The sequence below is a fragment of the Dendrobates tinctorius genome, unplaced genomic scaffold (assembly GCF_039654945.1).
Source record: "Dendrobates tinctorius isolate UK_male_01 unplaced genomic scaffold, ASM3965494v1 ptg000159l, whole genome shotgun sequence".
In the NCBI taxonomy this organism is placed as follows: domain Eukaryota; kingdom Metazoa; phylum Chordata; class Amphibia; order Anura; family Dendrobatidae; genus Dendrobates; species Dendrobates tinctorius.
Window position 1 is genome coordinate 7,625,370 of NW_027361826.1, and position 72,089 is coordinate 7,697,458.

The 72,089-nt window shown below is 45.4% G+C and overlaps 1 protein-coding gene across 5 annotated transcripts; it reads right to left on the minus strand.

The window, feature by feature from the left end:
- Nucleotides 1-21,131: 21,131 nt before the first annotated feature.
- Nucleotides 21,132-50,659, minus strand: TOB2 (transducer of ERBB2, 2). Of its 5 annotated transcripts, XM_073549470.1 has the most exons (3): nucleotides 40,760-40,774; nucleotides 38,867-38,934; nucleotides 21,132-26,217 (listed from the first exon to the last, which is right to left on the minus strand). In XM_073549470.1, the coding sequence occupies exon 3, from the start codon at nucleotides 26,210-26,212 to the stop codon at nucleotides 25,316-25,318; it is 897 nt and encodes a 298-aa protein (XP_073405571.1). In that variant the 5' UTR covers nucleotides 26,213-26,217; nucleotides 38,867-38,934; nucleotides 40,760-40,774; the 3' UTR covers nucleotides 21,132-25,315. The 5 variants fall into 5 exon arrangements, with proteins under 5 accessions (XP_073405571.1, XP_073405569.1, XP_073405570.1 ...); XM_073549468.1 differs by lacking the exons at nucleotides 38,867-38,934; nucleotides 40,760-40,774 and adding an exon at nucleotides 50,482-50,659; XM_073549469.1 differs by lacking the exons at nucleotides 38,867-38,934; nucleotides 40,760-40,774 and adding an exon at nucleotides 50,467-50,659.
- Between the last annotated feature and the right edge of the window lie 21,430 nt (nucleotides 50,660-72,089).

Consider the following 72,089-nt stretch of genomic DNA (forward strand, 5'->3'; position numbering starts at 1 on the left):
GGTGGGTGCAGAGCTGATCCGAAGAAACAAGTCTTTACAATGAGACCGAGATTCACAGGCAGGCGGGGTATCTCAAGGTAACGAAGAGACGAGCTAGGTAGCAGTCCTTCCAGCTTGATAACAAGTCCAAGAACAAGTATACTCAAGCAATGAGTAATCATACAGAGCATCCTTATATACAGAGCAGACAGGAACAAGCGAGATCAACACAGGAAATAAGGTGGCCCCCGTTGAGGCTCGTGACTCCATCTTGGATGAGGGCAAAAATGAACTAAACTAAGGGCAAAACAGAAACTGAGCGACAGACATAAGGCAAGGATTTCAGAGAAACGGATATGCAGGCCAAGTCCTTACATTACTCTCCCCTAAAAGATGTCCTCTGGACGATCTTAAGTCCAGCTTATTGGGATATCTGCTGTGGAACAGTCTGATTAAGTGAGGAGCATGGACGTTCTCCACTGGTTCCCAGGAATTCTCTTCAGCCGAATATCCTTGCCATTTTACCAAGTATTGGAGACGTCTCCTATGAACCCGTGAATCCAAGATCCTTTCCACGATGAATTCCTCTTGCCCGTCAACGAGAACTGGGTCGGGAGGAGCAGAGGTGCGTCCGGGAAAAGGGTTAGGCACTGCCGGCTTTAACAAAGAGACATGAAAGACAGGATGAATTTTCAATGAGTTAACTTGAGTCGACAGGCTACAGAATTCACTATACTGCTGATCTTATATGGGCCGACATATTTTTGCCCCAGTTTAGACGTTGGGATCCTGAGCTTCAAGTTCTTAGTTGAGAGCCAAACCATGTCTCCTACCTTGTACATTGGAGCTGGCTTACGGAATTTGTCTGCTGCCTTCTTGTATCTTTCCTGTGCTGAACCTAAAGTGTCTTTACGAACTTCCAAATTGCGTTGCAAGGACGAAATGCGGTCAGCTACCGCAGGCACAGACATGTCTATTGGAAGTCGAGGAATAATACTGGGGTGGTATCCCTTGTTGGCAAAGAACGGAGACAATTTGATGGAAGCATTCTGAGAATTATTATATGTGAATTCAGCCAACGGAAGCAAACTCACCCAATCGTCCTGTAGGTGGCACACATAGCAACGCAGATATTGTTCCAAGGTCTGATTGGTCCGTTCAGTTTGGCCATTAGACTGTGGATGAAAAGCAGATGACAATTTTACTTTGATGTCCAGAGCAGCACAGAAGCTTTGCCAAAACCGTGAGGTAAATTGAACCCCACGATCCGATATTACTTCATCCGGAGCTCCGTGCAAACGAAAAACATTTTGTACAACAAGATCTGCTGTTTGTTTAGCCGTTGGTACACCAGCACAGGGAATGAAATGAGCAGCTTTAGTCAGCTGGTCAACTACTGTCCCCTGTGACAGAGGCAACTCAACAATAAAGTCCATGGAAATAGACCCCCAAGGAAGAGATGGAACAGGCAGAGGTTGCAAGAGTCCTGTCGGTGAGGAGCGAGGAACTTTTGACCTGGCACATACCTCACATGACGACACATACTGAAGCACATCTTTCCGAAAGGTTGGCCACCAAAAAAAACGAGACAGAAATTCCTGAGTCTTCTGAACTCCCCTATGGCCGGCAAACTTTGAGTCATGCATTAGTTTTAAGACACTCAGTTTTACTGTTTCTGGAACATACAAATGCTGTCCTTGAAACCAAAGTCCATTCTTGAAAGTTAGATTTACCTGGGTGGGGGGTAGCCCCAAAAGCGAATCTGCAGCATAAGCCTCCTTAATCTCCGTTAAAAGATCTTGATTATGTAGGACACTTACAAAGTTCTTCTCAGATAGAATGGTCCTTGGAGGCGAAGCCGGAGTTGCTTCATCTGAATGAATCCTGGACAGTGCATCAGCTTTTCCATTGCGAGAGCCCGGCCTATAGGAGATGACAAAATCAAACTGGTTAAGGAAAAGATTCCACCGAGCCTGTCTGGTGCCTTTCGGCAGTTGATAACTTTTGAGAGAGAAAGGCACACGGATGCAAGAGATCTTTCTCACCTGTCCTTTGCGAGAGTATGGCCCCTACCGCACAGTCCGAGGCGTCCACTTCCACTATGAAGGCCTTGTCTGGGTCAGGATGTATGAGAACGGGAGCTGTCGTAAATTTAGACTTTAATGTGGAAAATGCTGCTTGAGCTTGAGGTGACCTGACAAATGGTGTCTTCTTCCGGGTTAAATGAGTGATGGGTGCAGCGATTGCTGAAAATTTTTTAATGAATCGTCTGTATAAATTAGTGAATCCGATGAATCGCTGTACCTCCTTCACTGATTTGGGAGTTGGCCACTCCTGAATGGCTTGCTTCTTGCTTACATCCATGCTGAGACCCTGGGGAGAAATAACATATCCCAAAAATTGAATTTCTGTTTTGTGAAAGCTCACAATTCTCCAGTTTAATGTATAAATGATTTTGCCGTAGACAATCCAAATCCATTTTCACGTGTCGCTGATGATCCTCGATATTGCTGGAAAAAATTAAAATGTCATCCAAGTAAATCACAACAAAAATATCAAGTATGTCTCTGAAAACATCATTTGCCAAGTGCTGGAACGTAGCTGGTGCATTACAGAGGCCAAAAGACATAACTAGGTACTCAAAATGTCCATAACGTGATCGAAATGCAGTTTTCCACTCGTCGCCAGGACGAATCCGTACTAAATTGTATGCTCCACGAAGATCTAATTTAGTGAAGATTTTGGCGTGTCGAACTCTCTCAAGTAACTCGGGAATTAGTGGAAGTGGGTAAGAGTTCCTGATTGTGATTTTGTTGAGCTCCCGGTAGTCAATGCATGGACGAAGTGAACCATCTTTCTTTTTGACAAAGAAGATTGGGGCACCCGCTGGGGAGGAAGATGGTCGTATAAACCCTTTAGCTAAATTTTCGTCAATATACGCTTTAAGAGCTTTTAATTCCGGACCAGACAGTGGATAAATACTCCCGAATGGAATTGCGGTACCAGGCAATAATTCCACGGGGCAATCATATGGCCGATGTGGCGGTAATTTATCCGCATTTTTCTTGTCACACACACACATCACTAAAATCCCGACACTCTACCAGTAGTGTCGAGTCGACCGCGGCTGCTGTTTTCACTGGAGCCAGCTCTTCGGACGCTGCTGATTCATTTGGAAATTGTAACTCCTTTGTTGTCCAATTGACCATAGGATTACGCAGCCGTAACCAAGGCAGACCTAAAATAATAGGAAAATTAGGAGAGGAAATCAGTAAAAAAGACATTTTTTTTTAATGATCTGCCCCCATATGGATCTTTAGTGGGACTGTTTCGAGTTTCACAGGCCCAGATATCAAAGGAGACCCGTCCACGGTCTCCATAAACACCGGAGAGTCCCTCTTTCGTGAAAGAATGCCATGTTTCTCAGCAAAGGAAGTGTCCATGAGATTGCTGCAAGCTCCAGAGTCTATCATGGCGGAGCACGTGATCCAGCGGGAATGTACCCAGATCTTGATAGAAATGCAACAGAGCGAATCTCTCCTGGCTGTGGTAGAACTCGCAGAAAGTAAGGCGATATCCACAGGTGATGAGGCCTCCGATGAATCATCAGGGAAATCAAAATTTGCAGCCGTTATTTCCTGACTGTGTGAATGAGAACCTACCGAAGAAATATCTGAAAAGTCAAGTTCGGTCACTGCAGCTGCGGACTTGCGATTTTTCCCAGGGCACTCCGATATATAATGACCCGACTTTCCGCAATAGAAACACAAGTTCTCCTTGAAACGATATTCCTTACGTGTATCAATGACTTTTCTCCGTACTGTGTCGACCTGCATAGGTTCAGACTCTGTCTGGGATAAAGTCTTGCTCGACGCCTCCCTGGTGTAGGAAGGGAAAGACATGAGGTTATTACGATTAGCCTCAGCCCATTTTTCCTGTCGACGTTCAGTGAGACGAATGTCAATCCGAATACAATGATGTATAAAGTCAGCTAGATTAGTAGGTGATTTTCCTCGAGCCAGTTCGTCCTTAATTGAAGCAGACAAACCTCTCCTGAACACTGCATACTTTGAAGAATCGCACCATGTCGTATCCAGAACCCACCTCCGGAACTCCATTGCATATTCCACCACCGGACGCTTCCCTTGACGAAGTGTCAGTAATGCAGTTTCTGCTGTTAAACTTCGGTTGGGATCATCAAACATTTGAGACATTGCGGCAGTAAAGTCATTCAAAGAATTCAGGCATACATCATTAGTCTCAATTAATGGATTAGCCCAGGCTAACGCTTTGTTTGTTAGCAACATAATCATAGTCAATACTTTATCTCGATCAGTTAAAAACTGGGCCGCACGTGCAGAGAAATACAGCTGACATTGATTCAAAAATCCCCGAAATTTCTCTCTTTCACCACCGAACCTGAATGGTGGGAGTTTAGGAAAACCCGGACCCGAGCTGGAATTGGAGCCGGGGCAGCAACCACAGCTGCAGTCACTACATTTGAAAGTCGAGACGCTAAGGCCTGAATAGACGTATCGTCCACATTCGCGTTATGATTGGTTTGCGATTCTAAGGTCCCCAGCTTTGTTTTAATAGCCTGCAGCTCCCCATGAATTCCAGAAACAAATGAGCAAAGTTTCTTCATTCGTACCTCCATAGAATCTGACCCAGAGATCTCCATCTTTGATGGCTTGAGTATTCTGCTATAACTTTATATACTCCGTGTAATGGAGGTCAGTGACGTGGATCAGAAAAGAGGCCTGAGCGCCTAGGTTTTCAGTTCTGTAGTATTTATCAGAATCAAGCAGGTTTACAGATAAGACACAGCAGGGTAAAAGCAGATGAAGATAATAACGCAGTGAGCAAACGTACAGACCGTGGAGACGTAAGAAGTCCAAGTTGCCAGATCCGGAGACCTGGAGAACAGGCCAGGCCTGCTAGCAGGAAACAGTCCTTGAAGCGGAGGTGGGTGCAGAGCTGATCCGAAGAAACAAGTCTTTACAATGAGACCAAGATTCACAGGCAGGCGGGGTATCCCAAGGTAACGAAGAGACGAGCTAGGTAGCAGTCCTTCCAGCTTGATAACAAGTCCAAGAACAAGTATACTCAAGCAATGAGTAATCATACAGAGCATCCTTATATACAGAGCAGACAGGAACAAGAGAGATCAACACAGGAAATAAGATGGCCCTCATTGAGGCTCGTGACTCCATCTTGGATGAGGGCAAAAATGAACTAAACTAAGGGCAAAGCAGAAACTGAGCGACAGACATAAGGCAAGGATTTCAGAGAAACGGATATGCAGGCCAAGTCCTTACACAGGATCCTCTGGAGCTGGGGACATCTGTTCACCAGATGGAGACAAAGAAAATGATGAAAGGTTGACAACATCTAATAATTCATTTGTTGAGAACTCCTCTCTTATCCTTGAAGTCCACTATGTCTGCGGACACATACGAAAAATTCCAAAAGGATTTAAAAGCAAAAATGTTTTCTTTGGAGGATTCTAAAGTGGAATTCAAAAAGAAAAAATTCAACAGAGATTTATTTGACTATTCAAATAACCAAGTTTAGGAATGGGGACGGTGGGAAAGACCTATACAGTCTCCCAAATCCATCTTAAAGAAACGTACTCGTACTTTCTCAAATGCCTCTCGTCAGAATCAAGTTACGTTTTCCTCTTCTGATTTGGAATCATCAGACACATCTGTGGATCCACCATGCGATTTTTCAAGTGATAATCGCACTAAAGTGAACAAGTCTCAGTCTAATTACTATAGAAAACCTCGCAGACCTAATGCCGCTCCAAAAAACGGACAAGGAGGGGGGCAGGAAACACAATAGACACTCCGGCCTTTCTAAAGAATCGATTGAGGAGTTCTCAAAAAATGAATCATTAGATGTTGTCAACCTTTCATCATTTTCTTTGTCTCCATCTGAAGTCAAATTGTTATCCAGAGGTCTGAATTTTGTTCCAACTAATTTAAATCTGGATGTTTTTTCAACATTGAAAGATAATAATAAATTTATAAGAGATCTCACTATTAAGAGACACTTTTTTCGGACAGTATGCATATGTGATTCCTTTGGACAACCAATTTTTGGGAAATAATTTTTTGGAGCAAACTTGTTTGCTGAGTCTATCTGATATGGAGACTCCTAGCATGTCTTTTGAGTCATTAACCTCTTATTTTCCTTTTAGGTTAAAAAACCCACAGTTCTATCCAGTACAGGCTACAACTAATGAGATGGAAAAATTTTAGGAATGTGTTGAGAACGGTATTAAAAAACTATCAAACAATTCTGACAATGATTTACCTGGATTTAATCTTACATCTGCTGAGAGAAAAGCTTTGAAAAATTTGAAATCTAACCCTGATATCATAATTAAAATGTCTGATAAAGGGGGCTCGGTTGTGATTATGAATTCAGGTGATTATCTTACAGCAGTGAACGAGATGATCTCTAAGGATACTATTTACACTGTTTTACAAGGAGATCCTACCGTTCCTTTTCTCAGCAAATGTAAATCAATCATTGATGACGGGGTTAAACAAGGTTTTTTTTTACTAAAAAACAGTCAGAATATCTTTTGATTGACAATCCTGTCATTACAATTCTACATGCACTACATAAAACACATAAGAATGTATTTCCCCCTTCCATGCGCCCAATAGTGGCAGGCATAGGTTCAATGAATGAACGTTTGGGTCAGTGGTTGGATTCGGTTCTCCAGCCTTTAGTGCATAGTATTCCAGGGTTTGTAAAAGATACAAAAGACGTCTTAGGTATTTTTCACAATGTTTCTTGGCACACTACTTGGACATGGCTTACATGTGACGTAGTTTCCCTATACACGTGTATTCCCCATAACATTGCAATGTCAGCAGTACGGGATCATCTATGCAATTATAGTTCATATTGGATGGAACTATAGAACTACATTGTTGCGATGTTACAATTTTTGCTGTCCCACAATTACTTCTTATTCAATGAGAAATTCTATTTACAGAATAGTGGTGTGTTGATGGGGGCCAAGTTTTCCCCTTCGGTCGCTGACTTGGTGATGGCATGGTGGGAGGACATGTTTATTTTTGATGTAAATTGGAAAACATTGAATGGTATATAAGATACATAGATGACCTGCTCATCATATGGAAGGGTGACGTCTGCCTCATTCCTCTTTTTATTGATTACATTAATGTTAATGAATTTAATTTGAAATTCCCACATAGTTTTGATAGGTCTACAATTTGATTTTTAGATCTTCGTTTAATTGGGATACCACAACAGTGCATTTCCTCCACCTATCGCAAAGAGGTTGCTGGCAATACAATCTTGCATGCACATTCCTTCCACCCTGCTCACACAATTAAGGCAATTCCTGTGGTGAATTAATTAGAGCAAAGAGAAATTGCAGTGAAACTTCGTCTTTTGACAGGGAATTTTTTTCTATAAAAAATCGTTTAAATAAACGTGGCTCTCCAAATTGGACTATAAATAGAGCAGCTAATATCGAAAATAACAAAACAAGGGAAACATTACTCAAACCGAAATGTCATAATAAAAATAGAAACCAACAAAATGATAGTCCCACACTGGTTCTTACCTACAGTCCATACTTCAAAGAAATCAGTAAAATAATTAATAACAATTTACATTTACTCCGTAATGATGATATTATGGACAAGCTACTAAAAAATGGGATCAGGATTGTTTCTAGGAGAGCCTCAACTTTGGGGAATTTTTTATCTCCTAGTTTATACAGTACTAATAAAAATAAAAATTGGTTATCTGTAATGGGCTACCACAGATGTGGTCAGTCTCCCTGTAAAGCGTGCACCTTTTCATTCAAAACCCTGTCTTTTTTTGATTCCTCAAACAACAAAGAATATAAAATAAATTTTTTTTTGAACTGTAATTCAAACTTTGTTGTTTATATTGTGGAATGTACACATTGTAACTTAAAATATGTGGGTTCGACCATTCGTTGATTAAAGGATAGGATTCGGGAGCACCTGTATGACATTGTTCAGCCCACAACCCATAATATATCCAATGTATCGAGGCATTTTGGGTTTTTTTTGTTTTCTTTTCTCTCTGTGTCTATTTTAAATAATTAATTATGTGCACCTGTGCACTTTCTTGATATTCTGCTATGTTAGCTCTTTGGGGTTATTCTGAGTCTAAGAGCGTATACCGCTCGAAACGCGTGCAGACCTCCTGGGCACTTTCTGTGCGGCTATCCCATGTCAGGGTAAAAACTGCAATGATGACTATAGCAGCCATGCTTGTATTTTAATTAAATAAATAAAGAAAATTCTGAATTTTACTCCTTGAGCTGGACTTTCCTTTTTCTATGAAACAATAGCACAGTCTCAAAGTTCGTATGTCCCAGGCAACATTCCATAATTCTCTGAAATGTCCCAGGAGCACTGCTCAATCCGAATGGCATGTAATTAAATTCACATAGCCCCATAGGAGTGGTGAATGCAGTTTTATCTTTGTCTGCCTCAGCAACAGGAACCTGCCAGTACCCACTGGTTAAGTCCAAAGTGGAGAAGTATCTAGCTGATTTTAACGCTGCTAGAGACTCCTCTATGCGCGGTAAGGGGTATGCATCTTTGTGAGTCATTTTGTTAAGTTGTCTGTAATCTACACACATGCACATTGTACCATCTTTCTTTCTGACTTAAGGTACTGTCACACTTAGCGATGCACCAGCGATCCAGACCAGCGATATGACGTGGTCAGGATCGCTGGTGCATCGCTAAGTGGTCGCTAGTGAGCTGCCACACAGGCAGATCTCCCCAGCGACATAGCAGCGGTCGGGGGTCGTTACTCACCTGTCAGACGAGGCGATCCTGATGTCCTCCCGCCCGCGTCCACGCGTCACTCGTCGGCGCCACAGGAAGCCCAGCAGGAAGCTGACGACGAGAAACGGTCCAGGACGTTCTCGTGCGATCAACGATAATCAGCGGGGGAGCCGGTCGGAGGTAAGTATCAGACATAGCAATATCGCTAGCGATATCGCTATAACGTCACAAAACCAGTGACGTTATAGCGATATTGCTAGCGATATCGCTTAGTGTGACAGGCTTTTAACACCAGGGGAGCTGCCCAAGGACTGTAGCTATCTCTGATTACCTCTGCTTGTTTAATTTCTCTTAGCATACCTTTTGTACACTGATAATGAGCTGGAGGTATGGGACGATACCTCTCTTTGATAGGTGGGTGATCTCCTGTGGGGATGTTATGTTGAAACCCTTTTACCTGCCCAAAATCCAAGGAATGCTTTCTGAAAACCCTCTCGTATTCTTGCACACCCGCTGCACTCCATTTTTCTGATGTACAGGAGTGGAGTCGGTGCCAACATGTATCTTTTGGAACCATTCCTCCGTCTGAACAGAAGAGCCATTGCCATCCGTGTCTTCTGACGGATCCAAGGGTTTTACAGCCTGAATATCGTTGTTGCTGACTGTGAATAGTTTGGCTACAGTTGCATAATTGGGCAAGCAAGCTTCCTCCTCTCCACAGTTCAGAACATGTACCAGGACCCTGCCCCTTTTAACATCAACAATTCCCCTGGCTGTCAGCACAGTAGGTCTGCTATCTGAATAGACTTGTTCAAGGAGAGCTTGGTAGTCCCGTCCTCTGATGCCTATGGCTGCTCTGCACCAGATGAGGGTCTCACTCCTAGGGGGAAGCATAATGGAGTAGGGATCACTCACCCTTACACTACCAATCTCTCCACCAGTTAACACCACCTGCTATTGCTGCACAAGGGCTTTGATATCTCTATTGAGGGCATGCTATTCTTTGTACGGTGCTGACTCGGCTATGTCTTTCAAAATTGTGATGACCTCACTTAAACAATTTTCAATCACATTTGTGCCTAATGTTATGATAGGTTGACACTCTGCTCTGTCCCCCTCTACCACCACGAGACCTTGAGCTTTGAGATCCACCTTCCCCACTTTAATGACAACCTCTATGTACCCCACCTGTGTTAGAAGTTGATCATTACTTGCTATTAATGACAAGTTACCATCAGGAAGTTGGGTGAAATCAGCATCAGTCCAATATCTTTGGTACAGTGTGTGAGGCATTGTGGTTACCTGTGATCCAGTGTCCATGAGGGCGGTGAAGGGGATACCATCCACTACCACAGGTATAAGCGGACTTCCTCCAACATACCTGTTTCTCCAGTTAGTTGGACCAGATTGTCTTACTCCTGGGGGTTGGTCCTTGGCCCCAGGGGTCGCCCATTTAAAGGACATTCCCTTTTAATATGATCCACCTTATTGCACCGTCTGCAGATGGGTCTCCCAGAAGAGTCAAATCGGTCTGTTCTTCTCCTGCCGGTGAGAGTCAGCCGTTGCTGATGTTGCAGCATCCTCTTTGGCCGTTGCCATGGGAGATCATCCCGGCTTGATGCTAGCTGGATCCTCTGTGGGGGAACAAGTTTGGAGAGTCTGAACAGTTTTACATAGAGCAGCCATATTTTTAGTCAGTTTCTGCACTTGCAATCGTAAATCTGCAGTAGAATCATCAACTGGAATCTGCACATGCTGTAGTGCAGGCACCTGGGGTGAGGATACTGCCCCCCTGGTGGTATGTAACTGCTGGATGTTTAACTGGCTCAGTGCAGACATTGGTAGATTCTCTTAAGATAAGGATGGATCTATCTTAAACTGAACAAAGTCCATATCAGGGTTCTGCAATGACATCATGCGCAGTTGCGCTTTACTGGAATCAGACATAAGACCTTCAATGAACTGCTTTTTCAGAATTTTGTTCTCATCTCTTACACTGTATGGATCAATTTGTTTAATGGCCTACAGCGCCTCCTGCAGGTTAAGGGCATAGACTCTAATAGTGTCCTGTGATTTCTGTCTGCAGCTGAAAAATCGCATCTTTATTTCTGAAGCAGTACAGGTGTCAAAAGTATCCCTTAATTTAGCAAAAATGTCTTTTACAGCCTTTTTATCAGTAGCTGGCCAAGATTTAACTTCTCTCTGAGCAGCGCCACTGTGCTGACTTGTAAGTATACTGACTTTCTGCTCCTCTGACATAGGGTAATTTTCAAACATGCTGCGCAGCTTCTGTTTGAAGTCACTTAAGGTGTGCGATTCACCATTGTACTGTGGCAGCCATGTCGCACCCGGTATATAAGGCATGGTGAGAGCCAATATGGAAGCTGCAGCTGCTGCACCCTGAGCGTCGCTGGGATTAGACATCTTCCCCCTAGTTAACCCTTGCAGGGGTGCGACTCACCGTTTCAGTTGCTGCAGGTTGTTGCTCCTGTAGGACTTTAGGCATCCACGGTAATCCTGTTCGAATCCTGTTCGTGATGCCAAAAATGACGCGCCCCAAAGGCCGTGGGATACTCGGCAATGGGCCCGTTAACTTCAATGGGAAATGTCACAATGGCAGTGACCCGGTCCGTGGCCTCAGGCGGTCATGTAAAAGGGGTTGAATTGAATGGGGATAAAGATTATGTAATGATTCGTGACGCCAGTTGGAGTGTTCGACTGTAGTATAGCCGGCACTGCAGTTGATCCCTGGGGGAGTAGATGGTGTTGGCAGTGCAGAAACCCTCTCCAACCAGGGCAGACCCCCCAGAGATTGTGATGGAAGTAGAAGGCACGGAGTAATCAGGCAGGAGACAAGGAAAGTCACTTTATAATTTACTGTAGTTCAGGTGTAGTTCAAAGGAGATATCACAACTCTTACCAGGTTACAGTCTGTTCTGCAGAATGGGAGATATCCTTCAATCTGCTTGTGACTCAGTGTAAGCTTCCTGCTATTCTAATCCCTTCTGAGACCAAGGCTTCCCAGAGTCTAAAACTTCCAGTATAGCCTATACTCACTGTGTTTTCCTCCTCAGACAACTTGCAGCTTGGTTCCTGTGTGATTGCACAATCCTTCACTGATCCTAGTTTGCAGCAGTCTTCCCAAGGGGAAACACTCTGCTGGTGGTTGTATAAACTCACACAGTCTTTCAGCTTACTACCCTGCTCTAAAAGCATGGATGGCCTAGGGGCTGATTCCCTGATGCTTCTTATTAGCTTTACTCCTGGAGGGACCACATGTCATCATGGCTTCCAGGAGCGTCCTTCTTCTCCTCTTTCACACTGAAAACAGCTCTCTGCTCCTCCCAGTTAGGGTGTGTCTGCAAGGCTCTAAGCTTCAGACAAGTAAGGGAGGTGAATTGTGGGTGTGTGTTGTGGTCTCTAGCAGAGAAGGCATAACTCCCATTGCTCACAAAACACAGTACATAGTTAACCCTTTTGTGCGGGTAAAGACGCAGGGCGCCACATTAACGTCTAACGGACTGCTATAACGTAATGTGAACGCAGCCTTAAATTGAGTTCTTTGGCTGTGAACTCCTAGGACCTATCTGCTTGTGATGTCAGTCAGGTCAAAGGAGTTCATTGCTGGATGGCAAGTTGTATAGTTGCTTCATGGAACAATGCAGCCTGCCATTTAGGTAGAGCAGAGCTCTAGCGGGTCAAATGGATATTATCTTCTCGGCAGACAGGTGAAGAATATTGTAGTTTATTTTAATTCTGTTAAGATGGTTTAATTTAGCTTTATTAAAGGAGTCTGTGTCATTCTTTCAATTTATTTATTTTACTAATTTATATAGTGCCATTAATTCCACAGTGCTGTACAGACATTATCATCACTGTCCCCGATCAGCCTCACAATCTAAATTCCCTATCAGTATGTCAGAGAAAACCAGAGTACCTGGAGGAAACCCACGCAAACACAGGGAGAACATACAAACTCCTTGCACATGTTGTCCGCAGTGGGATTTGAACCCAGGACCCCAGCGCTGCAAGGCTGCAGTGCTAACCACTGAACCACCATGCCACCCTAATTATTGGACTTTATTCTGGCTGTTTCTTTGTAATATAACAACAGGATTAGTAATGGAGAGGTGTCTTATAGACACCTCTCCATTACTAACCCGTGGGCTTGATGTCACCAACAATACAAATGTGACATCAACCCCACAAATATGAACTCCACTTGCCACCGCCACAGGGAAAGTGGGAAGAGCTGGGAAAAGCACTAGAATTGATTTTTAGGCTGGGGCCAGCCTGAAATTACCAGGCCCAAGCTCTCTTTGATTGGCTGGTTGTCAAAGATGTGGGGGACCCCACACAGTTTTTTCTTACATTTCTTCTAATAATTACTAAATACAGCATGGGGGACCCCTTTATTCTTGATATGCAGCCCTGCTGAAGCTAACAGCTGAGGGTTGCAGCCTTCATCTGTTATTTTGCGTTTCTGGTAATTCAAAATGCAGGGTAACCTTGTCATTTTTTTGGTAGGTCCCCCCATTTTAATAACCAGGAACAGCTAAGGATGCAGCTGTGAGCTGATATTAATAGCTTGTGAATATTATCAGCCCCGCCCTTAGCTGCCAGCTTTCCCTCAGCTGTTTATGAAAATTACATAGGACCCCACTCCATTTTTTTTGCTTTTTTAGTTAGTAAAAATTCCAGTAAAATGCACACCCAAGCTAACCTTAGTTCACTACCTTCAGGTGTCCCAGCAGCTGGAAGCTTCAGGAACCTTAAAATATCCCTCAAAGTTTCACATGAGGTTTCCAGGCCTGCAGTTGCCAAGAGAACCGATGGCTGTGAACTCTGGTAACCTAAAAGGTTACCCACGTACAAGACACCATGTCGCAAGGTAGCTCCAGTGCCAGACTCGCAGGCATTCATCAGGCCAGTACTGGCACTTGCAAAGCAAGAGAAAAAGCTGCTATGAACTAAGGGGACCTTACTCTTCTTTTTGACAATTAAAAAACTGAAAGAAAAAATACACATGGGAATCCCTTGTAATTTTCCTAATCAGCAGAGGGAAAGCCAACGGCTGGAGAATGATCCTAATATTGTGAAAGTGACAATATTCATAAAGGCTCCTAGGCTATTAATATCAGCTGTATACTGAACCTTGCCTGGTTACTAGAATGGAGGACCCCCTATAAAAAAAAAAAAAGCATATGGTCCCCTTTATTTAATAACCAGTAAAGGCAAGGCAGACTGCTATGGGCTGATATTAAAAGCCCAGGAAGGGGCCATGAATATTAGCACCAAATCCAGCACTTTGTCTCGCTTTTCGCACCTGATGTCACCTTTGTATTGTCAAGTTACATCAAGCCCAGAAGTTAGTAATGGAGAGGCGTCCTTTAACCACTTTGAGACCTTGTCCTTTTTCAGTTTTTGTGCTTGTTTTTTTTGCTCCCTTTCTTCCCAGAACATCTTTATTTTTCTGTCAGTACGGCCATATTAGGGATCGTTTTTTGTGGGAGTAGTTGTACATTTGAACACCATTGGTTTCACCATATCGTGTACTCAAAAATGGGAAAAGGAAAAATTCCAAATGCGGAGAAATTGCAAAAAAAAAAAAAAAAAAAAAGTGCAATTCCACAACTTGTTTTGGATTATTTTGTACCATGTTCACGAAATGCTAAAACTCTGACCTGCTGTTATGATTCTCCGGGTCATTACGAGTTCATAGGCATCAAACATGTCTAGGTTCTTTTTTATTTAAGTGTTGAAAAAAAAAAATCCAAAAGTTAAAAAAAATTGCACCATATTCCAAAACCCATAGCGTCTCCATTTTATGTGATCTCGGGTTGGGTGAGGGCTCATTTTTTTTGCGTGCCAAGCTGACGTTTTTATTAACACCATTTTGGTGCAGAAACAATCTTTTGATCGCCCGTTATTGCATTTTAATGCAATGTCACAGTGACGAAAAACAAAACACGTAATTCTGGCATTTTGACGTTTTCTCACTACGCCATTTAGTAGTCAGGTTAATCCTTTTTTTTGATAGATCAGGCAATTTTGAACACGGTGATACCAAATACATGTATGTTTTATTTATTTGTCTTTTTATTTTGAATGGGGCAAAAGGGGGAATGACTTAAACTATTTTTATTTACATTTACTTTTGGCATGCTTCAATAGTCTCTGTGGGAGACTAGAAGCTGCCATAACCCGATCGGGTCTGCTACATGCAGGCGTTGATCAGATCACCTGAAAGTATACCTCACAGCAAGCCGGCAGTGACAACCATAGGGGGTCTCCAGGAGAGGGGAGTATTTCTGGCCCGATGGCAGGAAACACGCATTAAACGCCGCTGCTGCATTTAACGGGTCAATAGCCACAGGCAGATAGCTATTCCACCCATGGCTGTTCCTGGCACATGTCAGCTGGAGACCACATCAAAGGGGGAGAATCGACCTGCGCTGTACTAGTACAGTAGGTCACAAAAAGGTTACTTGAAAGAATGAGCCGCCTTTTAAAGGAATCTAAAGTAAACCATACTCACTTCATCGCCCAGTCTACAGAAGCCAATGTCTCCGGTAACAATTAAAATAAACAATATTTCTCCCCTGTCTGCAGAGATAATCCATTTGTCCTGTGACAAGTCTAGTTCTGCTACATCTAGGTGGAAGGCTGCATTACTGCATTATGCCACTACACCGCCTGCCATCCAGCAGAGACATGGAGCTGCATGTGATAGCGCTGCTCAGTGGCTCACAGTGAACGCCTCATAGCCAGTGAACTCAGTTCAACTCACTGACATCAGTGCTTGCACCATTACAACTTTTTCCATGGCACTCACGCTGACATCAGCAAGTTGAATTGAATTTATTGGCTGTGAATTCCCAGGATCTTTCTGATGGTACTGCGAGCATGAGCATTTTCTTCATGCTCGCGGTGACATCATGCAGGCGTTCACTGCAAGACACTGAGCAGCGGTAGCACATGCTGCTCAGTGTCTCTGCTGGATGGCAGGCTGTATAGTCACTTCCTGCAACAATGCAGTCTGTCATCTAGATGTAGCAGAGCTAGACCAGTCGCAGGACAAATGGATTATCTTCTCGGCGGACAGATGAGGAACAGTGTTGCTTTTTATTTTAATTCTGTCATTCTTTCAGTTAAAAAGGACTTTATTCTGGGTGTTTATTTACACTATAACTATAGGATTAGTAATGGAGAGGTGTCTTATAGACGCCTCTCCATTACTAAGCCATGGGCTTGATGTCAGACAATACACAGGTGGCATCAACCCCACAAATATGAACCCCACTTGCCACCACTGGTGAGGCCAATATCCATCGTCCCTTACCAGCCCCCAGTTGTCCGAATTAGCTTGGCTGGTTGTTAAAAATTGATGGGATCTCATGCATTTTTTTTCAATTTAAAATAATCAACTTATGGCATGGTGACCTTTATTTTCTTGATAACCAGCCTTGCTGAAGCGGACAGCTGAGGGTTGCATCCCGCAGCTGTCAGCTTAGCCTGGGTGTTTTTTTTTTTTTTGTTTTTTTTTAAAGCCCAGGCAGAATACACCCAACAGCAAGAGCAGGCAGTGGCTGATAACAGTTGAATACAACTCTCAACATTGTCCCGTTAGCAATTATCACAGTACAAGGGGACAGTGATGCAAGCGGTATTCACTTCAGCACTGGGGTACAGCGCAAACAGAACCACCGCTTCCCATGCGCCGGTACATGTCACACCGATATCATCCGTGTGTCAGTCTGCACGTGTGGGACGTTTTGCAGCACGTGCTGCTACTAGAAACACTGACATATGAAAGAGCCTTCAGTGAACTCGATCATTTACCGAACTTTGGCCGATTTTTAGGGAAAAAGCTCGGGAATCCAAACGAGATTGGCGAACGTTGTCCAAACAAGTTCGCTCATCTCTACTTAAGGGTATGTGCACACATTGCGGATTTGGCTGTGGATCTGCAGCAGTTATCCATGTGGTTTACAGTACCATTAAAACCTATGGAAAACCAAGACCGCTGTGCACATGCTGCAGAGAATTACGAGCAGATTTCCGGCATTTTATTTTACGCAGCATGTCAATTATTTTTGCGGATCTGCAGCTGCGGTTTCCATTCTGAAACATACACAAATCTCTCTCTGTCTCAAAGTTTACAACAAATCCGCACAGCCAAAACAGCATGCATTTTACCCTGCGTTTTCGGCCATGAGATGCAGATTCTCTGCAGAAAAATCCACACCCAAATCCGCAACATGTGCACATACCCCAAGAGTATTCTTATAAAAGCAGAAAATACCCAGATGTTTAACCCATTAGTGACTAATATGACAAAAAAAAATGTCCTTAAATATGTGACTAGCATCCCCTGACAGGAGAAAATGAAGCAGTTGTACACTATAATCGACAGCCTGTTGCATCAGTCACGATCAGTTCTGGCACCCACCATGGCCGTTTAACAGCTTAAATGCTGTCCATAGTGACTACAGCATCTAGATGGTTAAGAGTGTGGGGGCTCACGGCTTTAACCCCTGACATCAGACAAACTATACCGTCTACGGGATCCGAGCCCCTACGCCAATGGACGGGATAGTACGTCTAGCACGATCAGCTGCACTCACGGGGGGGGGGGGAACGCAGCCGGATGTCAGCTGATTATCACAGCTGACACCCGGCACTATGTGTCAGGGGCAGTCACAGACCGCCCCCAACACATTAACCCCTGGCACACTGCGATCAAACACGATCGCAGTGTACTGGGGGTTTAGGGAAGCATCGGGAGGGGGCTCCCTCCGTGCTTCCCTGAGCCCCCTGCAGCAGCGCGATGTGCAGCGCTGCTGCGGGGGGTCTCCTTCCTTGTAGGTCCCCGAATCCAATATGGCACCAGGGACCTTCAGGGGCCTGCAAGGGAGGCATCTTCCTCATGCCTGCTGAGCGCAGGCATGAGGAAGTCTGCTGCAGTGCCTGTGACAGATCGCTGATCTGTCACATGACAGTGATGTCCCCCTGGGACATTGTAATAAAGTTAAGAAAAAAAAGTGTAAAAATAATCGCTAAATTTAATAAAAATATTCCCTAATAAATTCATTTTTTGGAAAAAAACCACAAAAAACAAAACAATAGAAGTACACATATTTGGTATCGCCGCGTCCGTAGCAACCCGCCCTATAAAAAACTGTTCCACTAGTTAACCCCTTTAGTGAACCCCTTAAAAAATAAAAAAAAGCAAATGATTTATCATACCGCCGAACAAAAAGCGTAATCACGCGCGATCAAAAAGACGTATATAAATATCCATGGTACCGCTGAAAACTTCATCTTGTCCTGCAAAAAATGAGCCACCACCAGCATCATCGACAAAATAAAAAAAGTTATAGCCCTCAGAATAAAGCGATGCAAAAATAATTTTATATAAAATTGTTTTCATTGCATAAAAGCGCCAAAACATAAAAAAAGACATAAAAGAGGTATCGCTGTAACCGTACTGACCCAAAGAATAAAACCGCCTTATCAATTTTACTGCACGCGGAACGGTGTAAACGCACCCCCCAAAAGAAATTCTTGAAATGCTGGTTTTTGTTCATTCTGCGTCACAAAAATCGGAATAAAAAGCGATCAAAAAATATCACGCGCCCGAAAATGATACCAATAAAAACGTCAACTCGTCCCGCAAAAATAAAACCTCACATGACACTGTGGGTCAAAATAAGGAAAAATTAGCTCTCAAAATGTGGTGATGCAAAAACTATTTTTACAATAAAAAGCATTTTTTAGCGTGCGACAGCTGCCAAACATAAAAAAAACCGTCACAAATCGTAAATCAAACCCCCCTTTATCACCCCCTTAGTTAGGGAAAAATAAAATTAAAAAAATGTATTTATTTCCATTTTCCCATTAGGGTTAGGGCTGAGGTTAGGGTTAGGGGTGTGTTGGGGTTCGGCTTGGAGTTAGAATTGGGGGGTTTCCACTGTTTGGGCACATCAGGTGCTTTCTAAACGCAACATGGCGTCTGATCTCAATTCCAGCCATTTCTGCGTTGAAAAAGTCAAATGGTGCTCCTTCCCTTCCAAGCTCTGCCATGCGCCCAAACTGTGGTTTACCCCCATATACGGGGTATCAGCCTATTCAGGACAAATTGCAAAACAACTTTTGGGGTCCAATTTCTCCTGTTACCCTTAGAAAAATAAAAAAATTGGGGGCAAAAATATTTTGTGGAAAAAATATGATTTTTTTATTTTCACGCCCGGACATTATAAGCTTCTGTGAAGCACTTGGGGGTTCAAAGTGCTCACCACACATCTAGATAAGTTCCTTGGGGGGGGTCTAGTTTCCAAAATGGGGTCACTTGTGGGGGGTTTCAACAGTTTAGGCACATCAGAGGCTCTCCAAACGCGATATGACAGCCGCAAACCATTCCATCAAAGTCTGCATTCCAAAACGTCACTACTTCCCTTCCGAGCCCCGCCGTGTGCCCATACAGTAGTTTTCTCCCACATATGGGGTATCAGGGTACTCAGGACAAATTGGACAACAACTGTTGGGGTCCAATTTCTCCTGTTACCCTTGCGAAAATAAAAATTGGGGACTAAAAGATCATGTTTGTGGAAAAAAAAATTTTTAATTGTACAGCTGTACATTATAAACTTCTGTGAAGCCCTTGTGGGTTCAAAGTTATCACCACATATCTAGATAAGTTTCTTGGGGGGGTCTAGTTTCCAAAATGGGGTCACTTGTGGGGGGTTTCCACTGTTTAGGTACATCAGGGGCTTTCCAAACGTGACATGGCGTCCAATCTGAATTCCAGCCAATTTTGCATTGAAAAAGTCAAACGGCGCTCCTTCCCTTCTGAGCTCTGCCATGCGCAGAAACAGTGGTTTCCCCCCCCCCCCCACATATCAGGTATCAGCGTACTCAGGACAAATTGCACAATAACTTTTGCAGTATAATTTCTCCAGTTACCCTTGGTAAAATATAAAAAAAAAAAAAAATTGGACCTGAATTTTTTTTGTGAAAAAAGTTAAATGTTCATTCTTTTAACATTCAAAAAATTCATGTGAAGCACCTGAAGGGTTAATAAACTTCTTGAATGTGGTTTTGAGCACCTTGAGAGGTGTAGGTTTTTAGAATGGTGTCACTTTTGGGGATTTTCTATCATATAGACCCCTCAAAGTGGCTTCAAATGTGATGTGATCCATAAAAATAAAATGGTGTTGCAAAAATGAGAAATCGCTGGTCAACTTCTCTTATAACTTCCTAACAAAAAAAAAATTTTGGTTCCAAAATTGTGCTGATGTAAAGTAAACATATTTGAAATGTTATTTATTAAGTTTTTTGTGTGCCACATCTCTGTGATTTAAGGGCATAAAAATTCAAGTTGGAAAATTGCGAAATTTTCAAAATTTTCGCCAAAATTCTTTTTTTTTTTCACAAATAAACTTATTTGAATGAAATTTTACCATTAATATGAAGTACAATATGTCACGAGAAAACAATGTCAGAATCACCAGGATCCATGGAAGCGTTTCAGAGTTATTACCTCATAAAGGGACAGTGGTCAGAATTGTAAAAATTGGCCCGGTCATGAACGTGCAAACCACCCTTGGGGGTAAAGGGGTTAATCCCATCAGCACCCTGAGATCATCATAGTGTGGTCACAATGTTTGCCACGACAATATACTTCAAAATAATGGCTTGCCGGCTATTGTGATCTGTTCAAAAGGTAGCAACATTTAGATAAAATATAATTTTTCATTCAAGTCATGCAATTTTGCATTAATTCCTGAAAAGCACCTGAAGGGTTAATACACTACCTGACAACAGTTTATAACAGGTTGAGGGCGCCAGTTTTTAAAATGCTATCACTTTGGGGAACCTATAGATGAAATGACTTTTGGGGGTTTTCCAAACAAAACAAAAACAATGAGTTTAAATCTCCTTGAAAATTTTTTTAAGTGACTGCTACCAATGTCAAAGCTTCCCAACATCCTAACAATTTTTTTACCGATATAAAAGATAACTGTAAAGAAAAATGTCATTTATTAACTTGATTGTGGTATAACTTTCTGGATTAAAAAGGGATATTCAAAGTTTGAAAATTATTACTTTTAGATATGTCAAATTTCTGATATTTTTATTAATTACTTAAGTTTACCATCACCATAGAATGTGTCAAAAAAAATAAATGTCCTCAAAATCTATGGGATACGTTGAAACAGTCAAAAATTATGGCCACATAAAAGGGATGCGTCAGACTTGGAAAAAAAAATGTAAAAACTCCGATTTCAGTAGGAGAAAAAATAAAACCAAATTACACAAAAAAAGGCAATTAAATAAGACCACAAAACAGTTTAATATCATGCTTTTAATACAAACTTAAAAAACTTTGGAACAATATAAACTGTACACCTGAAAATTAAACACTCCATTAGGCCATCAAATATTGCACAATGTTCCAAAACAAATTACACGAAAAAAAAAAAAAAAAAAAAAAAAAAAAAAAAAAAAATTTTTTTTCAGTAAATAAACTAGAAATTTTCCCCATCCCACCCATCGACCTGCGTTAAAAAAAAAAGTAAAACAAAACCTGTTATAGTTTAAACATTAATAAGTCAATATTGATTTTTTTAATATAAAGATTATATCTTTAAATTTGCATTTCTGTACAAGATTAGACACTGTATCCGCTTTGAGAAGAGGCAGTTATTTTTCTTTGTTTTTTTAGCATTTCACTTTATTTTGAAAAAATAATTTAATCCTTGGGATTTTTTTTTTGCTTTCCTTAAGAAAAAAAAAAACCTGAACAGAGAAGTGTAGCTTAAATGTACATTAGAAATATATATTTAGAATATATTCCTCTCACATTTTACAAACGTAGCAAACTTTTTTTTGTTTCCTATTTCTTTTTATATATAAATGCAAATAAAAACTAAAACACATAAGTACTAGTGTTTTATTACAAAAGAAAAATCTGTTGCAAAGGGAGGACAATGCAATGTAGAAACCTGAATATTACAATTTGGGATTGAAAAAACGTAGCAGCTGAAGAGCCACTCCGCTAAAGAAAATGGTGTGTGGGGGTATATTTAAAGGACTGTTCATACGCTATAAGTGCCACTTTTCACTTTGTTTTCAAACTGGAAGCATTACCGTAGTTCCATATCAATAGGGTAACTTTAAATAATGCTAGATTGGAAAAATCTGGGGAGGTTTACAAAAGGAGTTTCTGCATGTTACAGGGTTTTTCTAAACCTGACAAGTTTGCACATACCAGTCATGTGCACTCGAGTGATCAATTATGCAATCATTAAGCATAATCAAACACTTGCTCTTTATACAGTTCTGGAGATTAGCCCGTCAATGACACAAGACCTTTATTTTGCTACAATTTTCGTTTTGAAAATTTTTCAACTTCAAAAAAAAAAAAAAAAAAAAAAAAAAAATAATTTACTCCAAAGCGCCCAATGCCAATTAAAAAAAAAAAAAGCATTGTTTTAGAGTGTAGAAACCGTGACTGTTACAAGCGAGCCATTTTAATTAAGCTTACAATAAAAAAAAACTAAAATTAAGTCAATCTATACTTTTGCCTTAAAACAAAAAAAAAAAAAAAATAAAAAAATTAAAGCCACATATTAGAAAAAAAACAATACAAAAAAAACTCATTTTTTATCCGTAGATGCCAGATAAATTTATTAGGAGGTAGATTTTATCTGGCATCTATGGATGAAAAATAAAAAAACAAAAATTAAAAATGGGTTATGTAGCATTGGTCTTTCACGCAAGTAATAATAGTTGGAAAAAACTAATTTTGTCCAGATAATCAAACATTCCCAAGAACTTAATTCTCTAAATCTGTGTATGCAATGTAGTGCACTAAAATACTAAACGATCGCCATCTACCCCAGTTCCTCTTTTCACTCACACGACTGAATTTCCGACTTGCTGGATCAAACTGTGCTTTATGCCCAGATTCATCAAGACCGGCGATTTTCTCACCAGTCTTGATGGACCGTGTTGAAACTTGCACCACACCAGAAATCTTACTTACTCCACAGCCTGGAGTAAGAATTCAGGCATAAGGAAGGCAACATCTCGTCATGACTAGATGAACTTGGGGCACCGTTACACCCACTTTGGCTGAGCTGGGCGAAACAAAAGTTGCAACATTTTTGGTAGCTTCTAGTTGCGCGAAACATTTGAGACTTCTGGAGTTGATGAATTGGGGTCGGTGAGTGGATAGACATGCACTGTAGAAGCGACTATGGAGAGTCAGAAAGAGAGAGACTCTAAACTTACTTTGTAAAAGCAATTTCTGGTTCACGCAAACCCCAAGTGTGATCTCAAAAGATGGAATTTCAGTTATGTGAAAGAAGAGGACAGGAGCAGCACTGGAAACCAGGGAATATGGCAACCAGGAAGTATTAACTTGCACTTACACATTTAGATAGGTAATGTAAAAAAAAAAAAAAAATTCTAAAAGCAGGATTTTGTAAAATTTGCTTGGAGAGGTGTAGTTTTTATTTTTCATGATATATACTTTAAAGCACTAAAGTTGAGCAGTCCTTGGTTTATAGGAAACAATTCAAGTCTGAGTAAATCAAAGCAATATCTGTGGAAATTAGAAAAATGATTGCCAGGTAGCAGTGGCTTAATTTGCTTTAATACAAAAGGAACGCTTAAATCTAACATAGGAAGGACCTTCCAGTTACTAATGCAAGAGTCCTTGGTTTTAATAATTCTAGCAAAAGATATTCAGCCTGGGAGAGGGAAGGAACAAAAAATAAAAATCAGTGAATCTACACTGTTAATGACATATTCACAAAATTAAAAAGTTAGGTTACCACAAACTATGCTGTAAATATTTATATTTTTTCAGATTTTTTTTTCATAATATATAGTATTTTGATAACTGTTCCTTGCTAATTTTATGCCAAAAAACTCTTAGAAAATAAAATAAATAAAATCAATTATAAACACTTTTAAAAAATATAGATATATTATAAAATTTGTTTTTTTTTTTATATTACTTTCTCCCCCAATGCCATTATTTTGCTCAGCTGGCCCATTTTGTACAAGGAATATCATTCATGTTTCAAATATGCCTTCTATGCAATGAGTAAAAAAAAAAAAAAAAAAAATTATATATTCTTTTAAACTAGAATATTTCCTACAGAATGGTGTAATAAGAAACTAGCTTTGTTTTTAAATACTGTTTTTTTTTATATATAACACACATTCCAGGTTAAATAAGTGCGATATAGCGTGTAATTGCTTTGTGGCGACTTCTTCGTATCTGGGGAAGGTAAGGTACACCAAGTCTACAGTTAGAGGAGCCAGTCATTATCACTTTGTACTAGGAATACAGTGAAACCTCTGACATTTACTCAAACTGCAGTAAAAAATATAAGTCTTTTTGGAAGGGTGGTCCTCAAAGAGGCCAATATACGTAGAATATAGAGGAATTAAGTCTAGTTGGGCACTTTCTTTTAAAGATCTTTCGGAGAGGTATCACTGTACCTTTATAAGGCAGAGTGAAGGCTTTGACTGGCATTTACTTTTTTTCTGTAGTGCAAGTGCTCGATTTTAGCCTTGTCCATAGTCACCTGCAATTTCGAAGAGCACATTGTTCAGCAGCACTTATACTATCAAGAAACTAATCAAGGCTTCAATACTGCTATAATGCCGCCACATACATTCAAAGAACCTCAACATCAAATATGGGAGAAGGGACAAAACCAACAAAGGGGAGGTAGACAAGTATAGTTGTCTTATTTCTGTATAATCCATAAATTCCTTGCTACCCAATTATGCTGGGATTTTTAGTTAACTTATTCACGTTTGTCATAGCATGGAGAGAAAAAAAAATTATATTTTTTTTTCTTTTTGCAAAACAAGTTATACAAGAGGCTTCAACTGCATGCATGCAGAGGCAATGCACTGAACGATGACTGTAATGCCTTCTCCAGATTGAAGTACCAATGGATGGCTATTGCGAGTGGAAACAAAATAAATAAGAAAAATATGAAGAAGCATTAGACAAGTGAAGGCAGTTACACTATAAAAAAACATAAATAAGAACCCAAACAAAAAAATGCGAGAAGAGATGTTCCTCAAGTCACAATATTCCAAGCATGGCAGTACTGCCACAGGCACAGTTCTTCTGATATGACCATGCAGAGCAACAGTCATGTTCTCATTCTCTTTTGGGCATATTGAGGAGAAGTCAAAACCGAGATTTATTCTGCTGCAGCCAAATGTAAGGAAGGAAATTAAAAAACTAGTTATTCATATATTCTCTATAATTATATGTTTCACACATATATTCATTTCTATGTAAAAAGGTGAGAACTTCACAAGTGTCCAGTAGCAATGCAACCCAAGTACTTTTGTATCCCAGTAATATCTACTTGTATTACCATTTAGGTTTCAGGAAAAAAATTAAAAAAAAAAAAAAAAAAAGGCTTTAACTTTTAGATCTTGATCTTCAGTTCTTCAAAGAATAATTTTCTTCAACAACCTCAATTAGCCAGGACAACAGGCTGGAATGGCTGACTTGGGTAAGGGAGGCTGAAGTTCAATCCATCCACAAAAGGCGATTTTTCATTAAACAGGCTGCTCCCAGTGCTGAAAGGTGTGGCAAACTGACCAGGGCTTGGAAGATTCTGGTTATCCCCCTCATAAAATAGCCCTGGTGGGCCGCCGAAGACAAACTCCTTGGCATTTGGAGAGAGCTGGGATGGGGGTCCCTGGGCTGGACTGAAGTTCAGCGAGTGCATTGAAAGAGACAGACCCTTGTGCTTTGCAAGATTATTGGTGGGTGATCGTGCCATGCGTTGACCTCCTTTCTTCATCTTCGTTGAGCCAAATTTGGTGGCAGCAAAAGTGGCAGTAGTAAAGGTAATTGGCTGAGTGGCACGAGGGATGAAAGTTGGACTTGGAGACTGACCAAAAGATGGAGATGGAGAGTTTGACAGCGAAGTCTCTTGGTTTGTAATTGGGATGAATGCTTGTGCCTCAGGGTTGAAGCTACTCTTTATCTCTTTGTCCAGCTCTGTGCTGCTCTCCACATCTTCCAAGTACAACACCTTTACTGTTCCCTTCTCCCCAATTTGATAAGACACTTCAAATGGATCGATCCAGACACTCAGTTCTTCTGGTACATTTGCCCTCACATCCTCTATATCGAGACCACTTCTGCGTGCAGCTTGCTCAACAACTGGATCCACTGTTTCGCCAATGTGAACGCAGCGATATCCAGAGCCTTTCAGTGGTTTTTCAGGGTACCAGTGCCCTTCATATTTGCCTTTTAGAAGCCTCTCCAGCTCTTCACCAAACAGATCAGCTCTTCGTCTTGGAAGCTTATTGTACAGGTATGATATAATAAAATTTAGGGCGACCTTAATCTCCAGATGCATATTCTCTGTAAGAAAAAAAATAAATAAAATTAATTAAACAATAAAATTATAAGACTGGAACATACAAACCCAGGAGGACTAATGTCTGGAGTGATGGCCACATGCTATAACTAACTATATGCAACAGGCTCAGGAGCTGAGCCTGCTCTACACAGCATGGGCACCAGCTTCACTACATAGTACCCGGGTGATTGCTAGCTCTGGTAGATCAGCTTAACCCCTTAAATGCTGCTCTCAAGCATGACATTTAAAAAGACATCAACATTGCCACAGTTTACAATTAGACTTGCCATGGTAGCCAGGAGCCTCTTGAAGCCCCCCCCCCCATTTCCATCATAGTATTATTCCAATGAACCCTAGTCTGAAACTGAGCTTTATAAGAAATGAGAAATACTATGTACTATTACAATATACTGTAATACTAATCACAAGCGCAAGTCCCCTATGGAAGCCAAGAGCAAAATAAAAACAAAACCCCAAAGAACAAATTGGCATTTGTAGAAAGAAAAAGCTTAGATTTCAAGCTACCAAAGCTTTGTGTGTAGCCCCAAATAGTACATTAAAAACATCAAGGAAAAAAAAAAAAAAAAAAAAGCAGTGCTACAGATGCCAATTTTTTTTCTATAACCACAATTTGAATATAATTAGATACACATACAGTATGTTTGGCATACCCAACACCTGATCATCAAAAATCCATTGTTAAACTACCAAAGAAAAACAAACCTACTGTAACTTGGGATAGAGACACAGCTCTCACATACTTTCCAATATAGTTGAATTAAAGGGAACCTGTCAGCAGGATTGTGCACAGCAACCTACAGACAGTGTCAGGTCGGTGCCATTATACTGATTAGGGCTCATACTCATTCTCGTGCGAGTCTCTTGCATGAAAACTCCACTGCCGCCGGAACTGGGACCAGAGCATGCGGCTGCATAGAAATACATGTAGCCACGCGCCCTGGTCGCAGTGCCGGTGGCAGTCCCAGGTTTTCACGCGAGAGACTCGCACGAGGATCATGCGAGTCTCTCGCAAGCGAGTATGATCCCTTACAATGATACCTGGTGATGAAATCTGTCTTGTGGTTTTTGTGTAATCTGGATTTTCAGTTTTGAGTTAATGATATGCTGGAGAGGGGGCCTCATCGGGACGGCCTGGAGAGGGGGCCTCATCGGGACGGCCTGGAGAGGGGGCCTCATGTGGTTCTCTGATTAGGTAATCATAATGCAGACTGTGGACAGGTCACTGACCTGCCCCCTAGTTTAGATAATACATGTACATACTAAAAAAAGAAAAAAAAAAAACAACTCCTAAGTATGTACATGTATTCATTATATAAACTAGGGGGCAGATCAGTGACCTGTCATAAGCCATACATATTAATACCTAAATCAGAGCATGACATGAAGACCCCCACAGGCCGCCCCGGAGCACGAGCATTGGGCGGCACGGTGGCTCATTGGTTAGCAGCGCTGGAGTTTTGGGTTCAAATCCCACCAAGGACAACATCTGCAGGAGTTTGTATGTTCTCCCCGTGTTTGCGTGGGTTTCCTCCCACATTCCAAAGACATACTGATAGGAAATTTAGATTGTGAGCCCCATCGGGGACAGCGATGGTAATGTGTGCAAATTGTCTAGTCCCCTTCTTATTTGGTGCATTCATAGAGAAGGGGGCTGTCTTAGCTAGTGAAATAAAATAAGCTAGTGAGCAAGCTCCCTTTCATTCACATCAGTGGTCACATACAGGCACAAAGGAGGCGCTCTTCTGTGTTGAGGCAAAGCCAATATAAACCGTAATCAGGCAGCTTTCTTACTGTAAAAATACCATTAAGGATAATCCATGTCTAGCACAAGTCAGAGTAGCAACTCAATCCAACCAGAAGCTTGCACAGTCAAAAACCTCAGCATCCCATCACAGGAATAACTAGAGACAGCTGGGAAACATTTTCTAGAACAGTGTCATTGTCACAGCCATAGGACAGTGTACTGGACATATAACCATTGTTACATTATTACTAAACCAACCCCAGCCGAGTAGCTACAGTACCGAAGGATGCAAAGGCCGATGTACGAACGCTCAGGCCATGTCCTCTAAACTCCCTGTACTGCACAGATCAGAACCCAGGTCCACCATCAAGCCAACACATCTCCATGCCACAGATTGTAAAGCAGCCCAATATGCCTAAGGCTGAGTTCACACGTGGCGTTTTTTTCGTGTTTCCGCAGCGGTTTTAACCATGCGATTTTGCCGCGAAAAATAAGCATCCCATGCATTCCTATTGGATTCCGCAATGCTGTACTAATGCTGCGGTTTTTTGCGGAATCGCTTTGCGGTAAAAACTGCAGCATGCTCATTAATTTGCGGAATCGCTGCGATCCCGCACCCATAGGAATGCATTGTTCCGCTTACTTCCCGCATGTGGCTGTGCACACCATGCAGAAAGTAAGGCCTGTTTCACACTTCCGTTTTTTCAAATCCGTCAAAATCCGTTGTTTTCCGTAAAAAAACGGATCCGCCATTTTTGCAGGATCCTTTTTTTTGTCCCATAGACTTCCATTACGGTTACCGCGGATCCGTCAAAAAAACGGATCCGTTTGCATCAGTTTCCGTCAAAAAAACGGAAACGGATCCGTTTGGCGGACACAAAAACGGAAGTGTGAAACAGGCCTAAGCAGAACAATTGCGGATGGTACCCACGGTCCGGAGGAGAGGAGACTGTCCTCCGGGCTTTGGGTACCATATCCCTGCAAAAAATAGAATTTAAAAATAAAAAATATTGTTATTCTCACCCTCCGACGTCCCGCGCAGTCTTCCTGCTTCTCTTCACGCTCCCGTTCCCAGTAGTCCTTTGCGAAAATGCCCGCGATGGCGTCCGTTCTCGCGGGATCGCAAAGTCTCGCGGTCATTCGCGCGACGTCATCACGAATTACCGCGAGACGTCGCGATCCCGCGAGAACTGACGTCATCGCGGGCATTTTCGCAAAGGATTACTGGGAACGGATGCGCGGGACGCCGGAGGGTGAGAACAACTATTTTTTTTTACATTCTATCTTTTACTATTGATGCTGCATAGGCGGCCTCAGTAGTAAAAAGTTGGTCACACTTGTCAAACACTATGTTTGACGAGTGTGACCAACCTGTCAATCAGTTCTCCAAGCGATGCTACAGATCGCTTGGAGAACGCTAGCATTCTGCAAGCTAATTCCGCTTGCAAAATGCTAGTTTTTCCGCGGGAAAATCGCGGGAATTTAAAATGCGATTTTCCCGCGGACTGGAATTTCGGAATTCTCGCAGTAATTTCCGCGAGCGTTCCGGTACGTGTGCACTTAGCCTAACAGTTCCCTTCATGGAGATGGTGGGGCCAATACACCACAGACAGGAGGTGAGGCAGCCGATCTGCAGGATGGAGTAGCTGCAGCAGTGTCGATGGGACCAACACCGATAATAATGTCCATCAAAATCAAATAGCACATTAATAAAATTCATTGATTAATTGTTCTGCCCCAGGAACAGGTCTTAGGGTACCGTTACACTTAAAGATGCACCAGCGATCCCCACAACGATACGATCGCTGGTGCATCGCTACATGATCAGTGGTGAGCTGCCAAACAGGCAGCTTCACCAGCGATCAGCACCAGCGAGGACACTGGTATCTAAGGTAAATATCGGTTTACTAAGGGCCACGTGGCACTTAGTTACCCGATGTGTACCTTAGAAACCTGCGTGCTTGCGCCGGGAGCACGCAGGTTTCTAAGGTACACATCGGGTAACTAAGTGACATGCGCCGCTTAGTAACCTGATATTTACCTTAGATACCAGCTTCCAGCACCTGCTTAGAGCGCTGGGAGCTCGCTGATTGTTGCCTCCCGCTGCCACACGCAGCGATGCGCGCTGGCCAGCGGGAGAGTAACGATGAGAAAATGGCCAAGGACGATGCTGCATGATCAGCGATACCCGGCGGGGGGGGCGGTCGCTGATCCCCATCACACACAGCGATCTTGCTGACGAGATCGCTGTGGCGTCACAAAATCAGCGATCTCGCTAGCAAGATCGCTGTGTGTGATGGGTCTTTACAGTTCTTGAACAGATACTTGATACTGCGTCTAGCCATCTTAGGATTACACACAGCTGCTCAGCCATGGAAGCCCCAAATAATCGGGTGTTGATTCGAGAGGCAGTCTGGAACAGAGCAGCGACTGCTATACTTGGACAGAGGATTTTTTACATGTCACCAGACTAAGCAGCCTATTCTTTTAAAGCCTACTGATTTTAAGCCAAGCCATTTGTTATAGAGGTAGGATACTACTGCCACATTGAAAGTTCCTAACCAGTAAAACATCCCACCGTTTTGAATGTCTGTACAATTGATTTCGCACACTTGTTCCCAATGGGTGTGACAATTGACAGTAAGTGCTTATTATAAGGAGTGCTCATGTACTTCAACTACTTTCATAAGTGCCATACAATTGTCAAAGGTATATAAACGTTAGGTGCTGTGATAGCTCGCATATGTCATCTCATAGTAATAAAATCAAAAAAAGGGAGTTGCGAGTACAGCCAGGATGGATTGCCCTGCGTCAGCAGTTTGAGAAACTTCTCAATCTTATGACAAATACTAAACAGACCTGAAGGGAATAACAGTTTTTTTGCAGACCAAGGATAAATTGCAGCTTTTTACAGTTCCAGCAAAGTAGATTCGATTTCTAGATAGCTCATACCCATGTTTTGTTTTCTGTGAAAATATCCAACGGCGCGCCCGCTGACGTCAGAAAGGTGAAATGAGTTCATTGGCTGTGAACTACCAGGACCTTTCCGACGGCACCGTGAGCAGGAGAACCTTCTCACGCTCGCGGTGTCATCAGACAGGTAATAGGAGATCACAGGGAGAGACGGAGCACACGCTGCTCAGTCTCTCTGCTGGATGACAGGCTATATAGTTGCATTATGCAACCATGCAGCCTGCCATCTAGATGTAGCAGAGCTAGACCAGTCATGGGACAAATGGATCATCATCTCTGCAGAAAGGTGAGGAATATTGCTCGTTATTTTAACTCTTTTGCAGGAGACTATGGAGTCTGTGGAATGGGCATTGCGGAGAGTATGGTTCAATTAGGATTTATTAAAGGCGTCTTCAATGAAAATGACTACGCTGGGAGTGGTTTTTATACAATATAACTATGGGGTTAGTAATGGGGGCGTCTTATTGACTACTCTCCATTACTAGCCTCGGGGCTTGATGTCACCTGACAACACAGGTGTCACCCCTCTTGCTACCGCTACAGGGCAATTGGGAAGAGCGAGGCTAAGTGCTGGAATTAGCACATCTTAGAGATGTGCCTCTTCTGAGGCGAATGAGAACTGATGTTTTTGGCCGGGGGGGTAGTATCTATAGCCCATTCCTAGGCTATTAATATCATCCTGCAGTTGCCTTGGCTGGTTATTAATTATAGGGGGAGCCTGTCTTTTTTTTTTTTTGGGGGGGGGTCCCCATTTTAATAGCCAGTAAAGGCTAAGTATACAGCTGGGAGCTGATATTAATAGCCTGGGAAGCTCCTTGGGCATTACAGCCTTACCAGGCTATAAACATCTGCCCCCGAACAGTCATCTTTCCCTCTGCTGGTTAAGAAAATTAAACGGGAGCCATCATTTTTTTTTTCAGAAAGATATTTATACACATGTACAGTAAGCTACAAACTCACTGTACTAATTATATATGTAACTGATATCTGTATATCTATTCTGTGTATATAATCCATCTATTCTATCCTGTCGGCTCCTGCTGCGATTTTACTGGACGCGGAAGATGAAATGCCGGCTTTTCATCTCTGTGTTTTGAAGAATATTTCCTTTGAAAACAATGTGTAAATGACATAATTGCTCAATGTAAAAGCTCATGTTAAAAATCGCATTGCAATAATATAGCAATCACAGTGCATTCGGATGTTAATCGGATGCTAGGTGTGAAAAATCGGATTGTTCTCACATGAAAAATGCGCGACACTTGCATTACGCTCGTCCGACTTTGCAGGTACAAAATCGTACCGATTTTAAAACCGCTAGTGTGACTCCAACCTAACAGATTTAGGCTAATTTCACATTAGCGTTTTTTTTGTGCAGCGCAATAGAAACACATGCAAAAACGAATGATGCGATTTTTCATGCGTTTGCGCATGCGTTTTAACCAGTTTCTAGCCATGTTTACTCTTAAAACACATGCGTACGCAAACGCATGTTCATGCGCACGTATGCGTTCCCATAGACTGTAATGCGTTACAGACCAAGACCAGTGACACATCAGACCAGAGCCGCCCTGCAGGCGAGTATAATAAAAGTTATTTTTCTTCTCTTGCAGGTCAGAATGGGGGCTTATCTACTGCATTATAGAATGCTGTAGATAAGCCTTGAAAGGCAGTGACCATAACTCGTATCAGCCAAACCTGGTGACAGGTTCGCTTTAAGGCCTCAAAGTGAACAATAGCTAGGTGGATCAGGGAGGCCATTTCTTTTGCTTATTCAACAAGCGGCAAAGCATTTCCAGAAGGTCTGAAGGCTCACTCGACAAAGGCTGTGGTAACCTCCTGGGCAGAGAGATCTGATGTTTTAATCATGAAGATTTGTAAGGCAGAAAGCTGGTCTTCTCCTTCCACTTCTAAAAGCATTATAGACTGGATATGGTTTCCTTTTCCGACCTCACCTTTGGGAGAAGGGTGCTCCAGGGTATGGTCCTTCCATGAATTATTATTTCTCTGCAATTTTCAGGTGGTGCTGTCAAAGGTGATCAATAAAGACCTAGTTACTTACCGGCAACAGGATTTTTCGGAACCCATAACACCCTTAATATTCTCTCCTGTCACTTTTCTCGGTGTTTTAAGTTCACATTTTCAATTGTGATATGTGGCATTGGTAAATTTGAGTTGTTGCAATAACCATTGGAGGGCAACTCGTATTCTAACTGGTGCAATAGAGAGGTGCCACCTTTTTAGCCTATAGGTTTCCTGACCTTGGTGGGTGTATCCCCCCTCTTGTGGTGCTGTCATGGGTTCCAAAAAATCCTATTACTGGTAAAGGGCCCGTTACACAGTGATATCGCTATAACGTCACTGGTTTTGTGACGCAGCAGCGAAATCGCTATGTGTGATACTTACCTCCGACCGGCTCCCTCGCTGATTATCGCTGATCGTGCGAGAACGTCCTGGGCCGTTTCTCGTCGGCCACTTCCTGCTGTGGCGACGAGGGCGGGAGGACATCAGGATCGCCTCGTCTCACAGGTAAGTAGCGACCCCCGACCGCTGCTATGTCGCTGGTGAGATCTGCCTGTGTGGCAGCTCACTAGCGACCACTTAGCGATGTACCAGCGATCCTGACCGCGTCATATCGTGGTCGGGATCGCTGGTGCATCGCTAAGTGTAACGGTACCCTAAGCAACAGTCTTTTCCTTATATCTAAGACCTAGTGTTCAATAGTAGATCAGACTAGGCATAAGTGGCAACTGTGAAATTCAGTTTTTACAACAGGGCTTTTTCACATTTCCACATTACGAGTCCATATTTTTCTTCAATAAAAATATACACAGTATTTTACCATTTCAATTGTTTTATTCACATTACGTTTTTATTTCTTAATATGCAGCATGATTCAAAGGATCAATATTAAAAGGGTTTTAGCTCACAGAATTCTATGGCCATTTTAACAGCATAAACACTGCATTTTTCTCATTATAGCCTGCTGTGGAGAGCCTGAAACAATATTTGCGCCTATAAAGGGAATCTGTCATCTTTAGAAATGCCATTTCTTCACGGATATAAGTGTAATGTGCAGGTAAGTGGTATTTAAACCCCGTTCAATCGGTTTATTGAAAGCTTAAAAAGGTTGTCCACTTCTACATTGATGGCCTATACTTAGGATAGGTCATCAATGTCTGATCGGCTGGGTTCTGTCGCCCGACACCACCGTTAAACAGCTGATCACTTGCCGAGCTGCTCCACATACTTGTCATGGCTGCTGCAGGATTCTACACATCCGCCTCCTATTGATTGGAGTAGGAGGCAGATGTGCACTACCCTGCCACTACAAGCTGACGAAGCAGCTCGGCAAGTGATACCAGCTGATCCGTGGGGGTGCTGGGTGTCAGACCACAGCCGATCAGACATTGATGATCTATCCTAAGGAGAAGTCATCAATTCTAAAGTAGTGGACAGCAGCTTAGAAATCTATGCAGCTGTCACGCTCGGGTCAGAAAACCCTTAAGGCTACCTTCCCACGATGAGCATTTGATGTTGCAGAACTTCTGCACCTATTTAGGTTCGGTTACTTGCGTTTTTTTGCCTCGGTTTGGCGTGTCATGCTTCAAATAAAGCCACTTTGTTTTTGTTACTTCCTGGTTTTTTACTTTGACATGCTTGTGCGGATTACATGTGTTTATACATTTCTGCCACGGAAACGACGTGGAATTTCTGCAGGTATACGTACATCTAATACAAGGCTATGGGGAAACTCTGCACATTAAAGTCAGCGTACCCGCAGGAGAAATTAACATGCTGAGGCTTTAAAAAAACACCACAAGTCAGTTTACACAGCGTCCAAGAAGAAACAGAGGGCATGAGAAGTCTGTAAATCCCATCCACTTTGCTGGAACTGCAAGACGCTGCGTTTTTGTCAGATGCACCAAAATCTCATTGTGGGAACGTAGTCTAGATTAAGTTCTCAGTTAGTTATCACTTTGATATTGGGGCGGTGCAGGGGGCTGCAACAGTCACAGCGCCGTAATCCCTGCCCATAACTGTGACTGACGGTGTAGGGGTCCCGTTTCACTAAGCGACGTACCAGTGATCCCGACAACGATACGACCTGGTAGGGATCGCTGGTGCGTCGCTAAATGATCGCTAGTAAGCTTCAACACAGGCAGATCTCTTCAGCGATGCAGCAACGATCCAGCGATCAAACACAGAGATGCATGCTGGCCAGCGGGACGGCAACGACGAAAAAATGGCCCAGGACATTCGAGCACGATCAGCGATATCCAGCAGGGGGCCGGTCACTGCTGTGTGTCACATGTAGCGAGATCGCTGTTGCGTCACAAAGTCGGTGACGCATTAGCGATCTCGCTATGTGAGACGGCGCCTTTAGTGTGCATTATATGTCATTACAGTGTGCACTGAATAACTGCTACCTGGGCCATCCCAATGAAAAAAGCAAGCGATTACAGGGAGAAAGGGACAAAAAAATAAAAAATAAAATAAAAATCAGTAGTGCGTATTCATACACACTAATGTGGGAGTCACGGGTCTGAGTATAGACATGTTCCAACATGTAGACCTTGTACTGAGTTCTCACACAGTGCAGATTCTTCAAGCCTGGGAAATGTAACATTCGTGAATTGACATACAAGCGACAAAGTAGGTTTCTCTAGCATTCTTTTTATATTTGTAATACCTGTACTCATTAAAAGCAAGAAAAAAAAAAAAAAAAACACGTGTACTCTCTGCAATAGTTCTATTGACTTGAGAGTAACATATGGCAACAATTTAAAAAAATATATATATGAAATAATATATGAGTGGATGGCTATGTGCAACCCCAGTCCGGTGCTCTCTAGCCGTGGACAGGAGCTGCACGAGTTTCCCTACCTCCAGGTTACCAGTCGCGGTGCTTGATTTGCCAGCCTGGTGTGACGTCATCCGTGTGTGCAGGACATCTGGAACCCTGGGGGGGGGGGGGGGGGGGCGGTTGGGTAAGGAAACTCGTGCAGTTCCTGCCCACAGCAGAGCATTGTACTGGGCTTGTGTAAAGCCATCCGCTCACCTCTACATGCAGTGGACTTCAAAGACGGCGTAATGTAGTTTTCAGGTGATCACCAATAAGAATTTTTTTTTTCCCCCATGCTATATCTTTGTTAAAAAAAAAAAAAAAAAAAGTCTCTACTATACTACATTTAATTTTTTTTGGAGGGAAGATGGCAAAATATAAAAACAGGCTAAAGACTAATTAACATTATGATGTGACGCAACATGCAATAGAAGCACATAATCAGCAAAACATCAAGCCTGTTGTTACAGAGCTGAAGGGTTAGATCCCTATCAGGAATTCACAACACACGCGGCCAGGAGCCAATCAGCCAGCATTTTACACCAGCTTCTGGAGTTAAAGGGTGGAAAAAAATGCCAAAAGTTGCAAATATTATCAGTTCTGTCACCTTTTTGATTAGTAGGTGGAGCATAATGGAACCTAGTTCAGACATGACAGTTTATGCCACACAATTGGTCTCGATTAGACCCGAACTCTACTCCAGTCCATGGCTAGAGTATTGCTATATCACTGGCGCATGGGCCGCTGCCAAATTCATGGAGAAGCAATTCCTGTAACAAACTGGGCACATGTTACTCCAGGAGACTCCGATTCAGTTGTAAAGTCAAGTGATGTTCAATGGAACTGGTGTATAGTCTATAAGAAATATCAATGGTAAGGTGGACTTGATATTTTTTTCCCCATAAAACAACTGTTTTGGATAGGTCCTGTAAAGGCCTTTTCACATTGTTTTTTATTCCCTGTGATCAGAGGTCCCGTTGGGGCTTATGTCCAAATTCCCCCCCCTGAAAAACGGGATTCGGGTACATGCAGCTAGGGGACCATTGACTATAATAATGGTGCAGTAGGAATCACCGTGTGCTCTGTTGGGTATTGTTTTCCGCCATATACACCCATTTTAGTAGACCGTCTCGATGCTGCCTTCAATAGACGTATACAAACAAAAATGATGTCCGACAGGGCACGGTGACTCCATCGGTGTCATTAAAGTCAATGGCCTCGATGCTGCATACGCCCAAGTTTACTTTTGCCTGGGGAGTTTGGAGGTGAGCATCAACAGGGCCACAGAATGCAGGAAAAAAAATTGCAATATGAAAGGCCCCTAAAGAATGTGGAAACGTTGCATTTTGCTGCCTTTTCTTTCTGTAGGCAAAGCCTGCTTAAAAAAAAAAACAAAAAAAAAAAAAAAACCCCGGTGGCTGTGTTTGTTATCTCATGTGCATGCTGAAAATTTTTTGATTTTTTTTTTTAAAGAAAAAAAATCACGATGCAACATCCTTAAGGTTTTTGCGCAAAAAAAAAAACAAAGAGAATACAAAAAAAAAAAATACAGAAACCTAACATCTGATTTTTTTTTTTTTTGCTATGTCTTTGCACTTACCCCATTGTTTCCTTTGGGTGAAAAAACGCTGCAAAAACGCTGAAAGTAGCAACTTGCTGTAGTTTTCCAAGCTAGTCAGGAAAATAAACCAGTGTGTGCATGAGATGTTGGAAAGCTCATAGTGAAAAGCGCAGCAAAAAAGCAATGTGTGATGTGAACATAGCCTAAGGGCTATGCAGAAAAATCTGCAGCAAATATTGAAGTTGTGGCAGGAAAAACACATGTTCTTTGTGTGTTTTTAACTCATTGACTTTAATGGATTTCAGAAATTCCTTCACTTTGCTGCTACTGAAAAAGGCTAGGGTTTTTTTGTTCTTGTTATCACAAGAAAAAAGATTAAAAAAAAAAAAAGCAGGAAAAACCCATGACAAAAAGGCAACATGTGAGCAAGACCCAACACTGGTAATTTCCATAGAAATCAGAAAATCGGTGTCAAACTGAGTGCTGAACAAGCAACACAGATGAAGTACATTAAAAAAAAAACAAAAAACTTCTAGGTAAAAAAACTTCCTTGACAAATGGTTACAATGATTAAAATCATAAGAATGAAGGGGGGGAATGCTTCCATGACATGAATGATTCCCTCGCTGTAATGCCAGCCCTGCATGTAAAAGGTCATTTTTTTAGATATTAACCTGTCAATAGCCATCTTGACTTTTTTCCCCACACAGCTGATTAAGAGGGCTTTTGTCATCCAGAGTTAAAACAAGAAAAGCATTCTGGATGGCCATGTCATGGGTGTGTGGGAGCACAGCCAATCACAGGCGCGCTGCATGTTTAAAGGGCTGGCGCAGCTGACATTAAATGGCTGTTTACACATTAAACAAGGTGACAGGGAGGAGGCCCATAACCTTGTACTCTGATCTCTGCTCCTAGACTCAGACCCACATTGGCTGTAGGTGCCAGAAATCGTCATGCTAGAGGAATACCAGGATATTTAGCAGTACATCCACATCTTCTACCATATGCTGCACACAGGACCTCCATTATAAGTTGTGCCTTCTTATGATGAGGAAAGCCTCTTACTACAGTCAATGCAAGCCAAGATCCAGGCAAAATGGCCCTTTTATAGCTATATCACAAAGCTTAGGCTGTCCGTTTCATGGAAATGCTTCTCACTGATGTTGTGCAATGTCTGATCAGGGGCTGGAGATCTGGTAAAATGTCTGCCTCTCGCTATCGTTTCCGAGTAATTATTGACAGCAGGAAAAGAAAAAAAAATGCTTCATAGACAGTGAAAAATGTAAAGATAAAACATAAATGTAACCCCACAACCAGGAACAGAAAGTAACACGTGTGTACGGTATAATGGTGTATGCCATCTATACAGCTATACTAATCCCGGCTTCTGGAAAAGGCGATGTGTAGAGCGTATAATGGATTATTAACCCACCAAGCCTTACAGTAATACAGATCAAACACTGGCACGAGCCACATGGTTGGCAAAAAGAAAAAGGGGGAAATTACCTGTATGCTACCAGCAGCCCGGGCCTTTAACACTGGGCAGATGCTCCCTCTCTGGCAGCCATATTTGACTGAGAATAGCAAAGATTGTATTATGCATTTATTTGCAAAAACAAAACTGCTTCCTATAGTACAGTGGTCAAGAGGCACTTCCACCCAGAAACCAGAGGTAGAGGGGTGTGCTCCAGGGGATCTGTGAAGGGATGGGGAACAGCTGCTTATTAGGCCAAAGGATCACTAAGAAAGATCTGCCCCAACATCTCCATTACTGCTAATGGCTCATCCCAGAGCACGGAGGAGGCCACTAGGCTACCAGCGGGGACTGGCTGTACAGAGATGCCACTGGGCTACCAGGGGGGGGGGACACAGGGAGTGGCTGTACAGAGAGGCCACTGGGCTACCAGCGGGGACACAAGGACTGGCCATATGGAGAGACCACTGGGCTACCAGCGGGGACACAAGGACTGGCCATACGGAGAGACCACTGGGCTACCAGCGGGGACACAAGGACTGGCCATACGGAGAGACCACTGGGCTACCAGCGGGGACACAAGGACTGGCTGTACAGAGAGGCCACTGCAGCAGGGACACAATGGACTAGCCATATGGAGAGGCCACTGGGCAACCAGCAGGGACTGGCTGTACAGAGAGGGCACTAACCGCCGTAGGACACGGGGACTGGCTGTACAGAGAGGGCACTAACCTCCGTAGGACACTGGGACTGGCTGTACAGAGAGGGCACTAACCTCCGTAGGACACGGGGACTGGCTGTACAGAGAGGGCACTAACCTCCGTAGGACACGGGGACTGGCTGTACAGAGAGGGCACTAACCTCCGTAGGACACGGGGACTGGCTGTACAGAGAGGGCACTAACCTCCGTAGGACACGGGGACTGGCTGTACAGAGAGGGCACTAACCTCCGTAGGACACGGGGACTGGCTGTACAGAGAGGGCACTAACCTCCGTAGGACACGGGGACTGGCTGTACAGAGAGGGCACTAACCTCCGTAGGACACGGGGACTGGCTGTACAGAGAGGGCACTAACCTCCGTAGGACACGGGGACTGGCTGTACAGAGAGGGCACTAACCTCCGTAGGACACGGGGACTGGCTGTACAGAGAGGCCACTGCAGCAGGGACACAAAGGACTGGCCATACGGAGAGGCCACTGGGCTACCAATTGGGACTGGCCATACGGAGAGGCCACTGGGCTACCAGCGGGGACTGGCTGTACAGAGAGGGCACTAACCTCCGTAGGACACGGGGACTGGCTGTACAGAGAGGGCACTAACCTCCGTAGGACACGGGGACTGGCTGTACAGAGAGGGCACTAACCTCCGTAGGACACGGGGACTGGCTGTACAGAGAGGGCACTAACCTCCGTAGGACACGGGGACTGGCTGTACAGAGAGGGCACTAACCTCCGTAGGACACGGGGACTGGCTGTACAGAGAGGCCACTGGGCTACCAGCGGGGACACAAGGACTGGCCATACAGAGAGGCCACTGGGTTACCAGCAGGGGACACAAGGACTGGCCATACAGAGAGGCCACTGGGCTACCAGCGGGGGACACAAGGACTGGCCATATGGAGAGGCCACTGGGCTACCAGCGGGGGACACAAGGACTGGCCATATGGAGAGGCCACTGGGCTACCAGCGGGGACACAAGGACTGGCCATACGGAGAGGCCACTGGGCAACCAGCAGGGACTGGCTCTACAGAGAGGGCACTAACCTCCGTAGGACACGGGGACTGGCTGTACAGAGAGGCCACTGCAGCAGGGACACAAAGGACTGGCCATACGGAGAGGCCACTGGGCTACCAATTGGGACTGGCCATACGGAGAGGCCACTGGGCTACCAGCGGGGACTGGCTGTACAGAGAGGGCACTAACCTCCGTAGGACACGGGGACTGGCAGTACGGAGAGGCCACTGGCTGTGCAGAGGCCACTGACCTCTGGCAGTAGGAGTTCCCACAGCACACTTCGCACTCTAACACATTTAAAGGGACAGTGTTCTCCTGGCCCCAAAAAAGAAGTCCCGCAACAACCAGCCCCGTGGCTGCAGCTTTCCCCGACATCCCCCACGTCCGTGCTGTCGCCCCTGTATCGTGACAGCGCTGCCTGGACTCCTTACTTGGTCAGTAGTTGTAAAGTCAGAATCCGCCGGTCTGGAGCGAGAGGAGGAGTAATGGCTGCTTAGTCTTTCTGGGGTCCCCTTGTGTATTTTATTGGGTGTGTTTTTCGGGAGGGGAGTTCGCCGAGATCCTGCAGCCTCCCTCCTCCTGGCCCAAAGTGAAGGAAGTCAGGGGAAAAGTTTCACCCTTAGCAACCCTGCGTATGAATCTCACATTCACACACCCAGCGTGTTACGGCTTGGGAGAGTGATGTGCCGGACCTACATTCTGAGGCTCCCCTGCAAGCTTAACTCTTTCATTCCGGACGGAAGCTTTCCCACCAGTGAAGCCAGGCTGGTAGAGCAGGGACAGCTGGCTGAGGTGGCCGCTCTGCCCTCCCTGAGAGGGGAACAGCCCTGTGTGCTGGGAGGAAATGTCCCCCAAGGCTGAGGCGGGCTGGAGCAGCAGTGGGGTCTGCGCCCCTAGGCACCAGTCTTGTTCAGTGGCGCCGTCCATTCACCCGTCTCCATTCTTAGCAGCCTGCTATCAGTGTTGTAATCGCACGCCACATATGTTCTTGTAAGGACATGTTCACATTGCACCGAAAATCTCTGCTTTGGAAATCCACGTTAGTGAATCCACGTGTTATTTGAGGCTCTGGTTGCGGATTTCCCCCTTGGGCTGAGTGCACACGTTGCGGATTTTGATGTGGATTTGCAGGGTTTTTGACATGCGGAATTGCACTTAATCCACTGTGTAGTGCACAGCCAATGTCAATCTGTGGGAATCCAGAATTGGTGTGCACACGCTGTGGAGAATTCCCCCCGGATTTGCATTTTATTTTCTGCAGCATGTCAATTTTGCGGGTCTACAGCGTTTCTGCACCCATAGATCTGCACCCATTGACTTACATTGAGTCAGTAAAATCCGCAGGTATAAAAAAGAACTGTGGAGGACTTGTGTGCCAAAAACGCTGCAGATATTCTCCGCTCACACATAGGGAGGAGACTGTGTGGGTAGAGACTATGTGCGTAACAGCGTTTGTGTGCGGGTGTGTGTATCTGCAGGTAGCCAGGAATCATCTGATGGGACTACTACCATCCGGCTATGTATGGGGTCACATATAACAGTGACAGCATGAGCCGATGATGGGATAGTAGTCCCATCATCCGGTGACTGTGTTCAAGCTTTAAAAAAACAAAACAGACATTCATACTCAAACTCCTAATTCCCCGACACCCTTGATCTCCTGTAATAAAAATTAAAATAAACAACCATAAATACTCCCTGGTCCACCGTAGTCCTAAATAACGAGTGTCCTACGATGATCTCAGGTGTAGAATAGTCACATCGGGAGATGTGACCACTTTACACAGCTCCGGTGAAACAAAGCGGGAGGATACCTCCTGTCACTGTATCACTAGCCGCCGTCAGAGGTCACCGGAGTTCATGCTGTCACTTGCGGCACCGCAGGGTGCGAAAATTCTCACACAGCAGTGGTGCCGTAAAGTGAGAGCACAAACTCCGATGACCTCTCAGTGTATCACCGGAGCCGTGTAGAGCAGTCACCTCTCCCGATATGAGTGTTCTACACATGATATCGCCATGAGACATTCGTTATTTAGGACTACATCGGACCAGGGAGTATTTCTGTTGGTTTATTATTTTATTTTTGTTGCAGGAGACGAGGGATTCAGGGATTAGGCGTACAGTGAGTATGGTAAATTTAGATTAATAAACGAGTCTGTGTGATTGTTTCATATAAAGGACTTTATTCTGGGTGTCTGTCTTTATTTACCATATCACTATAGGATTAGTAATGGGGGCGTCTTATAGACGCCTGTCCATTACAAAGCCGTGGGCTAGATGTCAATACAAAGGCGACATCAACCCCAGAAATATTACCCCACTTGCCACCGCTACAGGGCAAGTGGGAAGAGCAAAGGCTTAGTGCCAGAATTTGCACATCTATAAGATATGCCATTTCTGGGTCAGCTGAGAGATGGTGTTTTTAGCCGGGGGGTGGGGGGGGGGGGGGGTGGGTGTGCGCAATATCCATGGCCCCTTCTCAAGCTATTAACATCAGCCCTCAGCTTTCCCTCTGCTGGTTCTGAAACTTACATGGGTGTCACGGGGTCCTTATCTGGTATCCCACAATCAACAGAGCAAGAGAAGAGTGAACAATTCCAAGACCTTTATTTAGGCAAAACTACAAAAGGTCCATATTCAATCCACCACACAAAGGATAAGATAGTCCAGAAGCCGAATGCAGTTCAGTAACAGGATAAAAGCCCTGGGAAATGAGTCCAACAGTCCAGCAGACAGAGGAGAACACAGTCCATATACTCTTCTTTCTCTCTGAGGTGCTGTGTTCACATCATAGTTCCACACATGATCTGAGATTGTGTCTCACCTCACTGATATTTTAAAAGTCCCCCTCCTCATTCACAGGTCGGGGTGAAGGTCACAGGGCTCATTGTTTCAACAAGCTAGGTCAATATGTCATTAGCATATGGCACTACTTATTGAACCTGTGGAAAGATAAAGGTACAGTACTGTAGTGGCTACCAGATGGCAGCAACAGCCATTCATCAATTAGCAAACAACTCCTACAAGAGAACACCATGAAAATCAGTCAAATATTAATACAAATAAAATGATCCCCACATACCATAGTGTGTGTGTGTATATATATATATATATATATATATATATATATATATATATATATATATATATATATATATATATATATATATATCTGGCTGACACATTCACTTATATTTGTTTTGTGTGTGTAAACATTATATTTGAACATGGGTTGGAATGATATTATGGCCTTCAATGGAGAATGTAAAAGTCGAGGCTGGACAAGGAAATTACATCACAATTATTTTTTTGTTAAATAATATATATTTAGGTTACAAATCCGCATGAAAAATCTGAGCGGATTTTCATTTGTGTTTTCTGCCAAGAGAGGAAGAATCTGCTCAAATTTTTACAAAAGCAAATCCGCAACGTGTGCACATACCCTTATTCCATTGCTAATCATAACTAGTTGGAAATCCGCAACGAAAATGCGTACAAAGACGAGAACGCCCCATATTAGGAACCCGCTCCTGGCCTCCATTTTTGTGCAGATTTTATTCTGCAACGTTTAAGGGTGTGTGCACACGCTGCGGATCCGCAGCTGATTTGGCCCAGCGGATCCAGTATAATCAATGGAAAATGAAATCCGCAGTGCACACAGTGCAGAATTTTCCGCACGGATTTGCTGCAGTTTCAAATCTGCAGCATGTCAATTCTTTGTGTGGATTCCGCAGCGGTTTGGCAACTGCTCCATGGCAGGTGTCAAACTGCAGGGGAAATCCGCAGGCTAAACCGCAGGTTTTGGCTTCTTGGGCCAAAACGGGGCTATCAAGATGACCCTCGCGCCTTCTTGTCTTATCTTTCTGGCCACTGTTGATAACGGTACCATTGGAGGGAAAGCGTCGGCCTATCGAACTGTCCAGGATGCTTGGAGGGCATCGAGCACGTCTGGATTGTCGCTCTATATAGAGAAGCGAACTTTTCTACGCCCCTGTTGGCTCTTGTCGCAAACAGATCTATTTCCGGTCTGCCCCATCTTGTCGCTATCATCTCGAAGATGTGCAGGCTGAGGACCCACTCGCCTTGATATAAGGTTTGGCGGCTGAGGAAGTCCGCCCGGAAATTGTCCACTCCTCTGATGTGGAGTGCAGATAAGGAGTGGAGCTGCACTTCGGCCATCTCTAAGATTCTTTCCTCGATAGACATCAACGGTCCTGATCGCGTGCCTCCTTGCCGGTTTATGTATGCTACTGCGGTGGTATTGTCCGATTGGATTTTCATGTGGGTTCCTTTTAGCTGTGGGAGAAATTCAGATATAGCATAATATATTGCTGTTAGTTCCTTTATATTAGAGGAGCTTTCTGCTTCCCAAATAGGCTGCCCCTCTGCTTGGGATCCTTATTGCCCCAGCGGTCCTGGGGTTTGAAATCTTTTTCCCAAACGGAGGCTTCCTGTTAAAGGGAACATACGGGTTAGGGAAACCTTTCTTCCTCTCACCCGCCTTGGTTAGGATCTCGTCCAGTTCCGTGCCAAACAGGTACTTACCCTGGCAGGGTATAGCGCAAAGTTTGGTCTTTGTCTGCGTATCGCCTCTCCACCCCTTTAACCATAAGGCCCGCATTGGTTAGCCCTGCTGCTCTAGCAGATAATCGGAGCGAGTCAGCTGAGGAGTCAGATACGAAGGCCGCTGCCCCCTTAATCAGTGGAATAGAGGAAAGGAGCTTGTCTCTAGATGATCCGCTTTTAATCTTCCCTTCTAAGTCATCCAACCATATTAACATGGACCTTGCTGTGCATGTGGCTGCTATCGCTGGCTTAAAGGCTGCCGTGCATGCCTCCCAAGATCGCTTGAGGAAAGTATCTGCCTTACGATCTAATGAATCAGCTAGCGACCCCGAATCTTCCACCAGCAGGGAAGATCTGCGAGAAGTGGAGGCCACTGCTGCGTCTACTTTGGGGGCTCTCGACCAAGACGTCAATTCCTCATCAAACGGGTATTTCCGTTTTGAAGTTAAGGGGAGGAAAGTTCTCTGACCCTGCTTCTCCCACTCCCTCCTCACCAGCTCCTTTATTGCTGGAACTACTGGGAAGGCCCGGATCTTTTTCCAGGAGATACCCTCGAACATCATCTCTTGCGGAGTTTTGGGGTCCTTAGTCTCAGGTAACCCCATGGTATTTCAGACAGACTTCACCAAATTATTAACACTGTCCGTGGGGAAACACGTCTGCTCCTCCTCATCTGAGGATAAGTACTCCTGGGATCTATCCGATTCCAGCTCCCCAGTCTCTGACGGCGATCTAGACGCCAGTGAAGCTATTCCTCTGACAGAGGAGTGCCCCCCAGACTACTGGAGCTGCCTAAGGCCCGTAGCTCCTCTCTAATAATTGCTCGTATATCTTCCTTCTTTCCCGAGGATTCCTCCTGGAAGGTCTGCTCGATACAAGACTGACAGTCTCTTAGGGTGGCCGTCTGGAAGGGGCTGGGAACATAAGGCACACTCTCTATGTTTCGCCTTCTCCGTTCTTTTGGCCTAAAGGGTATGAACAAGAGGGACACCATCAGCTGTGAGCCTGACTAAAAATACTCACCCGCGAATTTCGTCAGCATACCAGCTGCGGGGTTTGCGACTCAGGCTGAGGCAAGACGTGGGACGGTTTCTTCTCTTTCCGCTTCTTTTCCGTGGCCTCGCTCTGCCTAGAGTGCCTGCTGGAATCTCTCCTGGAGCTGCCACTTCTCCTGGTGCTGCCGCTCCTTCTCGTGCTTCCGCTTTTTCTGCTGCATGTGGGGATTCCCTTGGCTGGCTCAACTGGAGCAAAACCAGGTCGTTTGTGTACGACATAGCTTCGCACCGGTGTGGTTCTGGCCGGTGTTTTTTTATGCAGCTTCCTGGTTTCGCCCCCTCTTTATTTTTTTCTATCTCCCCCTAGTGCGCATGCGCGGTCGCCTGCTCTCGCGATTCCGCACTCTTCTGTCTCACCTAACCCCGGAAGCTGTTCCTGTACTTCCGGGTCGCTATGCCTCAGCATGGGAACTCCGGCTTCCTCCTCTGCTCGGCGTCTCCCGATTGCTGTCCCCGGTCTCGCCAGGACATACTCTGCACCAGGTATGTCATTCTCCCTTTCAGCGCTGCTGGCACTAATACGACCACGCGAGCTCGGGGCCTCTGTTTCTCCCCGGCCTCGCTCCGTCAGGGGGGGTACCATCCCCAGTGCCGCGCTTCTTTAATGCGTATGTCCCCGTGTTCCAGGGGGGACCTGCCCACAAAAGTGAGCCTCAGCACTCCTCACCGAGGCCTCACCTGCATTACCAGCCAAGGGGGGAGCCATTCTCTGATCCGCCCGACGCTGCTTCCAGCCCTGGGGCCCCTGCTGCTCATATCATGCACGCGGGTGGCTACCAGGCCAGGCATCCTCTTCTGCGGGTTCCTTCTAGAAACAGGAAACCAAACTGAGGGAGCTCGCCCCATTTATCTCTCTGTAGGTTTCCTGTTCCTAGGGGCGGATCCCCTCTCAGTGGGTGCTGTTGTGGCGAAGAGGAAAAAACTGTGCGTCTTTATTTCACATGAATTCCATCAATGGATATGTGGACATGCAGGACGTTAGAGGGATGCTAGGGGAGGGAGGTGCCGGACAAGTGCTGTTTCGCGATTACTCGCTTCTACGGGTCCATGTGAGACCTGCAGATTTCTTCTTTTTTCATTTCACATTGAAATATTCATGTTTTTTCATGCAAGCACCTCCGTTTTTTGACTGAAATATATGCCGCAATACTTCAGATAAATAGCTCCGTCTGTTAATGTGGTGATTTGTGTGCCCTAGTTTGCCGTTCATCTGTCTGCTTTTTGTTGAGGGCTTATTTTTTGTATACTGAGCTTGACATTTTTATTGATACCATTTTAGTGTATAGACGATCCTTTGATCGCCCGTTATTGCATTTTACTGCAATGTAGCAGCGACCAAAAAACTGTAGTTCTGGCGTTTTGAATTTTTTTCTCGTTACGCCGTTTACTGATCTGGTTAATTATTTTGCAATATCGATAGATCAGGCAGTTCTGGACGGGGTGATACCAAATATGTGCATGCTTGATTTTTTTTTTTTTATTGTTTTATTTTGAATGCAGCAAAAGGGGTGTGATTTGAACTTTTATATTTTTGTAATATTTTTAAAACCTTTTTTATTTTACTGATGGGCAGGATTTTCAGTGTGCTTGCCGGAAGCGCGAGTTAAATGCCGCTGTCAGAGTTTGACATTTAATAGGTTAACAGCCGCGGGTGGATTGCGATTTCACCCGTGGCTGTTAGAGGCACATGTCAGCTGTTCCCAACATGTGCTGGGAAAGATGTGGTCTCACCGCCGAAGCCCACATCAAAGGGAAGCATTTCAACGTGGAGTACTATTACGCCCGATGTCGGAAAGAAATTAAAGGGTTTTTCACCACGAGCAAAGTACATTTTAATCAATAGATCTTGGAATAAAAATAATTTCCACAATTGGATGTGTTTAACCAGTTTCAACATCGGGGGTAAATTTACGACGATGTCGGACTCCCTCTCTTCGATGTGGGCTCCGGCGGTGAGCCCACATCTTTACCAGTACATGACAGCTGTTTTGAACAGCTGACACGTGCCCAGAACAGCCATGAGTGGAATCGCGATCCACACTCAGCTATTAATCCGTCAAATGCTGCTGTCAAACGCTGACAATCGTGCCGGAAATCCGCCCATTGGTGACCCTCGTCACATGATCATGAGTCACTGATGGGTTGGCATGACAACCAGAGGTCGCCTGATTTTTTTTTTGTGAGGTAAAACATTGCTTAAAAATGGGCAGTGAACTGTTTTACCTCACAGAAAGAATCAGCTATGATCCTGTGCTGTAATGTCTATATATTATTTTGCTCTCTTCACTGCCCCGAAGCTGTGGTATGAGGAGACCATGTCCCTGCATCTTTTGGGTAGGTGAGATGACCGAAAAAGCAATTTTGGCACTTTTATTTTACAACAGCATTTAATATATGGGTTAAAAAATGTTATATTTCGATAGAGCTGATCTTTAAGTGTGTGACGATAACCAGAAAGCTCATTTTAATTGGGGAGATTGAAATAGGCTTTTAGGGTTTTTTTTGGTTTAAATATTTTTTTTTTTTTTAATGTTTTACCTATTGTTTTCTCTTTATTAGCTTCCCTAGAACAGTTGAACATGTGATTGCCTATACAATATACTGTAAAACATCAGTTTTGTAGCACATCTAAGGACACCCTACAATTGAGCAGAATCCCCATGTACATAAATACAGGAGTTCCAACCAGGTCATCACTGATGGTGGCAGGAGTCCAGGCCCTGTTCTCACATGGGTCACATTAGCTGGAGGAGCACGCATGCTACTTTACCGAGAACCAGCAATGGTTTGTGTATTATTTTCCCCTAAGGCCTGCTTCACACTTCTGTTTTTTGAAGTCAGTCAAAATCTGCCAATTTTTTTTAAAAACGGATCCGCCAAAAAGGGGCGGATCCATTTTTTTCCCCATAGACTTACATTAGTGGCGGATCCGATCGTCCGTCCCACCTGTTTTTTGATTTTAGCGTCTCCCGGGTGGATGAGACGGACCCGCAATGTTTTTTTTCTTTGACGGTCCGCCATTTTGAAAATCTCTCTCTCTTTCCCCTACTCACTCTCTCTCCCCTACTTCTCGTTTTTGGCAGGTGACACCTGTCCGCCAGCAACGGAAGTATGAAACAGGCCTAAGGCCACGCTCAGTATTTGGTGAGTATTTTACCTCAGTATTTGTAAGCCAAAACCAGGAGAGGAACAATCAGAGGAAAAGTATAATAGAAACACGTCACCACTTCTGGATTTATCACCTACTCCTGGTTTTGGCTTACACATACTGAGGTAAATACTGATAGTGTGAACGAGACCTTACACATTAAATCTCAGACAGCTCCTGCACCTGTCCACAACGCACATGTGACTGGCCTCGCTATAACAATGATTGCCTGAACGCAGCGGCCTAAGGCTACTTTCACACTAGCGTTTCCTGGAGCTGCGGAGGAATGCACACGGCCGCCGTGAAGCTCCGCCCACAGCCACACCTCCTCCGGTCAGCTCCGCCTATCGGCGCATTGCGCTGCATGCGACCTGCGTACCCTATCTTTAGCATTGGGTACGCAGGCTGTGCGCAGGTATGCGTTTGCCGGCGCAAGCGTCCTTTTGACGGTGCGCCGACCTATGCCAAACGCACCGGCAAACGCAAACCTGGGCACCCAATGCTAAAGATAGGGTACGCAGGTCGCATGCAGCGTAATGCACCAATAGGCGGAGCTGACCGGAGGTGCGGCCATGGGCGGAGGTGCACGGCGGCCGTGTGCATCCCTCCGCAGTGCCAGGAAACGCCAGTGTGAAACTAGCCTAAGGCAAATACGAAAGCCTGGTGCTAACTAGTATTAAGGAGAAGGGCCCGCCAGCACCGAGGCCAGGCGCCCGCCAGCACCGAGGCCAGGCGCCCGCCAGCACCGAGGCCAGGCGCCCGCCAGCAGTTAGGTTTTGTCTGATTTTCATCCCGAAATAAACAAATGGCCAATTTTCCATCTGTGTCGTCACCCATGTGACCTGTGTTCTTATCCATCAGTAATAACATCTACTGAACGGCTCACAGGTTCCCCCATTGATGGCGGCTATGTGTCTGTAAGCAGCGGTGATCCTTGTGGGGACTGATTTGTATGGTGCACCCATAGACTTGAATGGCCGTGTCTCCTACATAATACGGATTAGTATACGGTGCGATTGGTTTTTTAATAACTGACACCCCTCTGGATAGGGCAGTGGGCTTACACTGATCATAGGGCAGAATATTTGAGGCTTTCCTGCAAAAATCACTGTACTTGTGCACCTCACCTACGTATTACTCACTGTTCACACTGCAGCATGGACTCTCCGGTACAGCAAGGAAAATTGAACCATTTGTAAAGGCCCTAGTTACTATCGGACATGGGCATGAAAGAGTTACTGCCGACGTCACGCGGACTAGTTTCTCCTTTTTCGGAGTGAGCGCACGGATACCGCTGGCTGCATTAAGCGCTCACACACCATTCTGGTGAGACGAACGAGTGCTAAAAATAAAAATTGCTGCTAGCAACAGCTTTCTCATTGGACGAGCAATTGTCAAAGTCGACACATTATTGGCCGGGGAGCTCCACCAATCGCCGCGCGAGTTCTGTAATGCGTCAGCATTACGTAAATGACACGTAGAGGCTGACGGGACTTGTAGTATTGTTTGCAGTAGTAGTGAGGCGGTGACCTCTGAGCAGAGCGTTGTGCACGCGCATTGTGCTCGTTGTATCGCGCCTTCCCTCTGGTGTATGGGCACTGAGTAGACGGATAATGAGGGCGGGAGCGGTTTACCCTCCCCCTTATAATTTCAGGTGCAGTAATGGTGGTGCCTCACCAGTCTGTGCCCCATACAGTGTATGTAACCCGGCCCTGGTCGTGCCACGCTGGTCAGTGCCTCCTTAAAGTGGCTGTGTATATTGTTCGATACTGATTGCTGTCAGTATTGCCGCTGGTGGTGCTGGGGGGATTGTTACATTTTCAGTACCCAGTCCTTTACCTGTTGCATTGCGGTCCTGTGAGCACTGTGGTCCCTCTATTCATTGCACTAAGTGAAGGCGTTGTCTTGGGTACAAGATTCAGTAGTTATGAACCACCTGAGTATTACCCGCTGAAGTCAAGTACTGTCTATCTGCTCCTGCTGATTGTCAGCAGCGCTGATGTAACGTTGATGGCGCTGCACCAATCAGTGAGTTCTGTGGCTCTGCCGGTGTAGAGGGCTCAAGCCCCTGAGCTCACTGATTTGTGCAGTGCTGTTAATGTGATGTCAGCGCTGCTGACAATTAATGGCAGAGAACAGGCTCTGGCCACAGGGAGGATGAGAAACTCTTTTAAAAAAAAAAAAATTAGCACTCAAGCTTATACCCAAAAGTTTTCTGAAAGGTGACAACTAGTCATGAGTGAATGTGTTCGCATAAGGTGTTATCTGAGCACCCTCAGGTGCTGACCGAGTGTCTTTGGCGTGCTCGAGTAATAGGTTTGAGTTTCCACAGCTGCATGTGGGTGGGGTACTTGGTACCGGGCCGGTCTCTCAGAGGGGAATGTCACAGCATCGGTGACCCGGTCCGTGGCCCTGGGCGCCCATGTAAAAGGGATTAAGTGGTGGAATAAAGTTTATGAGTGAATGATTCGTGACGCCACCTGTGGTGTTCGGCAATGAAGATGTTAAGCCGACGCTGCGGACAGATCCCCTGGGACAGATGGTGTGGTGCAGCTATGATGTTGTGGCCCTCCACAGGTAGGGCAGTAATCCCAGGGCAGTGTGGATAGGTGTTGAGGAAGAGGGTGCAGTGCCTGGCACAGGGATGAAGCAGTGCTGACAACCCCGTCAGCCCTGCTTCATCCCTGTGCCAGGCACTGCACCCTCTTCCTCAAGAAGAAGGCAAGGACACAACAGGGTGCAGTTTCTTTACCTTTACTTTGCTTGGCAAATGCAGTCCAGATTACAGATGGCACAGGAGCAGGCTAGCCTGGAAGCAACTTAGGAATCTTTCTATGCACATGGGTTGTGTAGTCTCCTTCCTAGCGCTTATTTTTAGGTACTTGCAGTACTGTGTTACACTGAAGTTCCACTTGCTTATTCTCTTTAGAACTCCCTCGTTTGGCAGACAGCAGTATCCTTCCTCTTCTGGCTCACACGTTGCTGTTGTGCCTCCAAGTCTTATGTGGCAATAGAGCATTTACAACTTCCTATTCCTCTGGTTTCTGTTGCAGGACCATCAGTGTTATGAATGAGTCACTGGAGGAGGAAAAATCAAAAATGCAAGCTAAGTCCAGAAAACCGGAGAGGTTGGTAGCTAGCGGATTGCAGACCCCTGATCCTATTCACAACAACTAACAGTAGCCGTGGAGCGTTCCTACGGTGGTCCTAGATGCCTCTTCACAGCTGGAGAACTAAATAAGCCTAAAGAAAGAAAGTGGAAATCTAAACTGCCCCAGAGCAGACCCCAAAGCAATAGACAGCCCCCAACATGTATTGTCGGTGAAAAGACAGACTGACAGGAAGAGCAAACGATGGGGCCCAACTAACTAGATAGGAAAGGACAGAAAAGATGCTGGCTGCAATCCGCAAAAAACCCTACCAAAAATGTCCCAACACGTCTGATAGGAAAAACGGCCCTGAAGTCACTAGACTTCAAAATCCCTATATCAATACTCCGATATATTCTGAAGACAGAGCAAAAGAGATTTAACCGATCAGGGACAAATATGGAAATTCAGCAGAGCCCCAGCCGGGGCTGGCAGAACACAAAACTAAGCAAATCAGACAAAATCTCATGGAACAATAACAGAGCAAAACTTAGCTTTAGAAGACAGGAACTGAACTGGAGGCCAGCCAGAGCTCAGAGCAGAGAAATCACCAGCAACCCTACAGGGCGTCGGCTGCTTTATATCCACTCAGAGATTCCGGATGTCCAATAGCAATCCACCTGTTCAAGTGACAGGTTTCTCCCATCCAAATCAGTTTCACCACCTCCTTTCACCAGCAGAGGGAGTTCATCGGACATCAAAGGTGAACGAGAAAATGAGCTCACAACACATCAGTGTCCATACAGCCTTGGAGACCGGGCTCCAGATCATGCGCTATAGCTGGGAATGAGCCTGAACTCTCTGCTTAATCTCCCAGCTCTTCTCCTCCACGTCCACACACGTTGCCCTCCTCACACAAACTAACTAGTTTCCCCTTCCTGGCCCCCAGAGAGCAGCTCCTCACCCCAGTTTTGGTTCAGAGCTCCCTCTGCTGGCCTGGAGTGGGAACTGTGTTGTGTGTTGTATTTTACTGATAGAGACCCTTTCATTGCTTCCAAGAATGACATCACACTCCCTAGGAGGAAGGTAATGCCACTGTGGCGACCATACTCCTGGGGGCGCCACACATGTCTCACGGCTGTTTGACAGCTGCAACATATGCAGGGATTGCCTAACAAACAGGACATTCCTTTATGTTTGGATGTCAAACAGCCGTGAGACATGCAGCCGCAGCGACTTTAAGACAGGATTAGAGCACGCCGAAGATACTCTTGGCACCCGAGCGTGCTCACTCATCACTAGTGACAACCCCTTTAAGTGAATTGGATGAAGCTGCAGCACCATGCAGAGCCGCTGTTAGCTATAGGGCCTGAGTCATCAACACTGGCATGTTCTACACAAGTCTCGGCCTGCAGTAAGAGGTGACAAATTTATTAAGAGGTGGTGCGCCTCCTAATGAGTTTGGCTCCTAATGAGTTCAGCTGCTGTGCACCATGGCCAGTCATGTTATTCCATCCAGGGACTTGATACATTTCTGGTGCAATAAATTATAGATGAGCTGAGTACCCTATGCCACGTCTCATCCTTCCCCATTCCGCCCTCCTTTCTAAAAGGTGTTGGGAATGGCATAAAAACAGAAACATTTTGAGGCAACTCTCAGCTGCATAAAATTGTGACATTTCGAGGTGTTTTACCTTTATGATGACTGGGACTTCTAGTGTGCTCCATTACTGCGCAGAGTAATTATCGAGACGGACTCCATGCTGGCGGCAGCACTGCGGCCCCTACATCTTCGGATCTAATGGCATTATTTTTCACACCTGGATAATCCCTTTATTGCCACTTTCAATCTTTAGCCAATTATTATTATTTATATAGCGCCATTGATTCCATGGTGCTGTACATGAGAAGGGGTTACATACAAATTACAGGTATCACTTACAGTAAACAAACTAACAATGACAGACTGATGCAGAGGGGAGAGGACCCTGCCCTTTCGGGCTTACATGCTACAGGATGGTGGGGAAGGAGACAGTAGGTTGGTGGGTTGCCGCAGTTCCGGTGTTGGTTGAGGTGATATCTCCAGTAGTGGTGAGGAGGCAACGGGGTCATTACAGGCTGTAAGCTTTCTTGAAGAGGTGGGTTTTCAGGTTCCGTCTGCAGAATCCAAATGTGGTTGATAGTCGGACGTGTTGGGGCAAAGAATTCCAGAGGATGGGGGCTATTCGGGAGAAGTCTTGGAGGCGGTTGGGTGAGGAACGAATAAGTGTGGAGGAGAGAAGGAGGTCTTGGGATGACCGTAGATTATGTGAAGGAAGGTATCGGGAGATTAGTTCAGAGACATATGGAGGAGACAGGTTATAGATGGCCTTGTAGGTCAGTATAAGTAATTTGAACTGGATACGCTGAGGGAATGGAAGCCAGTGAAGAGATTTGCAGAGGGGAGAAGCGGAGGAGTAGAGAGGAGAGAGATGAATTAGTCGGGCAGCAGAGTTAAGGATGGACTAGAGGGGTGCTATGTTGTTAGCAGGGAGACCACAGAAAAGGATGTTGCAGTAGTCGAGGCGGGAGATGATGCACAAGCATTTTAGTAGATTGAGGGTTGAGGAAAGGATGGATTCTGGAAATATTTTTGAGCTGGAGGCGACAGGAGGTAGAAAAAGCTTGGTTGTGCAATTTGAAGGACAGGACAGAATCAAGGGTTACTCGGAGGCAGCGGATTTCCGGTACTGGGGAAAGCGTGATGTCAATTATTTGTTAGTAAATATTTTACTTTCATTTTATATGAAACTTGTTTGGCCATGTGTTCAAAGCTGTATCAAAGATGCAAGTGGTTTTATTGTGAATTGCAGCAGGTTTGTGCTGTGTTTTTTCTTTTCAATTTGTGTTATTTATAGGTGAAACACATTTATTTTACAAACTTCACCTCTAAATGCCACAAGACTGAGCCACATCGAAGAACATTTGCAGGTGAGGTGCTTTTTTCTGAGGTACACATTGGGAGTATTCCACAACACGCATGACATAAGCCATGCTATATCCATACTCTGTTTCTAACACGGCTTGTTAAGTGGAGCTTTACTGCTCACTAAAGAAAGTGTGAACAGAGCCTAATGCAGGATGAACATCATACTTGGGTCATCATTTTCCTGGATATACATGTGCTCCAGTTAGTTATGTTTGCTCTGATGGCTGCTTTGAGTGTTACTAAAGTGATAAATCATATAAAGATAACCAGAAGTGGCAGTGTCACCGACCTCGTGAAATAAAGTCCTATATTTCTTGTCAAAATAATTGAAACCACGACAAAAGGTTATCTCCTGATCCATTGGGCATCAGTGGTTTCTGTCATACAACAGATCTGACAGAGCATTGTGGCTTCTGCTGAGCGTTTCTGTGTTCTCTGTGAGAGCCACTGCCAGAATCATCCGACAGCCACTCACCTCACCACTGAACAAAAGGTTGGTGTAACAACCCTGCTGGCATCGCTGCATGGCCTGCCATTCCCCTCTCATCAACTTGCTCACTGCTCCAGGCCTTTCTGTGATTTCTGTATACTGTCAGCTCCATGCTCTGTCCCTCTTATCTCCTGTCTGGTGTGTTCATGTTTCCTGACTGTGTGTATAGGGAGGCAGCGCCTGAACTCTCTGCTTCTTATGGAGTCAGGGTGCACCTGTCTAATGTGTCCCTGACCAATTACCTAGAGCCCTCTACTATTTACGCCTGCCCCATCCACTGGAACATTGCCTGTGCAATGTCTCAACTCAGTTAGATTCTTGCTGCTGAGTAAGCCAGGCCCTGTCCTATGTCTCGCCTTCTCTGAAGCCTCTTATTGCTTATCTCTGTACCTTGCCTAGGACTTCTCTGTCTGCCCTCCAGGAGGCAGAATATCCTGGTCTCTGTGCTATAGCTCCTGACCTTGTCTTGCCTAGTACCTCCGTCCGCTCGCCAGGAGGCACAATATCCTGGTCCTTGAATCTTTGTCCCTGTACTTTGAACTCTGTCCTACCCCTGCCTCCTTGTCTTTGGCTTCTTTCCCTGTTGTGTCTTGCCCTGTGTCCTCCCTGTCTGTGCTCTGCACCCTTGCAGCTCTGCCTGCTCTGCACCCTTGCAGCTCTGCCTGCTCTGCACCCTTGCAGCTCTGCCTCCTCCGCACCATTGCAGCTCTGCACCCTTGCAGCTCTGCCGGCTCTGCACCCTTGCAGCTCTGCCTCCTCCGCACTCCTGCGGCTCTGCCTCCTCCGCACTCCTGCCTGCATCCGTACCTGCACCTCCCGTGTGAATAGGTTCAAAACCTGTTCCTTCATATTCCACTCCTTCCTGCCTGTATCTGTACCTGCACTCGCTGTGTGAACAGGTCCAAACCTGTTCCTTCATATTCCACTCCTTCCTGCCTGTATCAGTACCGCCACCCGCTGTGTGAACAGGTCTCTACCTGTTTCTTCATACACCACTCCTGCCTGCCCTGTGTCTCTCCTGTGCCATCCTGCCCTGTGTGTCAAAGCCGTGCCCGCTTGCCAGTGCCTCAAAGCCGTGCCCACCTGTCCTGTCTCAAGTTGTGCCCACCTGCCCTGTGTCTCCAAGCCGTGCCCGCCTGCCCTGTGTCTCCAAGCCATTCCCGCCTGCCCTGTGTATCCAAGCCGTGCCCGTCTGCCGTGTCTCCAAGCAGTGCCCGCCTGCCCTGTGTCTCCAAGCCATGCCTGCTTGCCCTGTGTCTCAGCCATGCCTACCTGCCTGTCAGTCTCACCTGTCCAAGTGACTTTTCCCCGAGTGGGATTAGCAGCCACAGCCAGACACCACCCTGGAAAGGCACCTGGCACAACCCTGACCTCACCATTGGAGGCTCCAGAGAAGACCAAGGCAGCTGTCTTAGTCACGCCCCTTCCAGGATAGTCTGGTCTGTAGCACACTGGGGCCACAACCCCCCGGCTCGCGCCAATCAGCCAAGGTGCGAGCGTGACAGTTGGGATGATTGAATTCCGTATGAATTCCCATTTTCCAAATAACTATTAAAATTTTTAAAATAACAGTAATAATTTACATTGGCATTTAAATGTAGCAGTTAGACTTATACATAGGGCAAAGGGAAGGATAAGGCTACTTTCACGCATCAGGTTTTCGGCGTCAGGCGCGATCCGGCGTCGTGCCGGAACGCCGGATCCGGCAAATGTTTTGTAAAACCTGATGTGACGGATCCGGTTTTCTGCCGGATCCGTCTTGTTCTTGACAGACAAAACCGGATCCGTCTCATCCGGTTCATCCGTTTTTCTATCTGTTGTTCGACGGATTACGCCGGATCCGGTTTTTAAAATTGACCCTTGTGGCCTTCCGAACGGGATTGGCTACTGGAAAACTATATATAGCGTGTTCCTACAGCCCTTCTTTGACAGGTTGTAGAGGAGAAAGTGCAGGTTGGAGAGAAGAGCAAGTTACTGGTGAAGATGGATGTTGTGATTGGAAATATTTTGAAGAATTTGGCGGATTTTATAGCGGAGGCGAATCGTTTGAGGGTGATTGTTCTGGAGAAGGAGAGAGCGAGACAGCAGCGCATCAGGCATCGTAGACGACGTTTGTGGATCCACCCCATCACAGCCAAGAGAATGACGCGTGGGGTCTATTCTACACTCTGCATGGACCTTCGACGAAACCCGGATAAATTTTTTGGATATGTTCGGATGAAATGGAGAATTTTGATTACTTGGTGGAGCGCATTGCACACCTCATAAGAAAAGCGGACACCTATTGCCGCTTCTCTGTTTCACCCGCAGAGCGTCTGATGGTGACTTTAAGGTAAGCCACATTTATTGGATGTGATCGCATCAGAGCACACTTTCACTGCAATCTTGTTGGTGGTAGTTTGTATCTCCAAGTGTTATAGCTGAGTTTTGGTATGTAATGCTGTGATTTAAAACTAATTTATTGTTTTTTAATTCCCCACAGATTTCTTGCAACTGGAGAATCCCTTTCGTCACTGCATTTCCAGTACAGACTCGGGATTTCCACCATATCTGGAATAGTGAAGTACACATGCCGTGCACTGTGGGACTCCTTAGCTGAAGAGTTTTTACCAGAGCCCACAACAGAGAGGTGGATTGAAATTGCTGACAAGTTTCAACAGATATGTCAGTTTCCCAACTGCTTGGGCGCTGTGGACGGGAAACATATCCGCATTGTAAAGCCAGCCGGATCGGGATCGGAATATTTCAATTACAAGAAATATTTTTCAATTGTCCTCATGGCCATCGCTGACGCGGAATACAAATTTATTGCTGTTGATATTGGGGCCTATGGCCGCTCCAATGACTCTCAAGTTTTCAAACTGTCTGCCATGGGGCGTAAACTGTATGGAAACACCTTCCAGTTCCCACCACCTAGACCGCTGCCGCAAACATCTGGTCCACCTATGCCATTTGTCTGTGTAGGGGATGAAGCCTTCCAGCTGTCAGAACACCTTTTGAAACCGTACTCTAGCAGAGGATTGACAAGACCAAAATGCATTTTTAATTACCGCCTCACAAGAGCAAGAAGAATGGTTGAATGTACCTTTGGTATTCTGACAGCCAAATGGCGGGTCCTATTGACTGCGATCAACCTCAAGACAGAAACTGTTGACGAGGTGATCAAAGCTTGCGTGGTACTCCACAATTTTGTTATCTGCAAGGAACCCATTTCCATTGAGGACACCTCTGAAGAAACCACCTTGCAAGATTACCATGACATTACCACTAGAAGTTCTGTGACGGTTTCAGTAATGAGGGACAATTTTGCACTATACTTTATGTCACCTCAAGGCAGAGTACACTGGCAGGATGACAGAGTGTGAAAGATTTGTGCCCTAACCAAACTTGTGTACCTTCTGTACCAACAGTATATACCTTTGCCAACCAAAGTTGGCTATCTTGTCATGGTCTCTATTTTTAGCTTTAGGCCACAGGTGTGTACCTGGTTGTGTTTTATGCAAAGTATTTCACCTTTTAACAAAAGTTGTGTACATTGTTAGGAAATCACCAACAATAAACACAACTTTTTAGGTGAAATACTTTGCTTCAAACACAACCAGGAACACAACTGTGGCAAAAAGCTAAAATTTACCCACAGTTATATACCTGGTTTTGAATACCTTTTTACCTTTTAAATACCCTGTATTTAACCTTTTTTTTAAACATATTTCGCCGCAGAAAGAAATGACAGACAACCAGTGTAAACAATAATTTAACTTTTATTTAAAATATTTTTTTTTTGTAAACTGTTTTTAAAGTTAAAAAAACTTTTTTAATAAAGGTTTGAAACCAACTGGGCATTTTTATTACAAAACACATCATAAATCTGTGTAGTGTGGGGTGGAAATACTGCTGGAGGGGCTGCGGGACACTTCGACAATGGGAGTGTGGAGAGAGGACTGGGATCGTGGTGGGGAAGGAACAGTTAGAGGTGATGGTGTGGAAAAATCTACAGAATGGGTGGACATGTGGGAGGCAGAAGAGGTGGTGGGCGGTGGAGTGGAGGGTTGGGCAGGGACTGTAGGAGCAGATGATGTTGATGGAAAGTTGTATGGGGAAGGAGTTTGGTAAGGGGAAGGAGTTTGGTACGGGGAAGGAGTTTGGTACGGGGCAGGTTGCTGGAAGTGGGGAGATGTCTGGTACTGGGGAGGTTGCTGGTACTGGGGAGGTTGCTGGTATGTAATAGGAGGGGGAGGATGGAAAGTGGCTGGAGGGGGTGCAGATGTAATAGGAGGGGGAGGATGGAAAGTGGCTGGAGGGGGTGCAGGTGGAGGAACTACAGTGGTGGGAGGTGGAGGTTGGGAGGTAACCTGCTGTAGAGCACCGTGGCACGAATGCATTACATGCATCTGCTGGGTAGGAGATAGTGTTGCCATGCGCTCCACAACAGACCTGAAAAAGGTGTGGTTTGGCGAAGATCTTGCTTCTGAATGCATGGTTTGCAGAAGTGTCTTCACCTCCAGAATGCTGGAGTTGATCTGCTGAAAGCCTGCGGAGATTTGCTCTGACAAGACTTTTAGACAGTTCTGGAAAGATGCATTCAGATGCAAGAACTCTGGCGCATAACTCTTTTCCTGACCCCTCTGCCGCTGCCGCCCAGTACCCGCAGGTGTACTAGAGGTGGCAGGGGCAGAAGGGTGGGGTAAAGGGAAAGCGATCTCCTCACCAGCAGCTTCATGTAATGTAGGCGGCCACGATGCTCCTGTGCTGGTGGATGGGACAGATGGGTCGAATGTGTGGGAAGGCTGGGAAGGTGCAGATGTACCGGGGCGGTCGAAGTGTCCCTCGGTGCCGGTCTCCTCAGGGATCGCCTCAGAAGGGTCCAATCGTGCAGGCTCCCGAGTGCTGCTCACCGTGCTGTGGAATAAAGAGAAAAAAAAACAATTAAAATAGTGACATGGTATGGCCCTGGCTGAAAAAAAAAAGTTACATCTAAACATTTTTTTGTCACATGTGGTGTGTAATATTTAACTTCTGGTGAGCATTGTATCCCGGAGGAACGACAGGGCTCGTGCGTACTTGTACTTGCTCCTGCGTCCTCCAGATCCACTCGGGGCCCGCATCTCTTTATTGAACTCCTTCTTGAAACGATCCCTCACAGACCGCCACCGCTTCACAATTCTCTCCCCTGAAACGAGAAAGGACAAAGTGGTTAGTATACAACATCAGTGTTTCCCAAACTCCAGTCCTCATGGTCCCCAGGGGTCATGTTTTCAGGATTTCCAAAGTAAATAGAAATCCTGAACACATGATCCGTGGGGACCACAAGGACTGGAGTTCGGGAAACACTGGTTTAAATCAAGCAACCGGTACTGTATATACTTACGCTCTTTAATCTGGGCCCGAGCATCGAGGTCCTCCCAGCGGTCCACAAGGAGCGAACAGATTTCCTCCCAGAGTCGCCGGGTAACTATCAGGTCAGCGTGGCGGCGGTCAGCCATATTCCAGAGCGGCTCCCTTTCTCTGATGAGATCGATGAGGTGGTCCACATCGATTCCTCCATCCTCACCGTCAGAGTCGGGAGCACGCTGTGAAGGCTGTTAAAGAAAAAGACAAAAATAACATAATTAGCCTCCACAAAAGAAATGAAATAAAAAGTGCAAAAAAACAAAGCAAAAATATTTATACTTACACGCAGGTGACCGCCGCGTTGCTGTCGCCGACGACCCTGGGAGGCACTGTGAGGACCTCTTGGCCAAGCACCAGATTGGGAAGACTAGAGAAGAAAACAAAAAATGTTATGTCTTTGGATGTAGGCATTTGTTTGCTGTGTGTGGTCTGCAGAACATTGTTTTCTATGTGTTGTGTGTAGTGTGATGTTGTGTTTCTGCGTTTGATGCCAAAATCTTACCAATTGTGAGCCCACTCCAGGTGTCTGTCCACCCCTTCCTTCTTCTTCTGGGAGCTCCTCTTCATCTTGTGATTCCTGTTTTGAAATAAAAGGCAATGAATAGACATATATTACAGAGATGATGGATTTTGGAAATAAAAACTTACCGTCAAACGCTGACGATGCGAGGGAGGGCTCCCAGAAGAAGATGTGCTGTCTTCCTGCTGGCCAGACTCCATGGCTGTGGGTGGTGTTCCTGCTGCTGCCATTGCTGCTGCTGCATCTATTGGGCGGCTGTTGAATAAAGAGAAACAAAGGGCCAATGAATATCTTGATATTCCATAGCCCTAGTTTGGAGGAATGGGGGATTTGATAATTACCGTCTCTCATCTGCTGCTGGACTCCCCTCCTGTTGTTCAGCATGCTGCTCCATTTGGGGTGGTGCTGATGGTGCTGCTGCAGATGTCTGCTGCCTTCTCCTGCTCCTGGTTCTTGGCTTGGGTGGCATGTTGGGTGTGGCTGAGGGTCCCACTGTCTTGCTTTTATATATGTCTTGTGGGCAGAGCTACTGAGCATGCTCAGACCAAAAAAACCGGATCCGGCCACCGGATCCGGCTATAGCCGGATCAGGCGCATTGCGGCGCTCATAGGCTTACAGTTACAGTAGCCGTTTTTTCCAGACGCCGGATCGCGTCACATTGCCGGATCCGGCGAAAATCGGATGAAACGCATGGCCATCCGGCTCGATCCGGCTCTAATGCAAGTCAATGGGGGGGAAACCGGATCCGGCATTGCATTTCGCCGGATCCGGTTTTTGTCAAAAGCGCCGGATCGCGCCTGACGGCGAAAACCTGATGTGTGAAAGAGGCCTAAGGGGTTCGGAATGAGTTTAAGTTGCTTTATTAAGACATACAAAGGGCAAAACAAGAGGAAGGGTAGGGGAGGGAAAATATCAATAGTGTTACCTTTTTATGAAATAAGTTGAGATAGATATTCCGTATGAATTCCCAATCCATATGTTCCCTGACATATTCAGTGACATTCGGGAAACTGCCATACACATTAAATGGTCGGTCAATCACCCTACGACCTCATCCGACTTTTCTCCAACATGTATTGAGGCATAGCTCCCAAGTGTCCCGGATTTGGCGGGACAGTCCCGTTTTTGATTGCATGTCCCGCTGTCCCGGGCGGTAGCTTATTTTTCCCGCATTTCACTGAGCTGCCACGCCCCCCCAGACAGACCCACTGGCCACCGCAGCCCCACAGTGATGAATCCCAGCGCCGATCGCTGGGTTGTTCAGTGCGCACAGGACCTGTGATGAGGTCACAGGAGGGGAGGAGTCAGGGGTCACATGATCAGGGGCGTCAAATGCCCCTGATCATGTGACCCCTGACTCCTCCCCTCCTGTGACCTCATCACAGGTCCTGTGCGCACAACCCTGACCCCTGAGTGCCTGCAGGACTCTGTTGTGCTGATTGTCATGGTGCTGGATGAGATGAAATTTATGTGTGGGGTCAGGAGGGGTTTTCAGTGTGGATGTAGCAGAGCTGCGCCTGTACAAGGTGTACGGAGCAGAGTCGCACGTGTACGAGGTGTACAGAGCAGAGTCGCATGTGTACGAGGTGTACGGAGCAGAGCCGCACGTGTACGAGGTGTACGGAGCGGAGCGGAGCCATGTGTACGAAGTGTACGTAGCGGAGCCATGTGTACAAGGTGTACGGAGCAGAGCCACGTGTGTACGAGGTGTGCGGAGCAGAGCCGCACGTGTACGGAGCAGACTCGCACGTGTACGAGGTGTAAGGAGCAGAGTCGCACGTGTACGAGGTGTACGGAGCAGAGCCGCGTGTGTACAAGGTGTACGGAGCAGAGTCGCACGTGTACGAGGTGTATGGAGCAGAGCCGCACGTGTACGAGGTGTATGGAGCAGAGCCGCACGTGTACGAGGTGTACGGAGCAGAGCCGCACATGTACGAGGTGTACGGAGCGGAGCCGCGCGTGTACGAGGTGTACAGAGTGGAGCCATGTGTACGAGGTGTACGGAGCATAGTCGCACGTGTACGAGGTGTACGGAGCAGAGCCGCGTGTGTACAAGGTGTACGGAGCAGAGCCACGTGTGTACGAGGTGTGCGGAGCAGAGCCGCACGTGTACGGAGCAGACTCGCACGTGTACGAGGTGTAAGGAGCAGAGTCGCACGTGTACGAGGTGTACGGAGCAGAGCCGCGTGTGTACAATGTGTACGGAGCAGAGTCGCACGTGTACGAGGTGTATGGAGCAGAGCCATACGTGTACGAGGTGTATGGAGCAGAGCCGCACGTGTACGAGGTGTACGGAGCAGAGCCGCACATGTACGAGATGTACGGAGCGGAGCCGCGCGTGTACGAGGTGTACAGAGTGGAGCCATGTGTACGAGGTGTACGGAGCATAGTCGCACGTGTACGGAGCAGAGCCGTGTGTGTACAAGGTGTACGGAGCAGAGTCGCACGTGTACGAGGTGTAAGGAGCAGAGTCGCACGTGTACGAGGTGTATGGAGCAGAGCCGCACATGTACGAGGTGTACGGAGCGGAGCCGCGCGTGTACGAGGTGTACGGAGCAGAGCCGCACATGTACGAGGTGTACAGAGCGGAGCCATGTGTACGAGGTGTACGGAGCATAGTCGCACGTGTACGAGGTGTACGGAGCAGAGTCGCACATGTATGAGGTGTATGGAGCAGAGTTGCATGTGTACGAGGTGTACAGAGCGGAGCCGTGTCTGCGAGGTGGATGGAGCAGAGCCACATGTGTACAAGGTGTATGGAGCGGAGCCGCACATGTATGATATAGAAGGTTTGCACATGTACGAGGTGTGCGGAGCAGAGCCGCACGTGTACGAGGTGTGCGGAGCAGAGCCGCACGTGTACAAGGTGTGCGGAGCAGAGACGCACGTGAGCGAGGTGTACGGAGCAGAGTCGCACGTGTACGGGGTGTACGGAGCAGAGTCGCACGAGTACGAGGCGTACGGAGCAGAGCCATGTCTGTACGAGGTGTATGGAGCAGAGCCGCGTGTGCACGAAATGTACGGAGCAGAGTCGCATATGTACGAGGTGTACGGAGCGGAGCCATGTGTGTACGAGGTGTACGGAGCAGAGCCGCACGTGTATGAGGTGTACGGAACAGAGCCGCACATGTACGAGGTGTGCAGAGTGGAGCCATATGTGCAAGGAGTGGAGCCGCGTGTATTCGAGGTGCACGGAGGGGAGCCGCATGTGTAGGAGGTGTGTTGTGAGTTCATTTTCCCCTTCACCATTGAGGTCTGATGAACTCCCTCTTCTGGTGCAGGAAGGTAGTGAGGCTGATTAACAAGCACCTGAGCAGGATGATGATGACTGGGTGACGGGAATTGCTGACTGGATATAAGGCAGCCGACGCCCTTCTGCCTTGCTGGTGATTTCTCTGAGGGATTCTAGGAGACCAGTCTGATTCCTGCTCCTCAAAAGCTAAGTTTTCTGCTCTGCTTTTTGCATTTGTGTTTTGGTTTTGTTTTGCCTTGTTTTTCTGGATTTCTGCCATTCCCTGCTGGGGTGAGCTGAATTCCTTTTTGCTCTGTCTTCAGAAAATACCTGAGTACTGATTTAGTCTTTTTGAAGCCTACCGTCTTCAGGGCTTTTTTCCCGATCAGTCTGTTGGCTCATGTTTTGATAGGGTTTTTGCGGATTGCAGACAGCAGCTTTTCTATCCTGTCCTATTTAGTTAGCTTGGGCCCCATCATTTGCTCAGCCTATCTTTCTATCTGTGTTAGTGTTTTTTCATCTTGCTTCACCGTCATTATATGTTGGGGGCTGCCTATTGCTTTGGGGTCTGCTCTGGCGCAGTTTAGATTTCCCTTTCTGTCTTTAGGCTATTTAGTTCTCCGGCTGTGATCGAGGGGTCTAGGGCAGGGGTCCCCAACCGCCGGTCCGCGGCCCAGCACCGGGCCGCTGCAGTGCCCTTGCCGGTCCGCGGACACAAGGGGAGCCAGGGGCGGTCAGTGGCGTAGCGGGGGCTGGGGCGGCGCGCAGCAATTCTTAGCGGCGTGTAGCGGCGGGCAGGGAGCGATCAAGCAGCTCCGCTGCCTGCAAGAGGGAATAGCAGGAGCGGAGCTGCAAGGACCCGTCCACTGCGTCCAGCTTCCTGCCCGCCGCCTGCGCTTCCTGTCTCTGACTGACACAGAGAGGAGCGCGGCCGCTGCTGTGTCAGAGCGAGGAAGCGCGGGCGGCGGGCAGGTGAGAGGAGAGAGGTGGTGTGTGTGTGTATGTATGTATGTCTGTCTGTGTGTGTACATGTATGTCTGTGTGTGTGTGTGTGTGTGTGTGTGTTTGTGTAGCCTGGCCCTGGAGGAGATGGGGACATGAGGAGAAGGCCATGAGGGGAGTGATGGAGAGACGGCAGTGATGGGGTGAAGGCAATGATGGGGAGAGGGGAGTGATGGGGTGAAGGCAATGATGGGGAGACAGCAGTGATGGGGTGAAGGCAATGATGGGGAGACAGCAGTGATGGGGTGAAGGCAATGATGGAGAGATGGCAGTGATGGGGTGAAGGCAATGATGGAGAGATGGCAGTGATGGGGTGAAGGCAATGATGGAGAGATGGCAGTGATGGGGAGAAGGGAGTGATGGGGTGAAGGCAATGATGGGGAGAAGGGAGTGATGGGGTGAAGGCAATGATGGGGAGAAGGGGGTGATGGAGCACTTATTCAAAACCTATAGTGAGTTGAGTCACATTATAAATGTTATTTAATTATAAGTATGCACTGCTACACTACAACCGTGTCCATAGCCCCGCCCCCTTATGACCAAAGCCCCGCCCCTGCCACACCTCCATCCCCGCCCTGCCGGGCCATGGAAGAATGGTCTTGCTTGAAACCGGTCCCTGGTGCAAAAAAGGTTGGGGACCACTGGTCTAGGGCACCGTAGGGACCCCCCATGGCTACTGCTAGTTGTTGGTGATAGGTTCAGGGGTCTGCAATCCGATAGCTGCCAACTTCTCTGGTTTTCTGGGCTTAGCTAGTATTTCTGTTTTTGCCTCCTACGGTGACTCATTCATAACAGAATCACCAGCCATACCGCAGATCCTAGGGTACTCAATAGCAGGAAAGAATTGTAAAAAAAAAAAAAAAAAAAAGTGTGTATATTTTTTCCTCTACATCTCTGAGGCCGTAGGGGGAATTTTTTTTTTCTCTCAATGGAGATAAAGCAATTGTCTGATCGTGTGGAGCAGCTCGCTGCGGAAGTGCGGGGAATTTCCGCCTACCTTGCTCATTCATATGCTGCTGAACCAAAGATCTCTACTCCTGATGTGTTTTTTGGGGATCGGTCTAAATTTTTGAATTTCAAAAATAATTGTAAATTATTTTTTGCCTTGAAGCCTAACTCGTCAGGGAGCTCCGCGCAGCAGGTTAAAATTGTCATCTCTTTGCTGCGTGGCGATCCCCAGGATTGGGCGTTTTCTTTGAAACCAGATGATCCTATTCTGACTAATGTGATCGCATTTTTTTCAAGCCTTGGGGTTGTTGTATGACAAACCTAATGCTATTGATCAGGCTGAAAAGACCCTGTTGGCATTGAGCCAGGGTCGAGATTCTGCAGAATTGTACTGTCAAAAATTCCGAAAATGGGCGGTCCTTACTACCTGGAATGATAATGCCTTGGCAGCTCTCTTTCGGAAGGGTTTGTCAGAAGCCGTAAAAGATACTATGGTGGGATTTCCTGTTTCCTCTGGTCTTGACGATTCTATGTCATTAGCCATTCAGGTTGATCGGCGTTTACGTGAACGCAGGACTGCACGAGAGGTGTTGCCACCTGTTGAACAAGTGTCTGAACCTATGCAATGTGATAGAGTTTTGTCCAGGGAGCAACGTCAGGAGTTCAGAAGGCGTAATAAGCTGTGTTTTTTTTGTGGAGATGCCTCGCATATTATTTCTGTCTGTCCTAAACAAGAGAAAAGTTTTGCACACACGTTTTCTGTGGGTGGTGTTCAACCTAAGTTTCTTCTGGCAATTACTCTGATCTGCTCCCTGTCCACATTTTCCGCCAAGGCTTTTGTGGATTCGGGAGCAGCCCTGAACCTAATGGACTTGGATTTTGCTAAACGTTGTGGATTTCCTATAGAAAGAACACCGTGAGCACAACTCAAGATGGTGCTAAGGTTAGGTTCCCAAACCGTTAAAGCAACAAATATGAACCTAGCACTCAACTTAAAGGTATTTGTAAGGCGGTTTATTGTAGTACACGAAAAAAGACGTTTCGGTCAATGTGACCGTCTTCAGTTACATGTGGTATATAGATTGTGTAGAGCTTATAGGCATCTATCAGAAAGGACGATGGTGCTTTAGGCATTGAGGAGAATGATCTCTCTAAGGTAATGAGCTTGTCAGTATATAGGAGAGGGGCAAACGTGCCCCCAGATGCGGTGTCCACCGGCCCTCTCAGATGGCCGGTGGACACCGCATCTGGAGGCACGTTTGCCCCTCTCCTATATACTGACAAGCTCATTACCTTAGAGAGATCATTCTCCTCAATGCCTAAAGCACCATCGTCCTTTCTGATAGATGCCTATAAGCTCTACACAATCTATATACCACACGTAACTGAAGAAGGTCACATTGACCGAAACGTCTTTTTTCGTGTACTACAATAAACCGCCTTACAAATACCTTTAAGTTGAGTGCTAGGTTCATATTTGTGGATTTCCTATGACACCTCTGCGAACTCCTATCCCTTTGAGGGGGATTGATGCTACTCCTTTGGCAAAAAATAAACCTCAGTTTTGGACCCAGGTGGTAATGCGGGTCGCCCCAGACCATCAAGAAAATTGCAGATTTTTGGTGTTGCATAATTTGCATGATACCATTGTTCTGGGGTTTCCCTGGTTGCAAATTCATAATCCAGTTTTGGATTGGAAATCTGTGTCTGTGGTGAGTTGGGGTTGTCGGTGTGCCCTTAGTGAGGCTCCGTTTTTTTCCACCTCTCCTCAGTCGCATGATGCTCCTGACTATTTGGTGGACTTTTATGATGTATTTAGTGAGAATGAGTCTGCGTCTTTGCCACCTCATAGGAGTTATGACTGTGCAATTGAACTGAGCCTGGGGTGTAAATTTCCCAAGGGTCGGCTCTTCAATTTATCTGTACCCGAGCACGAGGCTATGCGATCCTATATTAAGGAGGCGTTGGAGAAGGGTCATATTAGACCATCCTCTTCACCCTTAGGTGCTGGGGGTTTTTTCGTGGCCAAAAAGGATGGTCCATTAAGGCCTTGTATTGATTATCGTGCCCTCAATAAAATTACTATTAAATATCAGTATCTGTTACCCCTGATTTCGGATCTATTCTCCAGAGTTAAAGGTGCTTGCTGGTTTACCAAGCTTGACCTCAGGGGGCGTATAATCTTATCCGCATTAAGCATGGGGATGAATGGAAGACGGCGTTTAATACTCCGGAGGGACATTTTGAGTACCTGGTGATGCCTTTTGGGCTCACTAATGCCCCTTCTGTCTTCCAGTGCTTCATGAACGACATTTTCCGAGACTTTGTGGATAAATTTTTGATTATCTATCTGGATGATATTTTGATCTTCTCCAAGGATTGGGATTCTCATGTGGAACATGTTCGGACTGTGTTCCGGATCTTGAGGGAGAATTCCCTGTATGTCAAAGGATCGAAATGCCTTTTTGGGGTACAGAGGATTTCATTTTTGGGATTTATTTTGTCTCCATCAACTATTGAAATGGACCCGGCCAAGGTACAGGCCATTTATGATTGGGTTCAGCCCACTTCTTTGAAGGCCCTCCAGAAGTTTTTGGGTTTTGCTAATTTTTATCGGAAATTTATAGCAAAATTTTCTAGTATTGCCAAGGCATTGACTGATCTGACTAAGAAGGGTGCTGATGTGTTGAATTGGTCTCCGGAGGCTGTTTCTTCCTTTCAGGAGCTGAAGCGAAGATTCACTTCTGCCCCGGTTTTTGCTGCAACCTGATTTCTCACTCCTGTTCCAGGTAGAGGTGGACGCTTCTGAGATTGGTGCAGGAGCTGTTTTGTCCCAAAAGGATCCTGTAACATCTAAAATGAATCCCTGTGCTTTCTTTTCCCGAAAGTTCTCCCCATCTGAACGTAACTATGATGTGGGGAATCGGGAACTGTTAGCCATGAAATGGGCATTTGAGGAGTGGAGACATTGGTTGGAGGGAGCTAAACATCAAGTCGTGGTCCTCACTGACCACAAGAATTTGATTTACCTGGAGTCGGCCAAACGCTTGAACCCTAGACAGGCTAGGTGGGCCTTGTTTTTTACACGTTTTGATTTTGTGGTCTCTTTTCTTCCTGGCACTAAGAATGTCAAGGCTGACGCCCTCTCTAGGAGCTTCTTTGCTGATTCTCCTGTGGTGACTAAGCCTGCTACCATCTTAGGCGAAGGGGTAGTTCTTTCTGCCATCTCGCCCGATTTGAGACGTGCTCTGGAAGAGTTCCAGGAGGACAAACCTGAGCGTTGTCCCAGTGGAAAGTTGTATGTTCCTGACCAGTGGAAGAAGAGAGTGATGTCTGAAGTTCATTACTCTGCATTGGCTGGTCATCCAGGTATTTTTGGTACTAGAGATCTGGTGAGTCTGTCTTTTTGGTGGCACGCCTTGTCTCATGATGTCAGGAATTTTGTGCAGTCCTGTGGGACTTGCTCCCGGTCTAAACCTTGTTCTCGCTCTAGTGGGTTGTTGATGCCTTTGCCGGTCCCCAGGAGGCCATGGACCCATATTTCAATGGACTTCATCTCTGATATGCCTGTCTCTCAGAGAATGACTGTTATTTGGGTGATTTGTGATAGGTTCTCTAAGATGGTTCATCTTGTACCACTCCCTAAGTTGCCATCTTCCTCTGAGTTGGTGCCCCTGTTTTTGCAACAGGTGGTTTGCTTGCACGGGATTCCTGAGAACATTGTATCTGACAGAGGAGTTCAGTTTGTGTCTAGATTTTGGAGGACTTTCTGTTCCAAGCTGGGAATTCAGTTGTCCTTCTCCTCTGCTTTTCACCCTCAGAGCAATGGGCAGACAGAGAGAACAAACCAGACCTTGGAGTCGTATTTGAGATGTTTTATTTCCGCTGATCAGGATGATTGGGTTTCATTTTTTCCCTTGGCCAAATTTGCTTTAAATAATAGAGCTAGTTCTGCCACTTTGTTGTCACCTTTTTTTTTTGTAACTTTGGGTTTCATCCTCGATTTTCTTCAGGGCAGGTGGAGCCTTCTGCCTGCCCAGGTGTTGACACTGTGGTGGAGAGAATGCATCAGATCTGGGACCACGTGGTGGATAAGTCATCTCTCTCCCAGGAAAAGGCCCAGCGGTTTTCCAACCGACATAGGACCATTGGTCCCCAGTTTAAGGTTGGTGATATGGTTTGGTTATCATCAAAAAATATCACTATGAAGGTGGCTTCTCCTAAGTTTAAGCCTAGATTTATTGGACCTTACAATATTTTGGAGATTATTAATCCGGTCTCTTTTCGGTTGGCTCTTCCTGTCACATTTAAAATCCATAATGTGTTTCATAAGTCCTTGTTGAAGAGGTTTGTTGAACCAGTAGTTCCTGGGGTGGCACCTCCGGACCCTGTATTGGTTGAAGGTAACATGGAATATGAGGTAGAGAAGATACTGGATTCCCGTCTGGCTAGACGGAGACTCCAGTATTTGGTTAAGTAACATAGTAACATAGTAACATAGTAATTAAGGTTGAAGGGAGACTTTAAGTCCATCTAGTTCAACCCATATCCTATCCTAACTTGCCCTAACATGTTGATCCAGAGGAAGGCAAAAAAACCCATGTGGCAACAGTAAGCTTCACATTGGGGAAAAAAATTCCTTCCCGACTCCACATACGGCAATCAGACTAGCTCCCTGGATCAACGCAATATTAAGGAGACTAGTGTATATACCCTGTAATATTATACTTTTCAAGAAAGGCATCCAGTCCCTTCTTAAATTTTAGTAGTGAATCACTCATTACAACATCATATGGCAGAGAGTTCCATAGTCTCACTGCTCTTACAGTAAAGAATCCGCGTCTGTGAGTATGCTTAAACCTTCTTTCCTCCAGACGTAGAGGATGCCCCCTTGTCCCCGTCACAGGTCTAAGAGTAAAAAGATCATTAGAAAGGTCTTTGTATTGTCCCCACATATATTTATACATTGTAATAAGATCACCCCTAAGCCTTCGATTCTCCAAACTAAATAACCCCAAGTGTAATAACCTGTCTTGGTATTGCAGACCCCCTAGTTCCCTAATAACCTTGGTCGCTCTTCTCTGCACCCGCTCCAGTTCAGCTATGTCT

Bases quoted from the DNA above. Each gene is read 5' to 3' on its own strand.
- TOB2 (XM_073549468.1), bottom strand. From the start codon at position 26,212: ATGCATCTGGAGATTAAGGTCGCCCTAAATTTTATTATATCATACCTG.